Source organism: Lactuca virosa, chromosome 2 (assembly GCF_052849685.1).
Source record: "Lactuca virosa cultivar CGN04683 chromosome 2, Lactuca_virosa_CGN04683_v6, whole genome shotgun sequence".
Lineage (NCBI taxonomy): Eukaryota > Viridiplantae > Streptophyta > Magnoliopsida > Asterales > Asteraceae > Lactuca > Lactuca virosa.
In genome coordinates, this window is record NC_136427.1 from 246,775,272 (window position 1) to 246,847,360 (window position 72,089).

At 36.5% G+C, this 72,089-nt stretch overlaps 4 protein-coding genes across 9 annotated transcripts; 2 read left to right on the top strand and 2 right to left on the bottom strand.

Annotated features, from left to right (window-relative positions):
• Window positions 1-15,400: 15,400 nt before the first annotated feature.
• LOC145160701 (Eukaryotic aspartyl protease family protein) lies at window positions 15,401-18,533 on the bottom strand. The gene is made up of 10 exons (XM_079079986.1): window positions 18,066-18,533; window positions 17,746-17,875; window positions 17,394-17,638; window positions 17,071-17,298; window positions 16,741-16,906; window positions 16,538-16,611; window positions 16,346-16,442; window positions 16,007-16,073; window positions 15,847-15,918; window positions 15,401-15,763 (listed from the first exon to the last, which is right to left on the bottom strand). Exons 1-10 carry the CDS (start codon window positions 18,326-18,328, stop codon window positions 15,588-15,590), a joined length of 1,518 nt encoding a protein of 505 aa, XP_078936112.1. The 5' UTR covers window positions 18,329-18,533; the 3' UTR covers window positions 15,401-15,587.
• Window positions 18,534-40,995: 22,462 nt separating this feature from the next.
• LOC145160702 (uncharacterized) lies at window positions 40,996-47,865 on the top strand. 2 transcript variants are annotated; one of them, XM_079079987.1, is made up of 23 exons: window positions 40,998-41,441; window positions 42,911-43,078; window positions 43,176-43,250; window positions 43,349-43,427; window positions 43,520-43,584; window positions 43,704-43,793; window positions 43,879-43,968; window positions 44,044-44,130; window positions 44,249-44,332; window positions 44,418-44,537; window positions 44,612-44,643; window positions 44,723-44,855; window positions 44,939-45,319; window positions 45,401-45,858; window positions 45,940-46,003; window positions 46,088-46,163; window positions 46,262-46,425; window positions 46,543-46,668; window positions 46,743-46,813; window positions 46,902-46,964; window positions 47,055-47,247; window positions 47,314-47,442; window positions 47,572-47,865. In XM_079079987.1, the coding sequence occupies exons 1-23, from the start codon at window positions 41,184-41,186 to the stop codon at window positions 47,683-47,685; spliced, it is 3,120 nt and encodes a 1,039-aa protein (XP_078936113.1). In that variant the 5' UTR covers window positions 40,998-41,183; the 3' UTR covers window positions 47,686-47,865. The 2 variants fall into 2 exon arrangements, with proteins under 2 accessions (XP_078936114.1, XP_078936113.1); XM_079079988.1 differs by lacking the exons at window positions 47,314-47,442; window positions 47,572-47,865 and having other exon boundaries at window positions 40,996-41,441; window positions 46,743-46,809; window positions 47,055-47,194.
• A 13,123-nt stretch (window positions 47,866-60,988) lies between these two features.
• On the bottom strand, window positions 60,989-63,643 carry LOC145160703 (calcium-dependent protein kinase 26-like). 5 transcript variants are annotated; one of them, XR_013738202.1, is made up of 6 exons: window positions 63,122-63,641; window positions 62,866-62,952; window positions 62,548-62,654; window positions 62,407-62,458; window positions 61,963-62,078; window positions 60,989-61,845 (listed from the first exon to the last, which is right to left on the bottom strand). XR_013738202.1 is itself a non-coding variant. In XM_079079993.1 (6 exons), exons 4-6 carry the CDS (start codon window positions 62,454-62,456, stop codon window positions 61,774-61,776), a joined length of 243 nt encoding a protein of 80 aa, XP_078936119.1. In that variant the 5' UTR covers window positions 62,457-62,458; window positions 62,548-62,654; window positions 62,866-62,952; window positions 63,122-63,643; the 3' UTR covers window positions 60,989-61,773. The 5 variants fall into 5 exon arrangements, 4 of the variants coding, with proteins under 4 accessions (XP_078936119.1, XP_078936117.1, XP_078936118.1 ...); XM_079079993.1 differs by having other exon boundaries at window positions 61,963-62,083; window positions 63,122-63,643; XM_079079991.1 differs by lacking the exons at window positions 62,548-62,654; window positions 62,866-62,952; window positions 63,122-63,641 and having other exon boundaries at window positions 60,989-61,609; window positions 61,753-61,845; window positions 61,963-62,083; window positions 62,407-62,541.
• Window positions 63,644-67,475: 3,832 nt separating this feature from the next.
• On the top strand, window positions 67,476-71,750 carry LOC145156909 (ubiquitin C-terminal hydrolase 13-like). The gene is made up of 19 exons (XM_079076123.1): window positions 67,476-67,771; window positions 67,966-68,171; window positions 68,265-68,390; window positions 68,456-68,578; window positions 68,685-68,768; window positions 68,870-68,958; window positions 69,056-69,164; window positions 69,256-69,348; window positions 69,443-69,547; window positions 69,633-69,688; window positions 69,754-69,934; window positions 70,105-70,212; window positions 70,342-70,413; window positions 70,651-70,716; window positions 70,798-70,860; window positions 70,946-71,032; window positions 71,119-71,241; window positions 71,411-71,485; window positions 71,577-71,750. The coding sequence occupies exons 1-19, from the start codon at window positions 67,597-67,599 to the stop codon at window positions 71,631-71,633; spliced, it is 1,998 nt and encodes a 665-aa protein (XP_078932249.1). The 5' UTR covers window positions 67,476-67,596; the 3' UTR covers window positions 71,634-71,750.
• Window positions 71,751-72,089: the final 339 nt, after the last annotated feature.

Below are 72,089 nucleotides of genomic sequence, written 5' to 3' on the forward strand. Positions count from 1 at the left end.
CATAAAGTTGGCACCTTTATGCCATGAAAACCCCTCAAAACCTTAGATCTGAAGTGTAAATCCATTTGGGACGTCCAAGTCCCAATAATCATAGCATTTGAACCAAAATAAGCAAAATAACCCCAAAAAGGAGATCTAATTAACTACAAATCGAGGTTCAAGCTTTATACCAACAAAATGTCGTGGATGAAGCAAGGGTTCTGGATCTATAAACTTCTTCTTGTGTCCTCAATCTTCTCCTTCTTCCAATGGCTTCAAAACACACACTAAAACACTTGAAATAACTCACAAATACTCACAATAGCATTAGGGTTTTGAGATCTATGGTTTGGGGACTTGGAGGCTGTAAATGAGGCCAACATGGAAGGTTTAAGGTGCTTAGATAAGGTGCAAACCCCATAAAATTAGGGTTTCACCTCTACTAGCCTACTCGTCGAGTTGAGGCCTCTTAACTCGTCGAGTAGGTTACTTAAATTATGCGGCCCATATGATCTCTACTCGACGAGTTTGGGGCTTCCAACTTGTCGAGTTACTCTTATAAATTGAATAGTTAATTGATTAAATACATACCAGGAACCAGGCGTTACACTCTGTGAGGCAGTCCTGTCATGCTGAAGACACTGTATGCATATTGTTTGTTTATGACATTGTTCTGTTTGTATGGTGTTGGTATTTTGGGGGAACGCACTAAGCTTTGGGCTTACAGATTTGGATTATGTTTCAGGTACTTCGGATGATCGCGGGAAGGCGAAGGCTTGATCGTGCACCTCTTCACATTTTGTGTTATGATTTCTGGGATTTCTCTGATGTTAAACTATTTTGAAAACAATTTGTAAACAATGAATGGTTTTGGTGACAACCCGAAATTTCTATCTTGTAAAAGTCAAACTTATCCAATAAGGGTCAAACTTATTTCTAACATTATCTTATGGTTGGATTAGATAAATGAAATGAGTGTGTTCAATGCCTAGTATTCTAAAGTGTAGAATGATAAGTGAGAAAGCCATTTAGACCGAGGCTTCGGGCCGTGAACGACCCTTCGGACCGTGAACAGCCTTCGGGCCGTGATCAGGCTTCGGGCCGTGAACCTCGGTCTGGACCGTGAACCTTCCCTCCCTATATATATATATATATATATATATATATATATATATATATATATATGAGTTTAGACTGATTTTCACTTCACTTCTTCACTTCTAGCCGTGAACCACCCCATTATCTCTCAAGTATCATACTCAAGAACACCCTTTTCTTCCCTTAAACACTCCTTTTCTTTTGCATCTCTTTGGTATACCACGAAAGGCCTTCAAACACTCACCAATCAACAAGATCTCCAAGTGTTCTTCACATCTTTTGGGCCGTGAACCCTTCATAAGGGCTGTGGACCCTTCAAACCTTCAAGGGTCGTGAACCCTCCCTAGGCCGTGAACACATCAAGCCTAGCCTTGAACTCCCTTTCAGCCTCCTAACTTGCTTCTAACACTCATTTGGTGAGTTATTCTTTCATCATAGGCTATTTGCTAAACACCTTTGTGGTTAGATTCACTAATTTCATACCTATATGTATCATTATATGTTATTTAGGACTCGTTTGTGCTTCGGGACTTCACTCGTGAAACTTATCCTTCTATATTGAATCTTCAATTGAATCACCCACATAAGGTGAGTTCATACCCCTATAATCTATCTTTTTAATGATTTTAAATGTTTTTAAGGGGGGGGGGATACAAGTTGAACACAATTAATTTTGTGTTAATATTTACCTGTGATAACAACCACACAAAAAAGTTTTCTTATGTTTATAAATATTGTGTTAACAATAAAAGATTACCAAATACTTCCAAAACGATTTAAAGTTATGTAGACTCTTTTTAAACACTGTTAAACTCTTCGAAAATTGTTAAACTCTTTTAAAATGTTTTATAAACTCTTTAAACTTATATTTGTCAAAATCATGTTCATATACGTATAAGTATATAAATAAGACTTAAAGGGCTTAGGACTAATGAGTTGCCTTATTTCCTTTTCCTTGTTTGGATGTGGGCTTAAGGTAAGGTTATTTGTTCGAAGGTCGTTTCCTTCTTAATTATATATATTATACATATAGGAATATAAAAGGTTACTACAGTCAGTATCATTACCTGTGTATCACGTTGAGCAAATGGGTACACCCATGAGAGATCATGCTAATCAGATAGGACGTGTAAATTATAATAGGTATAATTTATGAACAAACCGGAAATCTGTTTTACTAAATACGTACACAAGGTTAGACTACTTTGTTAAGAAGAGAATATAATTCAATCGTTACTTAAAACTGGATAAACCAAAATGTGATGGTACGATTTCAGGACATAGCAAAACTTGCTATGTCACACTCTTGTAACCAGAGTCTCCTAGAAGGAGAGTGGGCATTGTGTGTATAGATCTATATGGGACTGACAATCCCACATCCCGACTGTTAGCTACAGTCCGGCAGATAAGCCAAGGGATGACAAATGTCACATTCAGTTTCGACGTCAAAAGGTCGTCGTGTTTATTCTAGTCTATCACTATGGTTACAACTTTATCACATTTTAAACCCTAATTAACCAGTTTAATAATAGGGTAGTTATTACACCACTAGTGTATTTTTAAGAAATACTACTGCACCAATCACTTTCCACAAACAAAACGGAAAACATTCTCCTTATAATTTTATGGTGAGTTAAAATTATGTCAAACTATGTTATAAGTACAATAACACTTAAACAAAACGGTTTTATGGGATTAAAACTACTTTTTTGTTGTAAAGCAGAAAATATATGAGTTTCTATGGTAAACATCGTTATCTTAAGGTAAACAGATTCCGATAGAACTTTCTGAAAACAATAACATTTATTATCGAAAAAAATGTTTCACAATAGAGTTAGTGAAACTAGAAACTTATTTATAAAAGGTTTAATACTTCTTATTAAACTAGTATAACATAAAGGACCTTAAATGGTTAATTCTATAATTCATTAGTTTATACATAAGAGTTATATATAATTAATATCCGATAGGCAGTGGAATGTATGATTTCCGCTTTATTTCCTGTTCCTTGTTTGGTTGTGGGCTTAGGGCAGATTCACACAATTAACTGTTCGTTCGATATTAGATTATATCTAGCTAGTATAAACTAAGTGATTATAGAAAGAACTATTGTGGTTACCAATTTACTAAAGAAAATATATGATTTTCTTAAAATAATATTTTCTTCAAATGTCAAAGAACTATTACAGTTAACTCCGTAAGCACCTACTGAATACATCATGGTTATATACGATGGGAATCTAACAAACAATGGGATGTGTGACTTTCGCCTTACTTTTTGTTCCTTGTTTGGTTATGGGCTTAGGGCAGATCCACACAATCGATTGTCTGTTTGATCTGGATTGTATATAACTTGTATTCATTATATACTCATAGAAGGAATAGTAAGAGTCATTTTTACTTATCATTCATCACATCAGAAAATGTAGGATTTTCTGGAGGAACAAGCAAACTTTTCCAAAGAACTTAGAGTATACTTTTTATAACAAAAATACTTATGAACTCACCAGCTTAAATGCTGATCCTCTCTTTCAAAATAACTTGTATTCTCAGGGATCCAGTAGACAGGTATACTCCCGGAGCTTTTGAGGAGACAACCTAGTACCGTGCTGCGTCTTTTGTCTTTTACTATATCAACTTTTGATGCTTGAATATGTAATGTTTAAACACTTATGTAAAAACTTATACATTATTAACGCAATGGTTGTTGTACTTTGATTACTATAAGGCATGTGTTGTGATACTTGACATGACGTCCTCCGCCCCCGAACGTTTCCGCCGTTCTGGTTTGGGGGTGTGACAGATTGGTATCAGAGCATTATATCAGTCATAAAAGATATACAACTATAAACACATTGGGATAAAAACACTCTAACCAAGAGTTATACTTTAAAATATAACAATATTTTATAAAAGTATAAGTACATGCAGAATATATATATATATATATATATATATATATATATATATATATATATATATATATATATATATATATATATATATACTAGAACGAGTATCACAGGAAGAACAAAACAAAAGTATTTGGATGTTGGACACTACAATTAAACCTGGACAGTTATGTAATCATATCTGGGATCAATATATCCTGATCAACTATATTTATTTGAGATATGACCAACATGTGTTTGGGAGTAATTGTAGTGTTGCAACAAGTCTAAAACTTACCTAGGTACCATAAGAATTCTAGAATCGAACATAAAGTTTAAAATACTATAGGAGTATTTTATGATGCTATAGCAACAAAACTGAAAACTTATCAACTTCATATATCTAAAAGTTTAAGAATCAAACATATCATTAAAATACTATAGGAGTAGTTTAGGTGCCATAAATAACTTTTGTGAGATTTTAAAAAGACCTTTTCTAGTAAGTCTATAATTACTAAGTGTATACATTAAGGTTATATATAGTTGAGATTTTATAGACTTAGAATAAGTGATTTTCACTCTACTTCCTGTTCCTTGTTTGGTTGTGGTTTTAGAGTAGAATCACTTATTCGAAGGTCTATTTGATTTGGATTATATATAATCTGTACACACTTCGTGATTATAGAAAGACCAGAAAGGATCATCTTCGTAAAAATTTAATTTTTATTAATCACATAGATTCTTTAGACATTCCCATTCTCGTATAAACCACTTAGATAGATGTAGCCACTCCAACAATCAATAGAAGAGTCAACGAGGATCCAGCAAAATTTCATTAGGAGGATTCCGATAAAGAATCAGATAAGGAGTAAAGAAACTATAGAAACCACCGAGTACCTTTACCTTATTAAGGGCACCGATGAGAAGTTCGCATGAACTTCCGGGATCCAAACCCTCCATTATGAAGTAATGAGGGATCAGTGCCAAAACCTGGAGTATGACGGTACGAAAATTCAGTATACCTACGAAGGATAAGGACACCATATAGATACTAGGAGAGAACAAATCATTACCGCCCAGAGTAGAACGGAGAACAGAGGAAAACCACGCGTGATACATGCGAAGTGTTTGAGTGCCTTTTCATCACAGTAATAACTAATAAATTAATGCAACCTAGTGAGTTAGTGATTATACTACTCACGTTAGGTATTAAGTTTATCGTCTTTTTCCGTCACAACTAATAACAGTAAATCGGATCACGAAATCTCAATTGAGAGTGATTATTTCTTAAATTCATAAGTCTATTTTATGTAGACTCTATTATGAATTTTTTCAAATCTTTTCGAAAGTTAGAACATGATATCCACCAATCAAAGATAACTTAGTTAAGATGAAACTCGTCTTATAACCATTCTAGAAACTTACTTCTGCTCTTTACCAGGATTGCAACATAGGGATGTAGGTCGAAACATTGAGAACCCTATAACAAAACGAGAAATTTATATGTATATATAAATAATTAGAATACATCTAGAGACAACCATCGTTGCTCACGAGCTCGTTTTCTCATCGTGTAACAGAATCACGCCTCCGAAGAAACGTAACCAACCCACCGGCAAAACACCAATCCTTCAGATAGATTTGGCTACATTTCAAGTTGCAGTCACAGCAGCCGTAGCAGCTGTCATGGCTCACCTTAAGGATAACAACGCAAATGTTAGTGAAAATGTTATCGACAATCCCTGTCGTGGTGATAACCAATTTCAGCAACGAGTGCCTACTTGTAAAGACACTCCGGACCTCAAACCTAATATCCTGAAACGAAAGTTCGAGAACGAAAAAGGGAGTTGTTCAACTCAAGGACCTACCGAAGGGCAACAATCTGGGGCAGTCAATACCCCCATCAACCCTGCTATCGCAACACCAACCACACCGTACCTAGGAAAACTTCCACACTGCAGCAAGTGCAACTACCGTCATTATGGCCCATTGCATTAGATGCAACATGAAGGGGCACACTGCCCGCTTCTGTAGGATTCCGGCTGAGTACCTTACTTCAACCACCAATGTTGGAACCAGTCCAATATGTCATCTTTGTGGTGAAATAGGACATTTCAAGAGGGACTGTCCAACATAGAAGAATGACGGGGGAGCGGGAGGAGTTTGACCCCAGAGAATGGAGAAGCATCAAAGAACCCTGCTATAATTTTGGTACGCTTCCAAACCCTAATAATTAATTATAATTATGATTACTCTCTCGTTCGAACCAAATCACAACACTCATATAAAAACTGAGAACCCTAACATGTAAGCTATGATGGCTTAGTGTATATATTAGAGTCATTTATAATTAAGATTTGTAGATTTAGAGTGAGTAATCCCACCTCATTTCCTGTTCCTTGTTTGGTTGTGGATTTAGGGCAGGGTCACTCAGTCAATTATCTTACCAAACTTAATTATACATGACTTGTGTACACCAAGCGGTTATAGAGAGACCTAGTAAGGATCATTTCATGAAAGTTCATTATTTCAAATTATCAGAACCTTCGTATTGTTAGTACTCGCTAATTTCAAATCAATAAGGGGTTCACAACAATAATAACAGAATAAAACCGAAAGCACTGAAAACATATGTACATAGGATAGTTCATCGTCCTAGTAATCGTTTCTTCCAGATTGACTTAATATCTATTTCGTTGAGAAGTTCCGACATCGTCATCCGACATGGTTTGGACTTAGTCCTCACCATATCCATTTCCTATTTTGCGTAAAATAACTTTCACCTTAGACAACCGTCAAATGAGATTCTTTCAATCCATAATACGAACCCTTGGTTTGAGTGAAATGGAGGAACACTCGTGTGAATCCAGTCTCAAACTAAGGAAAAAAGGTTTTTAAAATGGTTTTCAAACGATTTTGAAAATACTAAAGGAGGATGAGATGTGTACGATCAGCCGGAGCCAGTAAGTAGACCCCAAAATACCATGCTATTATTTGATATTGTAATATGTTAGAACAATATGCTAGTGATAGGCTAGGGATCTTCAGGAATTGCATGATAGAATTGTCTGATCTTTGATGCCTTATCTTGTGTAGAGTACCTCATCGATTGTTGTGTGACTCTTTTAGGTGTGAATTAATTATTGAATAAATGCATTAAGTCACATACTGTATGGGTTAAATGGTCTTAGGTTAGAGGGTTTGGTCCTGCTGCGCAGCTCTCGTCTGATTCCAACCGTTGCGGGATTGAATCTTTTATCCTAGGGTTGTTTAAGTCATATGGTATGTTATAGTGTTCATGCAATGGATATCTGGCACCAATGGACGGTCGTATGGCAGTTGGTGGTAAGATGAGTTGTGTGGGGTCAGCCGACCAGTCGGGAGATATTTAGCCTTTCCTCTGGGGAGTGAGGATTAAGTGTATAGTTATGCTTGCGAGTATTGTTAGGGCGCCGTGATGATCCTTGAGACAAATATGGGCAGGTGTGGAAGGTAGTATGGGCCCGTACCACTAAAAGCACAGGACCCGTACGCGTAACAAGGAAGTCACAACCCCTAGGGATTCATTGGGAGTTGGTTCCCCGTTATTATGCGAATTATCATATACTCAGGTAATTCTATCATGCAATTCATGAAGATCCATACCCTATCACTAGCATGATGTTCTAACATATCACAAAATCAAATAACAGTGTGGTAATTTGGGATCTAGTTACTGGCTCCGGCTGATCGTACACATCGCATCCTCTTTGATTATTTTGAAAACAATTTGGAAATCATTTTTAAAATCTTTTCCTTAGTTTGAGACTGGATTCACATGCGTGTTCCTCCAATTCACTCAAACCAAGGCTCTGATACCAACTTGTAACACTCATAAAAATCATGATAAATTTAAACTTTTTAAAACCAACCAATTTCACAAATTGTTTACAAACATAGTTTTCAAAACATGTTCAACATCAGATTCTCCTAAAATCATAAGTCAAAACATGAGGATGTGTACAGTCACGCCTTCGCCTTCCCGCGATCATCCGAAATACCTGAAACATAACCCAAAACTGTAAACCAACGCTTAGTGAGATCCCCCAAAGTACCAACACATAACATAAGCATAAATATAGATAGCATGCATGCAGAGCCTTCAGCCTGAATGGAACGCCCCACCAGCCTAAAGTCTATTTGGTACGCTCACAGAACCTTCAGCATGACTGGTACGCCTCACTGTGCCTTCAGCCTAGCTGGAATGTTCTCTGGGCCTTCGGCCTGACTGGTATGCCTCACCGTCCTGCAGTCTATCCGGCACGCCCTGGGTCACTTGACCTTCAATCTATAATTGTCCGCCTCAACCCAACCACACATAAACCATGTCGACATATACATAACATATAAGCATATATATAACCAGTCAACAGACAATCAGACAGATTTTACATATCACTAAACATAGCATCATCCTATCTACCAGGATATAGATCTAACAGATCACTACAACATACAAACATGCGATAAACCAGAATAACAATCCAATAGGTCGGCCTTGGTGCCTTCGACCCAAAAGTACAGTGAGGAAAACTCACTTCACAAACTGGATAGAGGCTGATGAGGCCCTGACTCTGAATCTCAACTCTCTAACCGACACTTAATCCCACCAATGACCAATTCCATCAAAATAACCAAAATACCCTCAAGGTCAAAGTCAATTGGTCAAACCCACTAAGTCAACTGATTCAACCCAACCGAGTCAACTCATCCGGACTGACCCAGTGCGAGTACGCGGGGCATACTCCGGAGGTACGCTGAGCGTACTCTAACCCACGCAGTTGACCACCATCGGGGTGGTTGGCCTCGTACATAGGGTGTACTCCGAGTACGTGGGGTGTACTCTCGCATCCTTCAAAACTCAATAAGTGCTTAATGGCTTGAGCACTTATGTCCATATTTCAGATCCAAGGCTCAAATACACTCTAGAGTCATAAAGTTTCCAACTTTATGACTTTACATGCCCATTAAGTGCTTAACTCAAGGTCTTAATCCATTAAGACCTTCTACAAGATGCATAGAGCAAAACTAACCATCGAGACTTCATTTTTATGACTTAGGACCCCTCCTAGGTTCAGAAAAGACAACTCAAATCGTCAAGAACATGCCATGCTCAATATAAGACATTTGGGACCAAAAAGTATCACTAAAACACCCATTTCTAGATCTACATGATTGAAATATCAAGTTGCAAGTTTTATACCTTTGAAGGGTTGCAAATGGAGAGTAAACCCAAGATCCAAAGTGCTTCACTCTCCAAAGATGATATTGGCTTCCATCCTTCTTCTTCTAAGCACACAAACAAACACTTTTAGGCTAGAAATGGCTTCTCAAGAAGAACTAGGGCTTCAAACACGAATGAGAGGGTGGAGGTTGATAAGTTGAAGGGAAATGAGGCCATAAGGATGCTTAAATACTAGCCAAACCCTAAAAATTAGGGTTTCCCCATTTAGGTAGTACGCCCAACGTACAATGATGTACGCCCAACGTAAACCACGTACGCATGGCATACTCCAAATCCTTAAATTACCAAGATGCCACTAAGGCCCTTTTTGCAAACAATTCTTGAACTATGGGACCAAATGCAATATAAATGAATTAAAGGGGTGGAATTTGAAGTACCTTATCATCGCTATGTTACACTGGCATTGGTCTGCAGCTCAACAAATGTCTGATACGAGGTGTTCTCCATGAACTCACGGATATCCTTCCTCAGGATACTCAGATACCGGCTCACCCGTTCCTGCTCCGATGACACGTGCTTAGGGCTAAACAAGGCCCTCTCATGGAACATCCTGTTCATCTTAGTCACCATCTCCTTCTTCTGCTTGATAAAGAGGAACTCCTGGGCCAATCGCTCTCTCTCAACCAATGGTACAAACTCATCTCTGAACATCTCAGTAAATATCTCCCATGTCACTGCAGAACGCTCTACAGGAGAATAGTCAACCGTCATAAACTTCCACCAATGCTTCGCTCCCAAGCGAAGTAGGTTCAGCGCTAAGCGAACCTTCAGATTCTCCGGACAGGAGCAAGTGTAGAAGCAACCCTCAACATCAGAAATATATCTCATCGTAGCAATCGGGTCCTTGGTCCCATCAAACTCTGGTGGCTTCGTGTTGTTGAACTCCTGGTACCACAACGAATCACCCCCTACAGTCTCGTAGTAGCAACGACTGCGGTGGCTGCGACAACAACAACCTCAATGACGACGACATAGGGCTCGTCCAAAGTCTCGATCAACATGGCCTTAATAGACCCGAACATCTCTAATATGGCCTCTCTTATCGTCATGGCCACCTCCGCAGCAACGATCCTACATATCTCATCATCACTGGCACTCGGCCTCTCGGGGTCACTAGAGCTTGAATCTCGGGTAACCACCATACTAAAACACACAAGAAAATGATCAGAACCAGGCTAAAGCGCATACACAAACACTTACACACTTATGCAAGTTACTCAGTACCATAAGAGTCCTTCTTTATTCGCATACGGATCCGGTGCTTTCAGTAGTACGGGCCCAATACTACCTTCCACAACAATCCGTATTTGCCTCAAGTCGTCATCTCAAGACCCTAAGTCACAAGAAATCTATTCCTCAAGGGTATCTATACACTCACCCTGCAGGTTCCTCATAACCATTACCAAGCATCCAGGCACTCATCCTAGACTACTCCCCAAATACAGTCCCTCCTCGCAAAGATCTCTGACATCCTCACCATTTACTTCACGCATGCCAATCGTACACAATATAGGACTCGATAGACAGTCTAATAAATGATTCTCCCTCAAGTCCACAACCAAAAAAGGAATAGGAAGAAAGGCTAAAGCAGGCATTATAAGGCTATAAAATCCTAACTATGTATAATTATGTAGCATACACCGAACAAATAACAAAGAAAGGTTCAATCTTATAAAAGCAACCTCCTAGGCTAGAGGCACCACAAATCAGGCAACTCTATCACACACTTCCTGAGGGATCCTTAGCCTATCAACTAGCATGCAGTTCTATCAACTCATAAGATAACAACTCGACACAACCATAAAATAAGTAGAGATATTTTGGGAAAATCATCGCTCGAGCTCTGGATGATTTTACACACTGCTTCATCTGACCTTTCTTCTTTGAAATTCTTTGTTTCTTTTGAAAGGTTTTTATGAAAATCCTCAGATCCTTAGTTTGAGTTTGGAATCCCACAAGTGTTTATCCAAATCCCTTAAACCAGGGCTCTAATACCAAATTGTAACATCCAAATTTTTAAACCAAAATTTTCATTTTTAATTAACTAAAAACATTCTGTGGATTATCAGCAATCCTGGAGACTACCCAAAATCTCAGCACACACAGTAACACATATCACAATAACAACAAATAAATCCAGTTGGTCAACACATATATTCTACCACACAGGTAAGTATAATGAGGAGACTCGCCTCGCATAGATGATTGATAGAACTCATACACGAACTGCCGGAACTAGACTCCGCCTATTTATTACACCAAATAACCCTAATTAACAATTAAAGTAATTTTCCATACTCAAATAGTCCAAAGCCAAGTCTAATCCACATTTTTGGGTAAAAGACCATTTTTCCCCTCCAAAGACCAAAACCGTCACAAATTGACCAAAAGGCACACTTGGTCAAAAAGTCAAAGAAAGTCAAAGGTCAACACTTTTGACCTTACGTGTGGTGTACTCAGCTCTACGCTGGGCATAGAGCACAAAGCTGGAAAAACAGGCTCGCAGCTGGCTATGCTAGGCATAGAGCACAAAGCTGGAAAAACGGGCTCGCAGCTGGCTACGCTAGGCGTAGCCAGATTTACGCTCAACGTACTCAGCTTAAACCCAAACTTAACTTTTAAGCTCTTAATCATTAAGACACTTTACCACAACCTCAGATCTGACCTCTAAAAGACATCCTAATCCATAAAGTCTCCAACTTTATGCCTTTACATGACTAAAGAGAGCTTAATCCCAAAATCCTAACTTCTAACATCACCAAAAACTCCATAACTCATGCATGGATGAAAGGAAAGGACCAAGCTTGCATTTTTATGACACTGTGCACTCTAAAACGTCTGAAAGGACAGCTCAAATGGTCTGAAGTAGTCCATACTCACAAATGTAACGACCTAAAAATACTTTCGTTAGCAACATTAGTCTCTGTTACCCGAATATATTTTTGGAAGGTTATTTCAATTCTAATTTATAAAAGAAAATAACAATGGGACTATTATGTAATAATCATTTTGGAAAAATATCTAGTTGAAACATTTATAAAAGTTAGAGGAATTTAGTTGTTAATTTGGCAAACTAAAAATACAAGCCTAATAATAGTTGAGGGTTTGAAATAATTCAAATAAAAGTAAAAGGTAGTATATAAACAAAGATAGAATGACGAGGGGTAAATGTTGTAAGTTAGACTTTAAAACCAATTCGTGTTGTCGTAACCTCTTCATTTTGTCGGTGGGAGTTTGAAGCCTATTACTCTTTAGATTGTTCTTCCCTCCTAGCAATATAAGGATCAAAGTCTTTTAACTCTTTAGATTCAGTAAGAGCCAATTGATCCCACAAATCAAACATATCAACATGGAAATCTTGAATACCCATATCATTTTGTTGAAGGGTAAGAATGTCATATTCTAACTGATACTGTTTAGCAAAGTTGGACTGAATATACAGTGTCTCCAAATGATTCCAAACTTTCTTTATTGTGTCATATTTAGCCAATAGCATACCAATAAACTGTGTAACAAAATTGTTAATCCAAGTAATGACCTTGGAGTATCAGTCTCCCAAGTATCAACCAACAAGTCGAAACTCTCAAGTTGAGGCTCTGAAGGTTTGGCTTTAACCCCAGTAACATAGCCCCACATATTTTTCCTACGAATGAAGTTCTTCATAACATAGCTCCAATACGTGTAATTCTTTCCATCTAACCAGAGAACAAGAACATCAACAAACTAGCGGAAACAGCAAATCGAACAAACAGAAGTCAAATAGTAGAAATCAAACCATCAGAAATCGAACCAGCGGAAGCAACAAACGAACCAACAATAACAGACGAACAACAGTAACTCTAGAAATCAAATGGCAGAAATCATACCATCAGTTCGATCCGCGCCACAAATGACTACTACAAAACCTTCTAACAACATATCAAACATTCGCTCTGATACCATGATAATAGAACCACATCCTTATTGAAAGAGAGAAATTACAAGTGTTCTTGGTAGAAAAACTTAGAGCTACAAACAAGAAGAAAAAGAAGATTAAATTCTAGCAAGAACCAAACTTTAATGGGATAAATACTAAAAAGGCCCATAAACATATGAGCTGACATTTAAAACATGGTGTTGGTGATGTGCCTCGGTGAAGCCATGGGACACCTTTTAGAACAATGGTTATAACTATCATTTATTTTGATCAAAAGCTTATATAATTTTTTTATGTTTTCACTATAATTAAAGCTCTCATTTAAATATAAATCATTATCAACCTCTTTTATCCACTTTAATCAAATCAAATAATATATTCACAAAGGATAACCAACTTGACAAAATAGTGGAATATCATCACACATGTGAACAAAAGACACAAACTTGATCATTTTGGTGTCAGTTTAACGACTCTTTTCATTAGGAAATTTGGGCAAGTCCAATTGAACATCTTACTTGACTTACTTGTTTCACATTACAAATCTATTAAAAACAAAGAAAAAAAGAAGAAGAAGACCTAACATAAATTGTCGATTTAAGATAGAGACCGAAGAAAAAACTAATAATAGAAAAATGCTAACCAATATAAATGTTGTAAACTATTTATACTAAAATGATTTTTCTGAAGATTAAATGATCACAAATTAAATATGATTATATAATAGAATATACAATTGACAGATATTATATATATATATTAATTACCAAAATTTGTATGTAAGAGAATTCACTGTTCATTCCACGTAAGTAGCAAAATGATTCCACGTAAGTAGCAAAATGATTTCACCTGAGCACACCTGAGCAGCAAAAGGATTTCATACTTTTAATTCTTTTTTCATTTTCCTCCCTTTACTTTTATTTGTTTTTATATTTTGTACCCCTAAACTAATTTTGATGTAACAATTTTTATCCTTATAATTTTAAAATTTATATATATATTTATATTCTATCTCTTTAATTAATTTTTATTTAACAGTTTCAATCCTTATAATTTTAATTATATATATATTAATTACCAAAATTTGTATGTGAGAGGATTCACTGTTCATTCCAACGTAAATAGCAAAATGATTTCACCTGAGAGCAAAAGGATTTCATACTTTCAATTCTTTTTTCATTTTCCTCCCTTTACTTTTATTTGTTTTTATATTTTGTACCCCTAAACTAATTTTGATGTAACAATTTTTATCCTTATAATTTTAAAATTTATATATATTTATATTCTATCTCTTTAATTAGTTTTTATTTATCAGTTTCAATCCTTATAATTTTAAAGTTAAATTATTAGTATTTTATACATTATAATTTGGTCCCTTACTATATTTTAAAGTTATATTTTGGCCCCTTATATAATTTTTTAATAATTTTTTTTTTATTAATTTCTTAAAGATATACTTTCAAGTCAATTGTTTGTATCCATGTTTTATTTTGATATTTCTGTGCTCCACTTTATATAATTTAATCGTCTTCGTTGTATATATGGAGGCAAACTGCGTTTTTTAACATACAGGAGCTTCCGCAGCAACGCGCGGATGGTCCAAACCCTAGTTTGTTTTTAAATAAAAAAATAAAAAATAATTAGAATACAAGACTTTTGTTGGAATTTAATGAGTTGGTGTCATTGGGTCAACATTTTCCCAAGTCCGACCTTTGTGTCCACTTTCCCCGGGTTGACCGACGCTTTTTTCCTCCAAGCACCCTTTCATGTGCCTCCAACTACATCTAACAAATAAATACTCCAAATATACATATAATTATACAAAGTGAATTAGAGTTTTTTTTATATGAATAAAGTGAGTAATGAATAATAATGTTTGCATCGATAAAATGTTGTATATATATAGGTCGAATGAATTATAATTTACCTTTGCATTTCACAAAAAAAAAATGTGGAAGTTTTTAAGGAAAAAAAAAAGATTAACAAATAGATAAGGGTTAGACGGTGCAGATTATTAATACATTATTAAGGCAATTTTTTTGGTTTAACTCATTAGTCATTAAGTCATATGGTCCAGATTAAATAAAAAAACAACATATATAACCTATTAAAAAAAAACCTAATATACGTGTTGAGTGTCGTGTAAAAATGATTAGTTTCTTATTACATCCAAAGATTCTAAAATATTGGTCTAGATTTCAAGTACGCATAATAACAAAAAGAGAACACAACTTATAATCAATATCAACCTTGTATTTCTTTATATGTACGAGTACATCATATATATAGACTATCGTGTGCATGTATAAATATGTAATGTTACGTATAAGACTTTAGACTCTAAGAGTATGTAATCGATAAAAAGTGGGAAAAAATGGACAAAAAGAATTAAACTCTTTGAAAATTACTCTAATTACTACTATGAAAAACCAAAAAACATCACCACCAAGTGTACTATGGACACAAGAAGAAGGACCGGAATTAGTTGGTATCGGGTGATCCGCAGTGAACCGCCGCCGCCGCCAATCTGACCGGCGTTCACAACTTCACTTCTGCCGCCACTTGAGGTGGAGGAGACGTTTACATTTGTTTCACCTAACAACATAATTTAATCATTTTATTTTATTTTTCTTTAAAATAGAATTGATTCATTTTTTTTATATATATAACAAACTCACAGTCATAATCCGCCCATCCAATCCTTTGACCACCCAAATCGTAAACGATAATCTTGTCCTTAAGAACAAGATCTACATTAAAATAAAAAAATAATAATAATGTCAGTTTAAAGGTTTTTCAGGTCCCATGATATTATAAATATAACTTATAGTTTTATACCTCCTAAAATAGTAATTCCTTGATTCGGAATCGTTTGAAAGCCAATACACCATACTTCAGCCCCATTCTAATTTGTTCCAATAACCAAACAAATATTCAAGTCAATATTAGTCAATTATGCTGAACAAGCTTTCTAGGACTATTTTTTTATGATAAGGGCATTCACGTCTTTTACACGAACGCGACCTTTTTAGGTGGGGAAAAATTGTAATTTTTTTTTTGTCTTGGTGACATCAGTCTCAATCCTAGTCACGTCAAATGCTATACAGTATGTTATGTTATGTCTTGTCCTGTGTATGTTTACCAGACGAGGGATTAACATAAAGTCATATAACATACCACAGCATTCTGCTGAAGAAGGTAGTCCTGAGGCCTTAAATTCATCGAAGCACCACCAGCAAAGTTCAGACTTACTATGGGAAATATGTCAGAGACACTGAAATAAAGATAAAAGATTTGTATTAAATAACACCAAATAGGAAGAGCTATAATTGTCAATGTAACTACAAAGTTATGGGTATGAAAGAAAACCTTGAAGTAATTAAATAACACCGATTTCCCTTTGAGATAAGTGGCTGAACAGATTGTGAAACTGATTGTGTGATCTGCAAGATTACAAAACCATGTTTGACCATTAGTCAAACATCTAGAAATGCCCTTAATGATGACAAATTAACTAACAAAAAAGCAGATTTATAAAGTTTTGATGATGGGATTTTTATATTGTCACTTACAGCATCTACAAAAGGGGTGTAAGCCCCTTCAGCAAGGTATCCCAAAGTTGTTCCAGAATCAATTATTGTTCCTCCTTGATTATCATCTATTGCAAATACAGATGGATCGATGGACAATGTTTGACCATTGACTGAAATACTCTGTAGATTTACATTATAATGTGGCCTGAAAACGTTCATGAAAGGAAAGAAATTAGAATTAGGTGGTGTTTCTTTTGAGTTAATCCAGTAAGATATATATATATATATATATATATATATATATATATATATATATATATATATATATGAAATGTTTCCTTTTTGAGTTAATGAAGAAAGAAAACTTACTGTGATTTGACTAGTGGAGTAAAGACCATATTTGGCTCAATTATTTGACCAATTACTAAAATACCACCACCATTATCAGATCCAACCAGACAATGAGAGAATGAATCAGGAGCAATTCCTTGCGAAGAGAGTTGTGAAATTATGGATAAACCTTGTTGACCAAATCCAAAGATCCCATCAACTGCTCTATCTGACTTAACCAAATCCCCAGTTTCAGTTGTGCTACAGCTGTTGCATAAGCATAACTCAATAAATCAATAAAAAAAATTTATGAAAAAAAAAAAAGAGGAAGAGAAAACTTGGGGATAAGTGATAACACTTACCCAAATACAACAGAAGCTGAAGTATTTGATGATCTTGAATCAGCAACAACTGTTTCTAAATGCATCAAGTCAGATACATAATAACCTGATGTTCCACTTCCATCTCCATATTGGAATGTGTAACTACACTGATCATTTGAACAGCTGGAATCAGAAGATTGACCAGCTTGAGAACATCTTTGATCTGAACATGAGATTGGAGATGATGTTGATGAGCTTGAAGGATCATAGAAGGAAACTGGAATCTGTTCAATAAATAAAAACATACATAGAATCAATACTAGTTCATTAATTCATAAAAAGTCACCCTTTTATTGAATGAATGAATGAATATAAGATATGATAAGCATACTTGGAGTCCACTTGATTTAGGGCAACCATTGCAAGGGCTGCAACCCACCCATAACACATCACTTCCTGTATCAATTTGTACATAATAATCCTTTGGAGGAGATCCCAATCTAACTTGTGTGTAATAAAGCCTACAAAATAACCAAATTTCAATATATAAATACTTGTATATCCCTCACAATAGTCTTTCCCGTTTAGGTAACTACTGGTTATCTTGAAGATCACTGCTTGAATATGAAGGTCAAGTTAACCGAATAATGATAAGTCTGTAATTCGAGAAATTTTAAAATCACAAACAAAAATTGAGGAAGTTCGAGTTACCCAACGCGATAAGGATCATAAGTGCCTTTGACAGGGAAATCAATAACACCTCCTGAAGGAGACTGTTGTTGCAATATCCTACGGTGTCTCAAATTGTCTCTATCTCTAAGATGACTCAACTCAATTCGGTGGTTCACCGGAAAAGCTCTCTCCAACTTGAGAGTCGCCGGAAACCCACATCGAACAACCGACGCCTGCAGTAACAGGAAGACAACGGCGCCGATTAATGTTGAAGTAACCGGATTTTGAATAGAAACTGGCATTCCTGATCTCTGCTCTTTCTTCCCCTGTATCAAGATTAATTCTACGAATTAACTGAAAAGCATACACATGTGTATGCTTATAGGTTGCTTGTATGAAGATTGCCAATCGTGTTTTGTAAATTTCAGGCGGAATTGAAAGGGCATAAATCAAGGAGTGGTTGATTTTGCGCCGGAGATGTTTGAAAACTGGATTACACACGAAGAAATCAACTTAATCAACCTGTCAATAAATACTCTTTTGTCGTGCAGATATTCCTATAATTTTTTTAACCAAGTTACAGAAGTGACCCCTCATCTATGCTTTAACTTACATTTATAGGACAATATGACAATTTTAGTATTTTAGTGGTAATCCAGGCCATTTTTGTTAAGTTAAGAATGTCAAAACAGAAATGTGTGTATCACATGCCGTAATGTTTTTTTCAAAGAAAAGATCAACGACGGATAATTGACTATACACTGTTAAATATTTAAAATACAGTATTGTTGTATTATTTATCAAAGTACAGGGGTCATTTGTGAAAAAGTTCGTGCCTACCTTCATCATATACGTGTACGGTGACCACTGACCAACCGACCTTTTGTTTATCAGCTTTGACATAAACCCAAATCGTGCATCGAAGACTTGTACTATATAAAAATTGTGTACATATACGTGTTTCCCTTTTGAATGTTTTGACAACAAGGCAAATTAATGCATTGAAGACTTGTACTATGTTGCAAATCTCTTGCACTCTACTAGATGATATAAATAGAATCTTCTTCGCAATTTGTTAATGCATTTTGACTTGGTAAATATTTTGTGTAAGATGATTTTATTATGTCTTCGTTATGGTCAACGAGACTATAAAGTAGATTAGGTGAACTAATTCAACGATTAATTATGAATTTAATTAGATGATTGCTTGCAACTATCCAGGTTGTTTCTGAAAATTTGTATAGTATTAAACTATTAATAAAACAAATTTTGTATGCTTTTGTCAATTTATATAAGCATTTTCCAGTTTGTTATACATGAACTGAAAAAAAATGTTTAAATAAATGCAATGGTGGTGTTTTTATTGGTTACAATTAAACATATGCGTTTGACTATTTGACTTAGATAAATGTGATGTTTAAAATCCAATATAAATCGTGTTCATCGTTTTTTTTTTCAAGTTATTTGTCAAAAAGACAGGTAGTTGTGTCAAGCACGTGTGCTTTAAACTTGATATCAAACACAAATCATAAATGCATTGTGCTACAGAAAATATATACAACAAAGCATAGGTATATAATCAAACAAGATTATCATATGAGCATCGTACAATCTACCATAGTTATCAATTGAGCGTAAAATAGTTTTTTTTTTCTACTAAGATATACTTCATAAATAAATAAATTAGCTGTTCCACATAATCCAATTTTATGCAAGTAATTTGTTTTTTTTTTCTTGTAATTTCATCACAATAATTCATGTAATGTATCTTTACTTAGCATGGTGGGTTGTCCCCACAAAATAAATTTGAATATGTATCCATTACCAACAACATGCTTTTACATAATTGACACATATTTTAACTATTAAAAAACTTTATAAAATAGACTTGAATATCTTTCACTTTTTGTATGGGAACACCTTTTCTATTGTGGTATCAAAAACTTTGTATTTGTTGTTTTCCTCGTTTACAAGATTTATATAAGATAGTTTATCCACATAAAACAACTCATTGATACGGAAATGTCCACACCTCTATGAATTTGAGCCTAAATATTTTTAATATTTTGTAATAGGCACGATGCTAAAAGTCATTGTAATCCCTTTACGAGTTTAAGAAAAGTTTCTATTTTGTTTTTTTTCAACAATTTTAAAGTGAAAAATTAGGATCATGGCTATTAAAAATATTATTCAAGTCATCGATTGATTTTATAATCATTGAAATTTCTCAAACATAAAGTAGTTAAAGAAATGAAAACAAAAAACAAAAAACAAAATGAATTTGACAACTGTACTTTTAAACAACTGGAAATTAATTTATAGACTCAGTAATAATTGGATATCTTTTTTTTTTGGAACCAACAATTTTTATTAAAGGCCACCCCCTGACAAGGAGCTAAAGGGTGCCAAAAGTTACAAAACATAAATCAAATATTACAGAAAGTAGAAAGGAGATTTAAGTCATTCCTCCCATACAAAGTTTCCTTTCCCATACCTATGCTTAATCCAAACATGGACCATTGATCTAACTCCTTCAAACACCAATTCCGGGGAGGTGAATTTTGTGTTAAAGATTCTATCATTCCTTGCTCGCCATATACCCCATAGTGCACCAGAAATGATTGAGAGTAACGTTGTCCTGCGTTTTGGGCATTGCCCTGTCATGGCTGTGTAGTTAACATCTCCTTTAGACAAGAGAATTTATTGGGTGTGATACCGCACCAATCCCAAATCCGATTCCAGACTCCAACAACGAAAGGACAATTGGAGTAACATATGATCCGCTAATTCCATTTCGGATACACAAGCACTACATTGTGCAGAATGGATCTGAACCCCCCTTTGAGAAAGAACAACCGCAGATGGAATGCGGTCCATTCTTGCTCGCCATATAAAACAACTTACTTTGGTTGGAATCCATTTGCTCCATTGAAATATTCCGTCCGGAATCATATAGGTTGCTCGATCTATCCTCTCCCTTAAAGCTGCAACACAAAACTGACCATCAATTGTAAAGTCCGATTCCCATCCTGTTCCCGCCTGGTCTCTCTGGATAACATCAGAGCCTGCAATATTCAAATTCCCCAGTGCAATTTTACATTTATCAATATTTTTCCACACACCACTTAAATATCTAGATGACATCCGAGATGGAAACCGCTCATCAATTTTATGGAATCCGTTTATAATTCTCGCACATAGTGCATTCCTCTCTTGGAAGAATTTCCATCTCCATTTTGATAGTAGCGCTAGGTTTAGTGCTTTAATGGATCTGAGACCTAGTCCACCCACCTCTTTTGGAGCGAGTATTTTTTCCCATGCCACCCATCGGATTTTTGGTACGTTATTCGGCCCTCCCCATATGAAATTCCTCCTTATTCTCTCCAAGTTTTCAATCACTCCCACGGGGGCTGCAAAGATTGAAAGGTAATAAGTGGGAAGACTCCCTAAAACTGACTTTGCTAGTGTCACCCTCCCACTGAAACTCAATGTCTTCGATTTCCATCCGGAGAGTTTGTTGTTGATTTTTTCAATCACTGGCTTCCAAGAGTTTTTGCGCTTCATGTTTGCTCCCACAGGCACACCAAGATACGTGAATGGTAATGAACATGACTCACATCCCAACGGTGAGGACCATCTATCAACCTCATGTGGATTCACATTAATGCCATAGACTTTCGATTTGTTGAAGTTAACACTCAGCCCGGAGGATACTTGAAAATACTTAAGTATTCTAGCCAGGTTTTTTATGTTTTGCTTTGACCATTCTCCAATGAACAAGGCGTCATTGACATAGAATAGATGAGATATCTGAATATTGGAGTTGGGAATAGAAACTCCTTGAAAAACTCATTTTGACTCTGCTTCCTTTAGCGCAATATTTAACCCCTCCATAGCAAAAATAAAAAGAAATGGTGACAGGGGATCTCCTTGCCTTACGCCTCTCTCCAGTTGGAATTCTGCCGTTGGACATCCATTCACTAAGACCGATGCCCTAGCTGATTCTAAGCATCCCTGCATCCAGACTCTCCATTTTATTCCAAAATTCATTTGTTGCATCATAGAATCTAGGAATTTCCAGTTCACCGAGTCAAAGGCTTTATTAAAATCAGCTTTGAAGAGTAGTATTTTTTTGTTGGTTTTCTTCCCCCACGAGCAAATCTCGTTTACAATGAGAGGTCCTTCCAGGATGTTTCGTCCTTCCACAAAAGCCGTTTGTACTTCATCAATACATTCCCCTATTACCGAACGGATTCTTGTTGCTAGAAGTTTTGCAATTATTTTATATAAAGATCCAATTAGGCTGATTGGTCTATAATCACCCAAGGAAAACGGGTCTTTAACCTTCGCCGCAAGTTTTATAAAAGAGGAATTGCAACCTTGTGAGAAACTTCCCCATTGGATATCTAAAATAGTTATGTTGCTCATTATGTGGTCTGTTAGTTTGAATAAGGCTTTGCACTATAAATATATTCATAAATCGAGAAATAGTCAAAAAAAAAAAACCTAAAAAAGTATTCAAATTCATGAACTTTCAATTTCTTTTAGAAGATACACGTACTCCAATAATGGGACCAGTTTGAAAAGGACTTTTTTTTAACGGCGAGAGATTTATAAAAAACAACAGACCTGAAAAACAATTATGAAGTGCAAGTTTTATAGAGTAAATTACACAATATTTGATTCCTTTAGCATGCATTTTTCTATAGGTTTGATCATAATTTTAAAAATTGATATCAATCATCCTTACGGTTTCCATATTCATTAGATATGGTCCTTTAGCCAATTACCATCCATCCACCTCCGTTGAATTCTCTTAAAATCATTTTTATACCCATAGTTCTAAATACCGTTAAGCGTGACTTGACGGCAATGTTATGCCTCAAGTTTTTACGAGTTGTGGCAAGCCACGACGTTTGTAATGCAAGACTTAAAGCGGCAATTTTGTAAATAATAAATAAATTTATATATATTTTCTATTAATATTCATTTTTATATACATATATAACTTAAGACGTCAGTTTGTTAAAGTTTGGTGTTAAGTACAAGACTTTGAGTCATGACATGTTTTTTAAAACCTTGCTTATACCTCTCTTTTTACTATTCTATTAACTCCAAGGACTATTTTTGTAAATTTTTGAAAAAACCTAAAAGGACTAACTGCTCATCTATCACCATGTGATCTCTTCTCTACCACTCCAAGAAATCCTTCAGCCTCATGTCGTCGACACCGACATTGGAACTCACCGTTGATCATCGTCTCCGGTGTATCCAACATCTTCTCAAGCCAACACATCCTTTGTTTCATGTGCCCATCTTCACAACCTCAATCATCATTCTCACTACTTTTATCATCTTATTGTTGGCTCTCTCTCTCTCTCTCTCTCTCTCTCTCTTGTTTCTTAGCAAGACCAATGTCGTCAATCTTCTTTAGGGGTGAGCGTTTGGACCTTTGGGTAAGACCGCAAATAGGATCCGGACTGGTTTTTTGGATTAGGTTTGGTTCTCAGTTCTTTGAATCATGCAGAAAATCGGTTCGGGTACAAAACCGGGTAGGTCCGGTCTAACAAGTATTTGTTTTAAAGTAATATATAAAGTAACTTTGGTAGGGCTTCAACGAGTTTTTTCATGTGCACCTAAAGTTATACCGGTGTAATGAGTACAAAAACCAGAAAATTGGACCTATACCTGAACCCCGTAAGCCTCAACAAGTTCTATTCATGGTCCACCATATTTTGCCAATACAAATGCTCACCCCTAATATCTTTCTCCTCGCACCACTGCTAAACAATCGTTGATCTCATTCCCCTCCAAACACCGTTATCATTCTTTTATAGGGTTAAAATCATTTTTAAGATTTGTTTTTAAGATTTTTGTTCAATTTAATTTTATGTTCCAATTTCATTTAATTTTGAGTTATAATGTGGTGAAAAATGATGTCGTGGTACTTGTTGTTGTCTATGGTGGTGGGAATGTACTAATAGCCTATAGGTCATTTATTTGGTTATAATAATATTATTAGTATTAATAATAACTTTAAAAACAATAAAATATAAAATTTGAAAAAGACAAAAACATATGCATTTTAATTATTTCATACGATTTAACGAAGAGGATTTACGGTAACTCGGATAGGGATCATATATGATAAATTTGAAAACCATAAGAATGTTTGTTATCAACTTTTAAAAAATGTGATCAAACTACAAAAAGACATATACCAAAGGACCAAAACCGTAATATACTCTTTATCTTATGACTATGCACTTTGGCGAAAAAAGAAATGCCCAAATTTTGTCACAAACCTTTAACTTTATTTGGTGGATTGTCTTTTAAAGAAAAAAAAAAACTATTTTTTAATTACTAATTACTTCAGTTAGTAATTTTTTTAACAACTATCAAATCATGTATTCATAATTTTAGCAATTAGCTATAAAGGAAAAAAAACAAATAATTATAAAGAGTTCATTAGCCAAACGTTTTAAATAACATCGCATTCAGAGAAAAAACAAATTACTTTTTAATTACTAATTACTTCAGTTAGTAATTTTCTTTTAACAACTATCGAATCATGTATTCACAATTCTAGCAATTAGCTACAAAGGAAAAAAAGAAAAACAAATAATTATAAAGAGTTCATTACCCAGTCTTTTCAAATAACACCACATTTAGACAAACATATTTTAATCAATACTTTTTTTTAACTAATCAATACATTTATTTTAACATCTACCTGTCCTAATAAATAAAACCTAAGGAGACACAATGACTAAAAATAAAAAGTCAAACAATCCAAATTGGAGATTCTATGAGATATCATATCACTATAATTGAATCTTTAACTTTTTTGGATAATCTTAAATAACAGTTTCAGAGATGAAGGAGATATAAGAACTAACAAATATTTATATTGAAAATTCGTTAAAATCTCGACCTTCTAACCAAGCACTCTTCCTTTGTTTTGGTTTAACAATGTCTTTGTAGCATAATCTTAATATCTAAACCATAACTTATTTAACTCACAATTGTGTGTAATATGTAAGTATCAACATACCTTTCCCCCTCATTTTATGCATCGACCTTTGAGGATATTTCTTGCATAGATATGTATGTTATAATCTGTGACATCTCTAATTTTCAAAACTGAAAAAAATAACCATACGAGACATGTGTGTAGTTTGTGTAGATCAAAAATAATAAAAGATGAAAAGGAGTTCTTAAGTGGTTCTTAACCTTTAAGGATTCTCATTTCATCTTTTACCTATATATATATATATATATATATATATATATATATAGAGAGAGAGAGAGAGAGAGAGCTAGGTTCAGGTGTTTAAAGTATTTATTGTGTTATTGTATGTATAAATGTGGGCCAATCAAAATTTAAAATATAAATAAATAATTAAATAAATAAATAAGGGTAATTAGGTAATTTTATAAACAACTTCCCCAAATACTTTCCTATAATTATGCTAGTTGATTTTAACCTAATTTATCCCCTTTTAATTACCACCGATGCCACTTTGAAAAAACCCCCGTAGGATTCGATCGAAAGCTTTCAGCCACCACGATCCAAAGTTTGGATTTTAACCTAAACCCCCCGTAGGAACTGGTCGATCCATCAGGAGGAGGATCGCCGTCTCTGGGGCTCGATGAGGCCGAAGCATCGAAGACGTGAAAAAGCAGCGATGTGGTCTCCTGGGTTCGACGTGCCGAAGGGAAGAACGGGATGGGGTAGGGCAACAGCATCGTCGCGGTAGGAAAGAGGTCGAGGGATCAGAGGGGGTTGTCGCCGCCCTTGTTTGCTCCAGGGAAACACCCACTTCGTTGGGTTTCGCTCTCGGTGTTGAAAGGTGCGTCGACGGGGGCTGCTCCAGCAGCTCCCCTAATCTTCTTCTTTCTATTTTTTTTATTGTTTGAACAGAAATCATTGGGAGGAATTGGTGTTTGATTTTGATTTTTGACAGGAAAATATAGAGGGAAGAGGGGACATCGAATGGGTGATGGAGAGTGGTTTGATTGTGGTGATTTTGTAGGCCAAATGGAGGGGGGTTAGTCGACCCTTAAGAGTAAAAACACACACTTTGGTGTGTTCATGGTATCAAATTAAGAATAAGAAAGAAAATGGCAGTAAACAACTTCTTCATCGATTCCAGAAGGTGTTTTTTTTTTATCATCCATATCTTACAAAAACGATTTTTATCATCGTAATTAGGTAATTTTATTGCATGAATTGATTCATATTTCAATTTATGTTTTTTTTTTCTGATTTAACATTTCATTTATGTGGACAGTGCAGGATCTTGACAATGTTGAATTCTGAAAAGATATCAACTATGTTTATGTAGATGATTCAATGGATGATATTGGTGAGATTCCAATTCTATTGGAATGGAATCACGAATTCTAATTTTGTTGGAATTGAATCACGAATTCCAATTCTGTTTGGAATCACAGAAGTTGATGCTTGAAGAACGGACCATAAAAGTGAAAGTGATTCTAAGCAACATTATTCTTTTAGAATGTTTTAGTCGTTGTTAGATTTTGATGTTTTCTTTCCCGTTTTGAAAGTTTTTTTTGTTTTATTCTTTAACAATAAATGTAATTCTTAACAATTGTTACCCGTATTCTCTAAGAAATAATGTATTTTTTGTTTTTATTCTTCAATTGATTGTTCAAGAATTTGTTATTCTACAAGAAGTTTTTAAATTCATGATCAAGAAATAGGTTCAAGAATATTTTTATTATTTATGGTTCAAGAATATTTTTATTTTTGAATATACTCATAAACATATTCTGTCAGAATGTCCGAATTAAAAGAATTATAATTCGTAAAATCGGATTTTTAAAATTAATAGAATCTATGATCTCTTAAAAAATGCAATTTTCCTTTATTAAATCTATATTATTTGACTAAATTACCCTTGTAATTAATTAAGATGATATTTTTCAATTATATTTAATTCAATAATATATATTAATCACTTTCTTAAAATAAGTAAAATTGATTGACCCATATTTATGCATACAATAACACAATAATTACTTTGAATAGAATAACCTAAGCCTATATATATATATATATATATATATATTAATGGAAAAGACAATCATTATTTATGTGTAACACCCTGCTTCGAATAATTTCGTAATTCGGAGCCGTGACCCGAAGATCAGTTATCATAAGGCTTCGGGCCTTGGGGGAAAGAGAGATTTAGACCCCTTTGGATGTGGATAATGTAGATTAGGTGATCCAAATTTTCGGTTGGTGCTCTGGAGCCCACGGGTATAAGTGTAAAGTGATAGTTCGAGCATTTTATGAATTTTGGATTTAAGTTCGGTAAGTTTTAAGGCAAAGGAGTGTTGATAGGGTTGTAGATCTTCTCAACACCTTTCCGTGGAAATAAATATCGTCGAAATCGGAGTTGAAACGAAGAAGTTATGATCGTTTGAAGTTAGGGCGGTTTTGGGTTATGCCGCATACGCTGGGCGTACTAGGGCATCCCTAGTACGCTGGGCGTACGCGATTAGTGCTCAAACTCTATTTTCGTGGTTTGAGCCCTATTTAAGCTCCTTAACTCCCCCAAACCCATTCCATTCTCAGCCTTCACCTCTCCAACACCCTCTCTTGTATCCCTAACCCTAGATTGAGCCTTGTGAGAAAAAAGAAGATGTTTTTAAGTGCTTTGGAGTGTTCTTGGTGCACCTTGGAGAAGAATGAACTCATTGAAGAAGTGTTGGTTGCATTGGAGCTTGTAGATGCAGACTTTGTTCACCTTGATATTTCTTCTAGAGGTATAAAGTTTGAATTTTGATGATGAAATTGTTAGATCTAGCTAGTTTTGGGTGTTATTAGCTTTTGGTCACTTTAAGTGCATAAAATTTAGATCTTGAAAGTTTGTGGCATTGTTATGGATAAAGTTGAAAACTTTATCCATCTAAACATCATTTTGATTCAGATCTGAAAGTTGGAGACTTGTACTTAATATATTAAGTTGAAAAGATGCACTTTTGGGTCCCTTTGAGACTTAATGACTAGATCTTGTTTGTTGGGACCATTCAAATTGATAAAGTTGGAAACTTTATTCATTATGGAGTTATTATGAACCATAAAAATGTGATATTGGCCATTCTATCCCTTCCATATAAGAGTTGTGATGTCTTATTGGGTTAAGAACTTAGGGTTTTGGACAATAAGCACCTTATAGCCATGCAAAGTCATAAAGTTAGAAACTTTATGACTTAGGACATCATTTTGGGCTTAGATCTGAGTTTTGGACGTAAGAGCTTAATGGAATAAGCTCTTAATGGAGTTTTGAGACTGGGTTGCGTATGATGGGCGTACCTGGTGGTACGTTGCGTGTATGCGATCATCGCCCTACTTTTGGTAAACTTAAGAGTACGATGGGCATACTCTCTTGGTACACAGGGCGTACTCCGCTGGGAAGAAATATTGACTTTTGGACCTTGACCGTTTGACTTTGACTTTGACCATGGTTGACCAAGTTTGATCTAAGGGCATTTTGGGTAATTTGATTTATAGTTTGAGATCTGGGTTCTGTTAATTGTATAGGTGACCGATAGAGATAGCTTTTAGAGAAGTGGTCGGTGCAACTATTTGTGACATTCCCAATTTCATGGTCATCTTAAAATTTTTATTTATGTTTATTTTAAAATCAAAGTATCCTTTTTGAAGAATAATATTGCGTAATTTGTTCCCAGAAAACATGATAATGATATTATCAAAGCATTTCCGAAGAAATGTATTTTATTTAAATTGAAACATTAGGATGTCATCGTCAATACAAAAACATAAGCATAAGCAGACCTTACATTAATTTATACCAATGATCTACTTCTCCTTGAATCCCTCAGCATAATGTATCTTTAATATTGCTACCTGTAATTCAATAAACTGAGTGGGTCAGGTTGGAAAACCTGGTGAGTACATAGGTATTTCAATCCCACAATGTTATATCATATATATATTTTAGAACTCGCAATATACAATTTCACCTCATATAAGCAATTTTACCCCACCCTGTCGATCCTCACAACGAAATGATCCATACTCTCGGATCTAAAATTAACAGCTTTACCTAATCCATACTCCCGAATCAGGTATGTCTAATCCATGCTCTCGGATCAATGACAAATGTGTAACATCCCGAAATTCAGGTACATCTATGTAGCCCTTCTTTTATTCAAAGTGTCAAGTTAAGCCCTTAAGAGGAATTGGTAGCAAATGAGTACGCTGGGCGTACTCAAGAGTACGTTGCGCGTACTCATGCGCTTATTTTGGACGCGGACTCGCCTGAGTACGCTGGGCGTACTCAGGGTTACGCTGGGCGTAATGCGTCCAGGTGCAAACCCTAATTTCTGACTTGTGCCCTATATATTGGATGCTAAGGCTCATTTCTCAGCCTCCATAGCAGTGAGTAAAACCCTAAGAGAGAACTTTTCATCGTTCTTAGTGAGTGTGTGTGATTTTGGAGCTAAAAGTGCCTTGGTGTGCTAGTGAAGAAGAAGGAGAGGAGTTTGTGGAGACTAGAGCTTGAAGTGCAAGTTTGGATCTGAGATCTACAGAGGAAGGAGCTGCATTTGGAGGTATAAAGTTCAAAACTTTCCTCTTAATTTGGTTTGTTGCTTCATGGACCATTTTAGGGTTAAAAGTCCCATAGGTGGAGACTTTATGAGTGTAATGAGCTCCATGGACCTAGATCTGTCCCATTTCAGTGGTATTTGTGTTATAGATCCATAAAGTTCCCATCTTGGTCGTGGATATGAGATCATGCTTGAGTATTGGGCTTTCTAGTGTTAGGAAATGGTATATTTTGGGTGTTAGTGACTTGTTCAGCCATGCAAAGGCTTAAAGTCATCGACTTTATGGATTAAGAGGCTTAGAAATGGTCAGATCTAAAAGTTGGACGTGAGTCTTAACTGTTTAAGACCTCAAGAGCTAAGGGACTGAAACTGGGATTTACGCCGGGCGTAATCCCAGTACGCGCGGCGAACGGGGTGGCGTTCCCCGATTCTGAGAGACTGCCGGGTACGCCCAGCGTACACATCTGGTACGCGCAGCGTAACCCGGAGGGTTGACTTTTGGTTGACTTTTAGGGTTTGGTCTATAGTGGGGCCTTTGAGTTATGAGAGGGGTAAAATGGTCTTTTACCCTTCTGAGAGTACTAAGAGGAGGAATAGTATAGCCTTGAGAGATGTATTGATTTAGAGTATTTATTTCACATGATTAGGCGGAGGCTAGACCCGATTTTACAGAGTTCGAGCTTTACCGAGTTACCCGAGGTGAGTCTTCTCACTATACTTTACCTAGAGTGGTAATTAGAGCTATGAGACAGAGTATTGTGTATGCTTTTGCATGATGTGATTTCTATGTGTTATATGCTATGTATGTTACAGAGTTTTCAGAGTTAGGACCGGAAGGTCCACAGAGTTAGGGTCAGAGGACCCATAGAGTTAGGGCCAGAGGGCCCACAGAGTTATGGGACTGGGGGGTCCCACAGAGACACTTTGACCAGAGTGTCAAACAGAGTTATAGCCTCGAGTGGCTAATATGTGTTATGTGTGGTATTTTGGGGAACTCACTACGCATTTATGCTTACAGTGTTGTGTTATGTGTCTCAGGTACCAGCGAGGATCGCGGGAAGGCGCCGGCTTGATCAGTACACACGCGGGGAGATTTTATTATGATCTTGGGAGATGATGTTATGTGATACAATGGTGTTTTTATAACGATTATGAATGAAAACGTGTTTTATAAAATGTGAAAAATTGTTTTGAAATTTTGGGTGTTACAAGTTGGTATCAGAGCCTTGGTTTGAGGGATTCGGATTCATCTTCGGGCGTATCTGAACTCAAACTGAGGATTTGAGAGAAATTTTGATGACTAAAAACTTTTTTAAAGAGTAAAAAGAGTTTTGAGACAAACAGAGCAGAGCCGTGTGTACGATCAGCCAGCGCCCGAACGGTGATTTCCCAAAATACCCTTGTAATTAGTGGTATGAGATATATTATGTTATGATATATGATGAGTTATGCTATGCATGCTAGAGTAGACTAGGTATTCTTATTAGGACTAGAGTGGCCTGATATGTGATGCCTTAGTCTAGGAGTTTTGCTGCTAGGGATACTTGAGAGTGTTTAGATAGCAGCGAGGAGTTTATGAGAGAGCTGCTAGTGAGTAGCATATGGTTAAAGAGAGTAGAGTACTTGGGACTTGGGATCCAAGGAGGAGGACTTAGAGTGGATGCTGATGCGGTGTGGACGGTAGTATAGGGCCCGTACTACTGAAGACACTGGAGCAGTGCGCACCCTAAGTAAGAATCCATTGGGTACTAAGGAGCAAGTAGGGTGGAGTTATCGAGTGCGAGTATACTCGAGCGAGTCCCTGATATTTATTATGTTGTATTTCAGAGACATCATGGTTGGGACACGCCACACACCAGAGAGCAGCGGTACTAGTGATGAGGAGATCCGTAGGATCATTCATGAGGAGGTGGCTGCGGCCATCACGGCAGAGATACCAGAGATGTTCGGGTCTATCAAGACCACACTGATAGAGACATTTGACGAGAGATACGCTGCTCTTTCTGAGGCTGCGGTTGCTGCGGCCACTGCAGCTATAGCTGCGACTAGGCCGCAGGGTGGTGATGCGTTGCTGTTTCGTGAGTTCAGCAACACAAAACCACCGGAGTTTGATGGGACCCAGGACCCGATTGCAGCGATGAGGTGGATATCAGACATTGAGGGGTGTTTCTTTACTTGCTCATCTCCAGAGCATTTGAGAGTCCGGTTCGCGTTGAACCAGCTTCGCTTGGGAGCGAAGGACTGGTGGAAGTTTGTGACGACGCACTATTCGCCTACTGAGCTTGTTGCAGTGACCTGGGAGAGGTTCACTGCTATGTTCCGAGAAGAGTACGTTCCCCAGGTGGAGAGGGAGCGTTTGGCCCAGGAGTTTTTGACCCTCAAGCAGGGTACAAAGTCTGTTACAGTGATCACCAGGATGTTCCATGAGCGGGCGATGTTCTGCCCAGAGCATGTGTCCTCCGAGCAGGCACGTATGAGCCGATATCTGAGCATTTTGAGGAGGGATATACGAGAGTTCGTGGCGAACTCGACGTACTGGACATTTGCCGAGCTTCAGGCAAATGCCCGGAAGAGGGAGATAGAGCTGGAGACTCAGGCTAGGGAGGAGGCGGAGTCTCAGGGGAGGGATCGGCGACCGGCACAGTCTCAGCCGGCAGCCAAGCGGGCCAAGCCTGCCGATTCGAGATCAGGGAGCCAGAAGGGCCGCACTTGTGGCAAGTGCGGCAAGAGTCATGATGGAGTGTGCAGAGCAGGGTCTTGCTACAAATGTGGCAAGGAGGGGCATATGACCAAGGATTGCCCCAAGGGGTTTGCAGTCTGTTTTCACTGCAACCAGACCGGACACCGGAAGGCCGAGTGTCCACAGTTATGAGGGTCAACTCAGGGAGCTTCTCAGGGATCTGCTCCTGCTGCTGTTCGAGCTACAGAGAGTCGGCCGACGAAGGCTGAGGCACCAAAGGCTCGCGGGAGAGCCTTCCAGTTGACAACGGAGGAGGTCCGCGCAACACCCGATGTGGTAGCTGGTATGTATTCTTTCCTCTGTTTATTTTGAGTTTGTAGTGTTATGCTTATATTGTGATATGCGTAGGTACATTTCTTGTGTGTTCTGTACCTGCCTTGGTGTTATTTGACTCGGGTGCGAGTCGGTCTTTTGTGTCACTAGCGTTTAGTCAGCACATCAGTACCCAGCGTGAGGCGTTGAGTCGACCTCTACGAGTTTCCATAGCTGACGAGCGAGCGGTGTATGCTACTGATATGATTCGAGGATGTGTACTCGAGATCTTCGGTGTCGAGTTTCCGATAGATCTGGTCCCGATTGCTATGGGGGACGTATGTGTCATAGTGGGCATGGATTGGTTGAGCCGTTTCGGAGCTGTGATTGACTGTGAGCGACAGTTGATGACGATACGAGACCCCAGTGGGGGAGTACTTACGGTGTACGGCGAGGGTTCCCGTTCTGGGTCAGCATTTTGTTCGGCCGCTAGAGCGAGGCAGAGTTTACAGCAGGGCTGTAGTGGGTTTGTGGCTTATGTGGTGGATACGAGAGTAGATGCAGAGAGACCGAGGTCGATCGATGAGGTCCCGATAGTGCGCGAGTTCCCAGATGTTTTCCCCGAGGAGTTGCCGGGTGTGCCTCCCGAGAGGCAGGTAGAGTTCCGTATTGATTTGGTTCCGGGGGCAGCGCCTATCGCCAAGGCGCCCTATCGCCTTGCGCCACCAGAGATGCAGGAGTTATCCTCGCAGCTGCAGGAGCTGCTGGGGAAGGGGTTTATACGGCCGAGTAGCTCACCGTGGGGAGCACCGATCATTTTTGTCAAGAAAAAGGATGGTTCACACCGGATGTGCATTGATTACCGGGAGCTGAACAAACTGACGGTCAAGAACCGTTACCCCTTACCGAGGATCGACGATTTATTCGATCAGTTGCATGGAGCGTCTTGGTTTTCCAAGATCGACTTGAGGTCTGGATATCATCAGATGAGAGTACGAGATGAGGATATCCAGAAGACAGCGTTCAGGACTCGTTACGGGCATTACGAGTTCGTGGTGATGCCTTTCGGGCTCACCAATGCACCGGCGGCGTTCATGGATCTCATGAACAGAGTATGCAGACCGATGTTGGACCGTTCGGTGATCGTGTTCATCGATGATATACTGGTGTATTCGAGATCCAGAGAGCAGCATGAGGAGCATTTGAGAGAGTTACTTGGAGTTTTGAGATCGGAGAGGCTTTATGCCAAATTCTCCAAGTGTGATTTCTGGTTACGAGAGGTCCAGTTCCTAGGGCACCTCGTTAACCAGAATGGGATATTGGTCGACCCGGCCAAGATTGAGGCGGTTATGAGTTGGGAGGTGCCGAGATCCCCCACCGAGATCAGGAGTTTCTTAGGGTTGGCTGGCTATTATCGGAGATTTATCAGGGATTTCTCCAAGATCGCCGTGCCACTCACCAGGTTGACCCGGAAGGGTGTTGCTTTTTCATGGGGACCAGAGCAGCAGGCCTCCTTCGAGACACTTTGCCAGAGACTGTGCGAAGCCCCAATGTTAGCCCTTCCGGAGGGGATGGAGGACTTTGTGGTGTATTGTGACGCATCGATATCGGGGCTGGGAGCGGTGCTGATGCAGAGAGGGCATGTGATAGCATACGCATCGAGGCAGCTGAAGCCTCACGAGACGAGGTATCCCACCCACGATCTGGAGTTGGGGGCTGTAGTGTTCGCCCTCAAGATCTGGCGTCACTATCTGTATGGGGTTCGGTGTACCATATACACGGACCACAAGAACTTGAAGTACTTGATGGATCAACCCAACCTGAATATGCGCCAGAGGAGATGGTTGGACGTGGTAAAGGATTACGATTGTGAGATCCTGTACCACCCGGGCAAGGCTAACGTTGTAGCCGATGCCCTGAGTCGTAGGGCGGGGAGCGCCCCGATACGGGACGTTTGTATGAGATTGACAGTGATGACTCCGGTGTTGGACACCATCCGAGGGGCCCAGGCTGAGGCCGTGAGACCGGAGAACCGCAAGAGAGAGCGGGTTATCGGATATGTATCGGAGTTTGTCACCGATAGCAGAGGGCTTATGACCTTCCAGGGTCGGATCTGGGTGCCATTTGTGGGCGGGGAACGTACCATATTGATGGAGGAGGCACACCGATCGAGGTTTTCGATCCATCCCGGGGCCACTAAGATGTATTTGGACCTGAGAAGAGATTATTGGTGGCCCTGTATGAAGAGGGATGTAGCATGGGTTGTTGAGAGGTGCTTGACCTGTCGCAGGGTTAAGGCCGAGCACCAGAGGCCGCATGGTAAGTTGCAGCCGTTGGAGGTTCCCGAGTGGAAGTGGGAACATATTACCATGGATTTTATCACCAAATTGCCAAGGACTGCGAGGGGCGTCGATGCAATTTGGGTGATTGTGGACAGGTTGACGAAGAGCGCTCACTTCCTTGCTATCAGTGAGAGCTCCTCCGCTGAGAGGTTGGCAGAGTTGTACGTGAGGGAGGTGGTATCACGGCATGGAGTGCCGATCTCGATCGTCTCAGATCGAGATGTGCGTTTCACTTCCAGATTCTGGAAGAAGTTTCATGAGGAGTTGGGTACGAGGCTACATTTTAGTACCGCATACCACCCCCAGACAGATGGGCAGAGTGAGCGGACGATTCAGACGCTCGAGGACATGCTTCGGGCATGCGTGTTGGATTTCGGAGGGAGTTGGGACACATACTTGCCCTTGGCTGAGTTTTCCTATAACAACAGCCATCATTCGAGCATCGGTATGCCACCCTTTGAGCTGTTGTATGGGAGGAGGTGTCAGACTCCTATTTGCTGGGGTGAGGTCGGGCAGCGTGTGATGGGTAGTACAGAGATAGTACTTCAGACGACTGAGCAGATTCAGCAGGTCAGACAGAGGTTGTTGACCGCTCAGAGCCGCTAGAAGAGTTATGCGGACAGACGTCGCTCGGGGCTTGAGTTCCAGGTTGGTGATTTAGTACTCCTGAAGGTATCTCCTTGGAAGGGGGTGATCCGATTCAGGAAGAGGGGTAAGTTGGGACCTCGGTATATTGGTCCTTTCAGGGTGACTGCCAGGGTGGGCAGGGTAGCGTATCGTTTGGAGCTACCTACGGAGTTGAGCCAGATTCACGATACCTTCCACGTGTCTCAGCTGAGGAAGTGTATTGCCGACGAGACAGCAGTGGTACCGCTGGAGGATATTCAGGTGGATGAAAGCCTGAATTATGCTGAGAGGCCAATCGCGATTATGGATCGGAAGATCAAGGTTCTGAGGAACAAGGAGGTGCCTCTGGTTCAAGTCCAGTGGCAACATCGGAGAGGGTCTGAGCTGACTTGGGAGCTAGAGTCAGAGATGCGGGAGCAGTGTCCGGAGTTGTTTGCAGCATGAGACTTCGAGGGCGAAGTCTGGTTCTAGTGGGGGAGAATTGTAACATCCCGAAATTCAGGTAAAGCTATGTAGCCCTTCTTTTATTCAAAGTGTCAAGTTAAGCCCTTAAGAGGAATTGGTAGCAAATGAGTACGCTGGGCGTACTCAAGAGTACGCTGCGCGTACTCATGCGCTTAATTTGGACGCGGACTCGCCTGAGTACGCTGGGCGTACTCAGGGTTACGCTGGGCGTAATACGTCCAGGTGCAAACCCTAATTTCTGACTTGTGCCCTATATATTGGATGCTAAGGCTCATTTCTCAGCCTCCATAGCAGTGAGTAAAACCCTAAGAGAGAACTTTTCATCGTTCTTAGTGAGTGTGTGTGATTTTGGAGCTAAAAGTGCCTTGGTGTGCTAGTGAAGAAGAAGGAGAGGAGTTTGTGGAGACTAGAGCTTGAAGTGCAAGTTTGGATCTGAGATCTACAGAGGAAGGAGCTGCATTTGGAGGTATAAAGTTCAAAACTTTCCTCTTAATTTGGTTTGTTGCTTCATGGACCATTTTAGGGTTAAAAGTCCCAAAGGTGGAGACTTTATGAGTGTAATGAGCTCCATGGACCTAGATCTGTCCCATTTCAGTGGTATTTGTGTTATAGATCCATAAAGTTCCCATCTTGGTCGTGGATATGAGATCATGCTTGAGTATTGGGCTTTCTAGTGTTAGGAAATGGTATATTTTGGGTGTTAGTGACTTGTTCAGCCATGCAAAGGCTTAAAGTCATCGACTTTATGGATTAAGAGGCTTAGAAATGGTCAGATCTAAAAGTTGGACGTGAGTCTTAACTGTTTAAGACCTCAAGAGCTAAGGGACTGAAACTGGGATTTACGCCGGGCGTAATCCCAGTACGCGCGGCGAACGGGGTGGCGTTCCCCGATTCTGAGAGACTGCCGGGTACGCCCAGCGTACACATCTGGTACGCGCAGCGTAACCCGGAGGGTTGACTTTTGGTTGACTTTTAGGGTTTGGTCTATAGTGGGGCCTTTGAGTTATGAGAGGGGTAAAATGGTCTTTTACCCTTCTGAGAGTACTAAGAGGAGGAATAGTATAGCCTTGAGAGATGTATTGATTTAGAGTATTTATTTCACATGATTAGGCGGAGGCTAGACCCGATTTTACAGAGTTCGAGCTTTACCGAGTTACCCGAGGTGAGTCTTCTCACTATACTTTACCTAGAGTGGTAATTAGAGCTATGAGATAGAGTATTGTGTATGCTTTTGCATGATGTGATTTCTATGTGTTATATGCTATGTATGTTACAGAGTTTTCAGAGTTAGGACCGGAAGGTCCACAGAGTTAGGGTCAGAGGACCCATAGAGTTAGGGCCAGAGGGCCCACAGAGTTATGGGACTGGGGGGTCCCACAGAGACACTTTGACCAGAGTGTCAAACAGAGTTATAGCCTCGAGTGGCTAATATGTGTTATGTGTGGTATTTTGGGGAACTCACTACGCATTTATGCTTACAGTGTTGTGTTATGTGTCTCAGGTACCAGCGAGGATCGCGGGAAGGCGCCGGCTTGATCAGTACACACGCGGGGAGATTTTATTATGATCTTGGGAGATGATGTTATGTGATACAATGGTGTTTTTATAACGATTATGAATGAAAACGTGTTTTATAAAATGTGAAAAATTGTTTTGAAATTTTGGGTGTTACAAAATGACTATGCCCACTCCATTCTCGGACTAGGGACAAATGACTATGTCTAATCCATGCTCTCGGATCAATGACAAATGTCTATGCCCAATCCATACTCTCGGACTAGGGATGAATGACTATGTCTACCATGCTCTCAGATCAATGACAAATGACTATGCCCAATCCATACTCTCGGACTAGGGACGGATGACTATGTCTAATCCATGCTCTCGGATCAATGACAAATTTTAAAATTCTACCCTCCGTGTATATCTCACCCGTACTCTTAAGAAGATACTAACCAATATTCATCTTAATTATTTAGGTTTATTCTGTATCCTAAATCATCATATATTATCAGATATGCTCTTAACACGTATTTCAGGTAATATCAAATATTTTACACATAAACATATATTTAATACTTTAATTAATACCTGTATTAAAATCATGTTCATGAAAGGGACTATGTACTCGCACATAAACTCTTTAACAAATATTTAACTTTTTAACGGATATTTAATACTTTAATTAATACTTGTATTAAAATCATGTTCATGAAAGGGACTATGCACTCGCACATAAACTCTTTATCAAATATTTAACTCTTTAACATATATTTAATACTTTAATTAATACTTGTATTAAAATCATGTTCATGAAAGGGACTATCCACTCACACATAAACTCTTTATCAAATATTTAACTCTTTAACATATATTTAATACTTTAATTAATACTTGTATTAAAATCATGTCCATGTAAGGGACTATGCACTCACTTGATAAAGTGACGACTCGTAATTCGGGCAACGCTTCACTTCTTAATAATTTTCTTTCGTTCGACGAAACCTAGTATCATTATACTAGATTTTAGTCTAATATTTATTGCGACTAATTATTAGTCTAGATTTATTATTAACTCAAGGTCTACGAGCAATATTGTTTTTCTTGTATTATATAAGTGTTAAACAATACATTTTAACTACTATGTATAGACAGGGGGCAAACATGAAACACCGGAGGACATGACCATTTTGGCATATAAGCTGTTATGAAATCCAAAAACCCTATGCGGCCCTTCAAACCAGATTCCCTGTACCGTGAGCAGTTAAAAGGTATTATAATAACACTTTGCATAATTTATAATACTTAACTCATGTATTGTTTATAGGTTCATAATAACGATAATGAACTTAAACATAAGTTATACTTAAAGCAGGGTAAGCATAACTCACTTACAAGGGGGTTTAGCTAGGAGCCGGGCTCTACAAGGACAAAACTTATGAGCCGAAATATCTTCTTCTCGGATCCTTCTGGCGCTCCGGGACTCGCCTCTAACACTTGGGAAGTGCTAGGGAATGGAAGAGAGGGTTTGGGGGTATCGGGAGAGAAAGAATGGTTTTGGTGTGAAGAAATAAGAGATTTGTGCCTCTATTTATAGGCTGTATGGAGGCCTATCATCTCATGAGACATGGCCCTCACGTTGTGAGCCTTGCGTAGGCACCAAGGCGAAGCCTGGTGCTGACACGTGGCACCAGACACATGTAAAACATCAAATTTTAAAAAATTCATAACTTTCGCATACGAGCTTCGTTTTTGACGTTCTTTATATCCATGCGTAGGTATTGACAAGATCTACAACTTTGATTTTGATCCCATTGGCTAATTCTCAACCAATTTTAAATTTAACAGTTGAAGAAGATTACACTATCAACGACCGTGTAAAATTCATAACTTCCACATACGAACTCCGTTTTCATCTGTCTTTATATTGTTGAGTTCCTATTAATGAGATCTTCAATTCTCATTTAGGTTGTTTCGGCTAGAAATCGATCGATCTAAAATTCGATTTCCGGGCTGTACACTGCTATGCTAAATCTTAGAAAAATCATAACTTCCTCATACGAAGTCAGATTTGGACGTTCTTTTTATTTACGTTATCAGTTTAACGTATACTACAGATTTCATTTAGATTACTAAGGCTAAAAAGTAGTTTATCAAAAATTCACTTTTTACGATACGCGGAGCCGTGCCGGTTTTGTCGTAAAACTTCGACGAGTCATAACTTCTTCGTTATAAGTCAGATTTCAGTGTTCTTTATATGTACGAAATCTGTGTGACATATACTATAACTTTGGTTAAGATTATTTATTCTAAATAATCTTCTATCAAAAAGTTATTTTTAACGCTTATTATCTTTAAATGGACTAGCCCGAATCTGCGGGCGTTATACTATTTTTTCAAAATGTGAGGTGAGTTTTCTCACTATATCCATGGGTCAAAGACACTAATGCCGACCCATTACTTGTTATGTGGAATGCTAGTTGTCTCTGTGATGTTTGCATGAAAGACCATGATCTGACCCTTGACAATTGTATGGTAGACCAGGATCTGGCCCATGACAGTTGTATGAAAGACCATGATTTGGCCCCTGACACTTGTATGTAAGACCGAGATTTGACCCTCGACATTGCAAGGAAAGACCACGGGGATAGCCCATGACACTTGTATGTTTTGATATGTGGTATTTTGGTGAACTCACTAAAATTTGTGCTTACAGTTTCATATTTACGGTTTCAGGTACTTTCGGTTCAAAAAGAAAGGACCCGACGTGACTGTACAACATCCCCCAGAGTTTTCCGCATTGGTAATTAATGATATTACTCTGATGTTTAAACAATATATTCATTTTGATTGGTTTTGGAACAACTCGTTGTATGATTATTGTTTTAAAAATGAAAATTTTACTTTGATTTTCGTGACGTTACATTATGATAATGTTGTTAAGAAAGACAATCCACCGTATAGTTGCTACTCACGCAACCACAAATGTATCATCTAATCATTTGTTCATTACACCAATCTTTTAATTTATTAGTAATTAAAAGGAATATTAGAAGTAATTATTAGGAGGACATAAGAATATAAAGGAAATGGGCCACAAAAAAAAATCATATAGCGAAATACAAAAGAACAAGTTTCATGCCTTCAAAATGTCCCACATGGCAATAATCACACCGACAAAATGTCAAAAATTGAACAAATTATAATTATAATTATAATCTCTTTATAAACGACTCATCTTAAATTATTTTGTAAACCTTCCAAACATTGTACCAATATAAGTTTATTTACCAGCTTAATCTAGTTATGAATAATCAATTATAGTTTCATTTTAAATGGTTGGTTATACAATGTGTAATATATCAAATATAAAAATATTGGTAATTAATTAAAAAAAATACATGAAAAACAGAGTGGCATAGAAGTCAAGGTCAAGCAGTTTGATAGATATGCAAAAGAAAATCGCAAGACAATCGAGACACACAGTGACTCTGTGTCCTCAAACCGATTTTTGATCTCACATTCTTCCACGGCTCTTTAAACCCTTCAACACCGATCTGAATAAATCTTCACAAATGGGTTTTCGATTTCATCAATTGCTTGATTTCAGAGCCCTGATTTGATGAGATGCAGCCAAGTAGTTTTTCAGCAACTCCATTTGCTCTGATTCCACTCGCTTTCAATCACGGAAATTTGAGCCCCGAGGGTTTTGAGCTTTCCAGGTTTTTGTTCCTAGGTTCGCTTCTGTTATCTCCAGGAGGAGGTAGCGGCGGGGACGGTGCTGCTGGTGGTATGGATTTTTCAAAGGTTGGTGAGAAGTTTCTTAGTTCTGTCCGCTCCGCGAGATCTCTCGGCTTCCTTCCTTCGACTTCAGATCGTCCCGAGGTAATTGGAATGTTACATCTCCTGTTTAGACAAATAGCTATAAGTCTGCATCACTTGTTTTGTGCTGTAGACTGAATGGGTGAATTGATTTCATTCTAATGGAAGTAGTTTAATATAACAGATCATGGTCTAGTTAGTTTCCAGTGTAAAGTTTTGGATGTTGAAAGTTTTTGGTATGCATACCCTACAACTAAACTCTATGCTTTTTGTTAATGAACTGTTATTTATACACACAGAAACTCCCATAACATGCCCTATGCTCCACTGTGGTATAATAATACTGTTTTTTAATTTGATAAGTAGCTTAAAGTAACATCTTTATGATAATAAATATGTTCTGTTCTGTACTTTGTTGATGTTTTGGAGCTAATGGGAGTGGGCATGGTAACTTTATAATGGGAACTGTGTATACTTTGTAAGTGAAACTTGTTAAAGTTATTTTAAGACTTTCTTATGTAAGCTGGGGTCTGCATGATTTCCACAATGGCTGCGAACATCTTTGTGGGATTCAATTACCTTTAGATTACAAAGGAGAAATCTTATCAACTGCTCCAAGGCTTGATAAAAGGGAATTTGATTTGTATGTCAATTTGATTGCAAATCATATAAATGAACTGTAGAAATATCTCATGGTTGGACAAAGAGAGTATAGAATTTTGTTAGTGCTGATGGATGAATCATGATTGTCCCAAGTAGGATTGTCACTTTCAACTTAAGGATATAAGACTAAGAGAAAACTAAACATGGTTTCCAGAAGAGAAGCATACATCTGGTGTATCTAAGTTGAAGGGGTAAGTAAGGTAAATACATGTCTTGTTCAAACAATAGAAGTTTTCTAGACTGACATGAAAGCCTAAGTTAATTGAATTTCAACTTAAACCTGACGTGATCTGTAATAAAAGAACTGAGGTATCACCATGAATAACCATAATATTTTGACAACAAGTCACCAACAACAATACCCAAGTCCCATATGAATGGTGTAAGAGGGAGGTAAGATGTAGACAATCGAGCCTCTATCCAAGGGTAGTGCTAAAATTCCTATCCATGCAAATTTTTTTTTCTGAAAGTCCCAAATGTTAAAGGCTACAAAATTGACTTCCTCATTAGTATCTATCTTGAAAGCAAAGTACAACCTACATTTCTTGATTTACTTCAACTGAGTGACTGACTTGACTAAACCAGTGGAGGTGTCACTGTTCGTCTTATTATTTTGTGTGAATTCTTTCTTGTCCCTAAATTGGAACCAAAGACAACTTGTAGGTGTGTTTTTCTTACATGAATCTGTTAACTTTAATGTATTTCCAGTACAAGTGTTTGTCATTTGTCTATCACTTTTATTTTTCCTTGACATGTGGTCACAATGTGGTTGAATAACTTTGCTGGTTTAGTTTACTGAGATAAAATCATAAAATGATAAATCCAGTTGTGTTGTTGAATTTGATTATGCAATATGATTTGTCTTACAGGTTCCAGAACGTGCTGCAGCTGCAGCAACCATAGCTCGTGCACTTGCTTCAATCCCTCCACATCAGAGGCACAATATCTCTTCAAGCTCTAAAGAGCTGACTTCTATATATGGAAGTGAGCCACATGATCAAGTACTAGAAGAGCTTGAGGAGGAATTCTATGAAGAGGTTTTACATCTATGAGATTTCTTAACTAACATTTCAGACTACCCGTATTCAAATGCTTTATATAATTGTTGCTTCCATATCCAAATGCTTTATGTAGGAGTTTGATCCTGTTCAACACACCTTAAAGAATCTCCCATCTGAAGAAAATGATCTTCCATATTTGGAGGGGAAGGTAATTTGATCCACTTTTTATACTTTTCCATGTGTTTAGATATGATAAAGAATGTTTACTTTACTTTACCATTTAAATTTACAATTCATTGGGTGTAGGCTGCTCTAAGATTATTACAACTGGATAGAGTAACAGAAAGATTATCACGCCAAGTGATGGAGAATCATGAAGTAATGGGTAAGATTAATGCTATGCCTATAATATGATCAAAATTCTGTTTTTCAGATTTCATAGATGATGATGAAGCTTTGATGTTTATTTTCATTCAGTGAAAGGAATGGATTTGGTAGGAGAGCTGGAGAAAGACTTGAAGGTTGCAAATGTCATTTGCATGGTAAGCAGGTAGTTAGAAATAGAATTAGTATCGCTATATAAAATCAAACATGATGATTAAATGATTAAGTTAGTTTTTTTTATTAGAACTCATTATACATGTTTATTTTGTATGCACAGAATGGGAGAAGACACCTCACTTCTTCACGAAATGAGGTATCACAGGACCTCATTGTTAACACATATTCTAGAAAGAAACAAAATCTTCTGGTATTCCACAACCCTTCAGAATTTTACTTTTAAGATCACTAACCTTATATTTACATCTAACAAAAAATGTAAAATAAATTTACAGGACATACTTCCAGTTTTAGCAGCACTTCTTCGTGCAAAGGACATGCAAGTAGAACTTGAAACCCATGTCAATGAAGAAAATTTCTCTAAGGTGCACTTTTTTTTTTTAAGAATTTCTTTTTATCATAGCAGCGTAAATAATAAATATACATGTTGTTATGTACAGGCATTCCAGGTATTGTCTGAGTACCTCCAACTTCTGGATAGCTTATCAGAGCTTTCAGCTATACAAGAGATGAGTCGTGGTGTGGAGGTAAAATTACTAAGATACCCTTCATATACATTCATCATTATCCTATATTACTTTGCCAGCTGGACATATACTTGTACATCATTTATACTGATACAGTCATCACAAATGTACATTGCAGATATGGCTTGGAAGAACTCTACAGAAGTTGGATTCACTTTTATTGGGGGTGTGTCAAGACTTTAAAGAAACAAGCTTTTTGACTGTGAGTGTGTTGAAATTTGTTGTAAAATAACTGAAATTTGTTATTTTTACTTTGTGAAATATGAAATTTATTTCCAATCTTGCAGGTGGTTGATGCTTATGCATTGATAGGTGATGTTTCTGGTCTTGCTGAGAAGATACAAAGCTTCTTTATGCAGGAGGTTATATCTGAAACACATGCAGTCCTTAAGAACATCATGCTACAGGTAACCTTAAATCAGATATGTCTATGTTTTTGTTGATTTAATTTTTTTTTTGACTAATTAATTGAATGTAACAGGATCTTGAAGCTGCTGAAATTCAAAGCACTAGGTATATTTTTTTCCTTGTATTTTACTGATTTCATCTATTATCAGTCCTACTTAAATTGTATTTGTTTTTTACATTTCAGGCTCACATACAGTGATCTTTGCACTCGGATACCTGAATCCGAGTTTAGGAAGTGTTTATTGGAGACTCTATCTGTCCTCTTCAAATTGATGTGCTCATATTACACAATTATGAGTTTCCATTCAGAGTATAAGGTATGATTCATATCCTTGTTGTAATGTAATTGTAGTGATGATTTCATTTTTAATTAAAACTGGTTCTTGAATATCTTTTCCAGGTTTCCATGGAGACACAGAAACAAGATGATGATGATGCATCTGTTTCAGAATCAAGGGATGATGGAAGTGAAGCTTCAAGTAGTGGATGTGGGTCCCCATGGTTTCACCTTCGAAACGATGCCACACGACATGTTTCACAAACATTACAAAGAGGTCTTAGGAATCTTTGGCAACTTACAACAAGTCGTGTCTCTGTATTACTCTCTTCTACTGCAGTTTCTTCCACCAGCATGCATCAGTTCTTAAAAATATATGAAGATCTCAACACCTTCATCTTGGCTGGAGAGGCTTTTTGTGGGACTGAAGCAGTTGACTTTAGGCAGAAACTGAAATCCATTTCTGAAAACTACTATCTCGCTTTTCACAAACAAAATATACATGTAAGAGTTGACTTATATTCTCTTCATGCTGATACTAGAACAATATAATAAACTGAAAAAAGATCATGTTTCATCTTTCAGGCTCTGAAAATGGTTTTGGAAAAGGAGAGTTGGTTCATGATGCCACCAGAGACGATTCAGGTAGTGAGTTTTGCAGGCCTTGTTGGTGATGGAGCTGCATTGACAAGTCAAACTGCCACCTCAGCTAATTTAGTAAAAACTAGAACTAAGCAAGGTGGATTCTCACATTGGATTAAAACTGGGAATCCGTTTTGTTCAGAGGCATTTGAAAAAACGAACGGGGTATCAGTATCTGTATCTCACAAGAATGATTCTTCACATAATAATGGTGATGTAAATTACAGTAATGGCCATGGTCATGCTGATACTTCAGAAGATGAAAATGAAGATCTTCTTGCAGATTTTATTGATGAGGATAGTCAACTACCAAGTCGTATTTCTAAGCACAAACATTCAAAAAATCACTCTTTATCTGAAGATATTAGAGCACACACAGGGTCATCAATATGCGTTCTAAGGTGAATTATTTCTCTAAAATCTTAATGAACAAGTGTTGTTTTCAGTGTACTTGACTAAACTCAAATGTATATACAAAATAGGTTGATGGATAAATACGCAAGGCTAATGCAAAAATTGGAGATAATCAATGTTGAGTTTTTCAAGGTATGTAGTTCCAATTAATAAGTAATTATTGGCTTTAAAGTAACTACATTAGAGTCTTACCGAGTCAAATCATTTCACACACAGGGGATATGCCAGTTGTTTGGGATCTTTTTCCATTTTGTGTTTGAAAGCTTTGGTTCTCAGAACACCAATCTTAATTGTAAGTTGTTTTATTCTTTTCTTTCTCTGACCAAATTTGTTACATTTTGTTGCTTGTTACCAATACCATTTGTTGATTTTATTTTGTTTGGGATTCAGATCGTCTTAAGTCAAGCTTATCCAGAATATCTCAAGATTGCAATCAGTGGATAAATTCTCCATCTCCTCCAGACTCCTTAAACAAGTCATCATTTCCTCTTATGGACATCACACCTACTAATCCATTTTCTAGTCATGTCCCCACCACCTCTTTTGGCCTCAAGGTATGTATTGCTATTGCTATTGCTATATATAATAAAATCTAGATCTAGATTATTAATAAATTTTATAAATAACCAAAGTTTAATTTATGTCATGGTTTGGTATTTATGCTGCTGCAGGAAAGATGCACAGGAGCAGACACTATATCTCTTGTTGCTCGATTATTATACAAATCCAAGGCTCATCTTCAATCGATACTTTTGGCAAATAAATCATCAATCGTTGAAGAATTTTATTCAAATTTGGTACGCTTCCATTACCATATTTATAAAAAAAAATCCAAAATGGAGATGATGCAACTGTTTTGATTTTTTAACAGGTGGATTCAGTTCCAGATCTGACAGACCAAATCCATAGAACAACTGCAAAATCACTTCTTCATATTAGTGGGTAAAACATGACAAATGCTACTATGTAAATCAACATATTGTATTGCATATTTCATGTCATTCATGGTTGATCAAGGACTCATTCACAGGTATGTTGATAGAATTGCGAATGCCAAATGGGAAGTGAAAGAGCTTGGAATGGAACATAACGGGTATTTTATCTTTATCTTTTTGTTTAACATCTTTATTTATTATTTTATTAATATACAAATCGGTTAGTTGATTTTTGTGAACTTGAACAGGTATGTTGACCTTTTATTGGGAGAATTTAAGCACTACAAAACAAGATTAGCTCATGGAGGCATCCGAACAGAGGTTCAAGATCTGTTAATAGGATACGGACTTGAAAATATTTCTGATGTTTTAGTCGAAGGACTCTCCAGAGTCAAACGCTGTTCTGATGAGGGTCGTGCCCTCATGTTATTGGATCTTCAGGTTTTTATTTTTATTTTTTTAATTATGAACCTTTCTATATTACTAATGTTTGTGTTACTTTTTCAGGTTTTGATGACTGGGCTTCAGCATTTTGTGACGATTAATGTTAAGCCAAAGTTACAGAGTGTAGAAACTTTTATCAAGGCATATTACCTTCCAGAAACTGAATATGTGCATTGGGCACGTGCTCATCCGGTAATTCTTTTCTTTTTATATATATATATATATATATATATATATATATATATATATATATATATATATATATATATATTTCAACAAAATCAAAATGTGAATCATGATGATGTATGATGTATGATGCAGGAATACACCAAGAGTCAAATGGTGGGGCTCATAAACCTTGTGGCGACAATGCAAGGATGGAAAAGGAAAAGTAGATTGGAAGTGTTGGAAAAGATAGAGGCAGGAGGAGTGTAAATTACTAAATTCAAAACTCTCATCAAATCATCATATAGTATAACAGTTTCCCCTTTCCCCGATAAGGCAGGGGTTGCTGAATTGTGATTTAAAGATGTTTATATGTATATTCTTTTTAATACATTTGGAATTTAACCTTTTCGAGTGGAAATTAATTCAAGGAATAAATCATTTTTCTCATGTAGGCATATTATATTTATATTATTGATAATGATTCAAGTATTAGTAATATTCTGTAGTGTAATAAAATCGTGTTTCAAAGACTTTCTTTTTCCAAGGAATAAGAAGATAAAAGTTATACAATTAGGTGCCTGTTTGCCTGTTTGGTAAGAAGGAAGGAAGGGAAGTGATTGAATGATTACATTTCCATTTCAGTCTAGAAATGTTTTTTTTTTGAAAAGGAATGCTACCTGGGTGTCGATGTCAATCATCAATATGAAGTTCAAAACATTCGATGGATGATCAAGATCAGTCGATTTTTAATATTTGGGTTTGCTAATGTTCAAACAATAAACTGGATTTTAATGAGCATATTGTGATTTGATTCTTCCGTGTATGGTCTTGTATCTGAACATGTGAGGGTTTTAGATCAAATGGACAAGGAAAAGTGATATTGTACTGTAGACACCAACGATAAGCTTAATATTTTGAATTTTGATTGCGATGATCCAGTGAAATGAAAGATTGAAATCGAATGATGTTTGTCATCAAGATGGTGCAATAAGGGCATCAATACTGGTGGTATTGCTAAACTTGGTATATCAGATTTATAACTTAACCGACATCAATATAATATTAATATATTTTTTTAAAATGGCTCCCACTAAAAAAAAGTAAAAAACTACTTTATATATTTTAAAGTATATGTTTGTCTTATACATTTTATAAATGATGAGAATATATAATAAAAAAGAGTGGGTCTTACATTGCAAGTCTTTCTAAACTTGCAGGACTAAGACCTTCCACATCGTCACTTGCAAAACCAGTTTGCAATGCCACATTATAAGAATCAAATGTCATGTGTATATTTGTCTTTCACAGTCTCTAATTTGTATCAATATTTTAGTCAAATGCCATGGCCCACTAATTTCTCTTTGCAAAAATTATAAATGGTGATAAGTTGACATCTTTTGTAAGATCTTACCATTGCACGGTGTGGATGCTCTAAAGATATATAACCCACTTGTAAGACTATTTGAAAGGCCACCATGAATGGTCTAAGTTGGAGCAAATTGATAAGTTTTTAATGAAATGAATATTTAAGTGTGTAGTTATTTATTTATTTAACATGATAAAAATATAATTTTTTTTATTAAAGAATGTTGTAAAAATTGCAAAATATGTACATTTAGTATTGTATGAGCATTTTTGTCATTTTCAATTTATTTTATTTTATTCATTGTCTTTATCTACCTATCAAACAACATGGATTAATAACTAATTTCATTCTACCGAAGTAACCAAACATGATGACAAAATGATAATGATTCTAACTATTACATTGTTCGTTACATTACCACATCCATTCTATTCAATTATCATTCTATTCCGGTCAGCCAAACAAACCCTACAAATATAATTACGGTTGTTGCCTGTTCAAATTAAAACTCCGTTAGAAAAATATGAACTTGTGTTAAATAACTTTTGTTTATCAACTTAAATAAATATTTTTTTGTTAAGCTATTTTATTTTGATTTATCATCTTATTATTAGCACTTATTACTGCGCTAATAAGTATTTTCAATGTTTGGATAATCTGTTTTATTATAATTTAAACCATATAAGTAATTCACGATTTTTTTTCTTAAACCACATTTTGATATAACACAAGTTCATTATTAAATTGTTTTTAGTACACCCACGTTACAATATATTTAGTCTTCAGTGTGGAATGCGATTGAAAAAGTGTGAACCTTGCAATCAAAGTTCAAATTTTAGTTAATGAGTTGAAGTTGTCATAATGATTTCTTTTCATCTACAACATTTAAAGTTGTAAAATGTATTTAAAAAATATGGTTTAAAGATATAACAACAATAAATTTTAAAAATCTAATTAAGATGGAGTAGGGGGAAGGTAGATGTTTGCAACAGTCGTACCTTGAAGAACGACTACCTCATTATAAGACCTCCGACAACCTATAGCAGAGACAAACAAAATAGAAGAATCAGTTAAAAATGAATAGAAGAAAAGTTGAGTATGTTGTATGCAAAAATATACACAACAACATAGCCAATAATCCAACTGGGATGGAGAAAAGGGAGGTTGACAACTTTCGTTGAGATTCCATAGACGACCACGATACATATAAATGAGAGTGTGTAAAACAACATACAAGACAAAGAGTAAGCATATACAAATTTTAGAAGGAACATTAACAATTGCAAAACATATATAATAAGCCATTAAACAAGAGATGCCAACATGAAAAAAGACAGCAAGACATAAGGAATAAGTACACAGTATCCTAATACTAAGCCTCCACACCATCCAATATGATGTCATGTCCTTAGAAAGATCCAACTCCTTCATGTCTAACCTCACACTATTTTCTCACTTCTTTGTTGGACATCCTCTCCTTCTCGTCCCATAAATTATGGTCGGCTCCACCCTTCTAACTGTTGCCGTAGGAAACCTCCTTTGGATATGCCCAAACAACCGTAATCTTGATTCTCTCAGTTTTATTTTTGGCCGACACCACTCCCAACGTGTTTCTAAGTAACGTACTCAAAATCCTATCCAACAATGTTCTACCACATGTGCACCGCAACATTCTTATTTCTGCAACTTCCATCTTCCTCTCATGGTCTTTCTTACTAGGCTAAAATTTTTCCTTTAGCTTTATTGAAACCTTCTTGTCACATAACACTTTCGTAGCCGCCCTTCACTTTAACCAACCATCCTTTATATGATGTGTAACATCAACCTCCACGCCTATCCCTTATGTTTCATAGACCCCAAGTAGTTGAAACTCTTTTTTGGGTGTAGATCTTGTTACTCGATACATATATCTACACCTTCGTTATTCCGCTCTTCGCTGAAATTGCACCAAAGATACTCTGTCTTGACAATGTTTATTCATAACCCTTTCTCTTCCAACATTATCCTCTAAGTTTCCAATATTGAATCCAACTCATTCCTATTTTCAACCACGAAACAATGTCATCAACAAAAAAACATACACCACTGCACCATTCTATAAATGTAACGTGCCATCCCATCTATGATTAGAGCAAAAATATAAGGGCTTAGGGTCGAACCTGATGAAACTCAATTTCGATCGAAAAAGACTCCATGTCTCCAAATATGGCACAATATGTTGTTGCCCTTTATGATTTCCCAAGAAAAATAATGGTTATCTCTAATAAATCGTGAAAAATATGTAACAAATTTATATTCTTCTTGTGCTTGTCTGCACGTGAATCAAAAAATTGATATTTTTCTTGTATAAACAATCAAAATGAAAGGATATGCCAACTATCACGATATAATATATTTTCTAGAAAGAGGTCCCATTTGTGCAGAATGTTGACATGTTCTCATGGTGAAAATTATGAGTTTGTAGGAGTAAAATCATGTTATATGCTACTACTGGTGAGCAATCGGGGATTTATTGTCCAGTTATTCACACATAAGAAGTCCCTGTGCATAAATTTCATTGCCGATTCGTTGGTAATACAACAAAATTCATTATATTATGTATACCTTACATTTGTTGGGACATTTACAAAAGAAGTCCCTGTGGATAAATTTCTTTTACATAAATAGTCCCTATAAGTCAGAAGAGATACTTTATAGAAATACTTTTTATTGAATGGTCCCTAAATAATTATAGAAATGGTCCCGTGGGAGAATATTATAGCATAATTGATCCTTGTGTAATATAATTTTACTAAAAATGTCCTTATACGGTCCATATGGAAGAAAATTGGAATATAAGTGCAGTGAAGGAGCTTGAACTTTTGATTTGAGGGGCCCGAAAGTATAATAAATATGAAAATCGGAGAACAGGGAGGGGGGGGGGGGGGGAGGGGAAGCCAAATTTTAGAAGAGCAAGGAACATCCTAGACTTACCTAGAATGCAACAAAACAATCTAGAATATTTTGGAACATATATATATATATATATATATATATATATATATATATATATATATATATATATATATATATATAGGTTGTAAGCATAATCTAGAATATTCAAGAGTAGTAACTAGTAAGGAAGCCTAGAAGCTTCCTAAGAGAAGCTGTAGCGAGCCTATAAATAGGGGTGGGGCTTATTTTTTCCACACCACCTAAAGTTGCATTGTATACTGTATACTTGAGAGTTAGAAATAATATATATGCTTGTTTCCTTATCGAAACCTTCTTAGCTTTAGTATCTTTCCCACTTACATAACTAGTACATACACAGGAGCAAAGTTAGCCTCAAATATATATAAGTACACTAATAGGCACAATATACTCACTAGTTGAAGAAGTCAACCAATGACACGAGGAAGAAGATGAAGTACAATGCATTTCCTATTGTATTGAAGACCCAACATAAGTCATTTCAAATCTATACAACCACACTGAACTGTTAAAAGATATTATAAATGAAACATGTAGAAGAACTTATTGCTATACTCTCAACATAAAAGTATCACACCTCGATGTATTTCAGTATTGCGAAAATCTTATATACCCGCTAGACATGGGGAAGGTTGCCTCGATCATGGTGATCGGACGAGGGTTTGGCCAAACCCTATGCAGTTATCGCGGTCGAAAATCAAATAGCGGTTTTCACGGTGTTATAGCGGTGATATAACGATATATATATATATATATATATATATATATATATATATATATATATATATATATATATATATATATATATATATATATGAAAATTAGAAAGTATAGATAAAGTTTAATTTGGTAGTCCTACAAACTTAAGTCAAAATCATAAATGGTGGTGGTCCTAGAAACTTGGAATTAGGTAAAAAATGGTATACGCTAAAGTAAGAAAGGGTATCAATCGGATTATTGGGCTAAAAGAACAGATTTCAACTAATTATTGACCCAAAATCAATGAGGTCCGCTATTCGCTATAGCGCACAATTAACTACACAGTTCATAGAAACATATACACACCTTCTTTCCCTTAAAGGGGTTGAAGGAGGATTGGACGTGATGGATTTGTGGGACCGAATTTGCTGCTCTTTGCACACCAGGTTAGCACCCTTTTTCAATTTTGTTCTTAGTTATACTTATTTTTTTCTTTGTTAGAGCATTGCACTTTAAAAATTTGTAAAGTACAATGCTGTAATATTATGTCACATCCCATAAACGACTTGAATTTCCTTCTCTTCATTTTAGGGTAATAAGCATGGTCGATGATTTCAAAGAAAAGGGTATGGAATCCTGAATGCTATACACAATCATAAATAGGTCAAATTGATTCACCAAATGGAGTTACAAAGTCTACCCCACAGAACCACACATAAATTATGTTCGATATAGCCAAACAATCCACACAATAGGACATATTGAACTCGACTAAAGGGATATGAGACGGTACCGATAGATAGATGAAATTATACGCAAATACAATCGTACAACACAAACTTTAGATCAACTATTGTCTAACTTTTTGCACTTGGTGCATTCCCACCAAACTTGGGAAAAAGAAAGTCTATCGGGATTTTACGCAGAAGGTAAAGAACGAAAAGGATAGTGAGAGGATCATTACCGTGGCTATAGAAATGGTGAGTTTTATGAAAACTGAAATACAAAAAGCGAAAGATAGACACAAATCTGTCTTGGTGGAGGAAGGATAGATTTCAAGAGCAAAGGTTTGGTAGATACCATTTTGGCACACATACATGATACTACCATTAATGGTATTATAGTACGGAGAAAGAAGACCACACACAATTCATATGATTATTACATTGAAGACCCAACACATGGCAGTTCTTCTCCATGCCGATGCAACCGTAATGAAATATATGACGATTTGAAAGACATTTACCAAAACATGCTAACTCTTAATATTGTTAAAGAAGGGATATTTATTTTGGATACCAAGTTGTTGATTAAGGAGTACAATTTTAGAGAATATAACATAGGATACGCATCCATCTCTATCTTAGTGAATACGAGGAGGAGGAAGGGGGTAAACTTGACATGCTATTTGCGGAAAGTATACATGTGGTTCTGCCACATAATCAAACAACCGGGGTGTTAAAAGGAATTATTGAGAAAACATGGACAGAAACATACTGTTGCATATGTAAAATCAAAGTGTCACACAACAAAGGATTATACTCGCTCAGTGTGTGTGGGTGTGTGTGTGTGGGGGGGGGGGGGGACACCAAGATCACATCACATTGATCATACCGGAGGACATGCATATTACAATTCCTCTATTTATGATGTTTCAAGGCGGATGCATGGATTGTGGTGTTTGAAAGTCTCAAAACTGATGGAAAGATGTTAATACAATGACATCTAAAGCCTCATGATGAAAATAACTTCGGTCTAAAGCATATTTTTTTTTTGGAGCATTGTAGTTGTATATTTCTAGGTTAATGGGATGAATCCCAACATAATGTTTAGACATACATAAAAATAAGAGTTCAACTATGCATATTTACAAGACAAACAACTTATAATTGAAAGATATTCATACCTCTCATTCACTTAAACTTGGCAACCTCTTGAAGTAAGGATCACGACTTTTGTGATTTGACTTTGAGAAAAACAGTTGGAAATTTTGATAACCCATTTCAATAAGAACATAAAATAAATAATGCAAAATCGTGGAAAATGAAATAAAGTCATATTAGAGGTGTGGATTTAATTTGCATAAAGATAGTATGATTCATTGGAATTACCAATTTGCGATGCTTGATAATCCAATTTTTAAATGTGACTCACATGCGAGGAGAGATAACTCTTTCAACTCGACACTGGAGAAAGCAACTAAATGTACACAAAAATCAATTTTCATTGCCATAGTTAGGTAGATTTCTCAAAGCATTACGTCCTAATAAGAAAAACATTTGAAAGTACAATGCTATAATTAGACAGAATTTACGTAGTATAATGCCTTAATAACAAAATATTTACCTTCATAACCATAAGAAGGCAATCAGCCAAAAGGATAAACTTGTCTTCACCAAACCACTGGTGAATAAGTAACTTGAGGAGAATCATGAGGATAAATTTACCTTCATTATTACTTGTTTCTACAACCAATCCGGTAGAGAGTTTTCATCTTTACTTGCTACACAAATGTTACCATATAAAAATTTTGAGATAAAAAAAAATTAAAAACCTTGACAAAGCTAGAAGAGAAATGTATTCAATTCAATTGAAAATATGACAGAGTTTGAGCGAGAGAAAGAGGAGAAGGTTAAAAGCTGGACTTTTGGGAGACGTTAAACACTAAAGGCCATTCTCTTCAACCTGATCTCCTCAATGAATGGATATGAAGCTATGCCAGTCTCATGATGGTTAGGATTATATGTCAACTACAACAGAAGGTTACTTATTAATTATTATTTTTTTGCTAAATGCTAAATACATAAAACCCATATGGCCATATCTAATCAAGGTATGGAACAACAAGACCCATTCAGTACAATACTTTCACTACAAGAAAAGGGACCTATAGGGACGACATTTGTCGTCTCTATAGGTTAGAAAGTCGTCCCTATAGATGGCTGTGAGGACAAGTCGTCTCTATATGCCTTTGTCGCTATAGCCCCGTCGCAATAGATAGCTTTTGTCGTCGCTGTAGATCACATCACATTGATCATACCGGAGGACATGCATATTACAATTCCTCTATTTATGATGTTTCAAGGCGGATGCATGGATTGTGGTGTTTGAAAGTCTCAAAACTGATGGAAAGATGTTAATACAATGACATCTAAAGCCTCATGATGAAAATAACTTCGGTCTAAAGCATATTTTTTTTTTTGGAGCATTGTAGTTGTATATTTCTAGGTTAATGGGATGAATCCCAACATAATGTTTAGACATACATAAAAATAAGAGTTCAACTATGCATATTTACAAGACAAACAACTTATAATTGAAAGATATTCATACCTCTCATTCACTTAAACTTGGCAACCTCTTGAAGTAAGGATCACGACTTTTGTGATTTGACTTTGAGAAAAACAGTTGGAAATTTTGATAACCCATTTCAATAAGAACATAAAATAAATAATGCAAAATCGTGGAAAATGAAATAAAGTCATATTAGAGGTGTGGATTTAATTTGCATAAAGATAGTATGATTCATTGGAATTACCAATTTGCGATGCTTGATAATCCAATTTTTAAATGTGACTCACATGCGAGGAGAGATAACTCTTTCAACTCGACACTGGAGAAAGCAACCAAATGTACACAAAAATCAATTTTCATTGCCATAGTTAGGTAGATTTCTCAAAGCATTACGTCCTAATAAGAAAAACATTTGAAAGTACAATGCTATAATTAGACAGAATTTACGTAGTATAATGCCTTAATAACAAAATATTTACCTTCATAACCATAAGAAGGCAATCAGCCAAAAGGATAAACTTGTCTTCACCAAACCACTGGTGAATAAGTAACTTGAGGAGAATCATGAGGATAAATTTACCTTCATTATTACTTGTTTCTACAACCAATCCGGTAGAGAGTTTTCATCTTTACTTGCTACACAAATGTTACCATATAAAAATTTTGAGATAAAAAAAAAATTAAAAACCTTGACAAAGCTAGAAGAGAAATGTATTCAATTCAATTGAAAATATGACAGAGTTTGAGCGAGAGAAAGAGGAGAAGGTTAAAAGCTGGACTTTTGGGAGACGTTAAACACTAAAGGCCATTCTCTTCAACCTGATCTCCTCAATGAATGGATATCAATGAATGGATATGAAGCTATGCCAGTCTCATGATGGTTAGGATTATATGTCAACTACAACAGAAGGTTACTTATTAATTATTATTTTTTTGCTAAATGCTAAATACATAAAACCCATATGGCCATATCTAATCAAGGTATGGAACAACAAGACCCATTCAGTACAATACTTTCACTACAAGAAAAGGGACCTATAGGGACGACATTTGTCGTCTCTATAGGTTAGAAAGTCGTCCCTATAGATGGCTGTGAGGACAAGTCGTCTCTATATGCCTTTGTCGCTATAGCCCCGTCGCAATAGATAGCTTTTGTCGTCGCTGTAGATCACATCACATTGATCATACCGGAGGACATGCATATTACAATTCCTCTATTTATGATGTTTCAAGGCGGATGCATGGATTGTGGTGTTTGAAAGTCTCAAAACTGATGGAAAGATGTTAATACAATGACATCTAAAGCCTCATGATGAAAATAACTTCGGTCTAAAGCATATTTTTTTTTTGGAGCATTGTAGTTGTATATTTCTAGGTTAATGGGATGAATCCCAACATAATGTTTAGACATACATAAAAATAAGAGTTCAACTATGCATATTTACAAGACAAACAACTTATAATTGAAAGATATTCATACCTCTCATTCACTTAAACTTGGCAACCTCTTGAAGTAAGGATCACGACTTTTGTGATTTGACTTTGAGAAAAACAGTTGGAAATTTTGATAACCCATTTCAATAAGAACATAAAATAAATAATGCAAAATCGTGGAAAATGAAATAAAGTCATATTAGAGGTGTGGATTTAATTTGCATAAAGATAGTATGATTCATTGGAATTACCAATTTGCGATGCTTGATAATCCAATTTTTAAATGTGACTCACATGCGAGGAGAGATAACTCTTTCAACTCGACACTGGAGAAAGCAACCAAATGTACACAAAAATCAATTTTCATTGCCATAGTTAGGTAGATTTCTCAAAGCATTACGTCCTAATAAGAAAAACATTTGAAAGTACAATGCTATAATTAGACAGAATTTACGTAGTATAATGCCTTAATAACAAAATATTTACCTTCATAACCATAAGAAGGCAATCAGCCAAAAGGATAAACTTGTCTTCACCAAACCACTGGTGAATAAGTAACTTGAGGAGAATCATGAGGATAAATTTACCTTCATTATTACTTGTTTCTACAACCAATCCGGTAGAGAGTTTTCATCTTTACTTGCTACACAAATGTTACCATATAAAAATTTTGAGATAAAAAAAAAATTAAAAACCTTGACAAAGCTAGAAGAGAAATGTATTCAATTCAATTGAAAATATGACAGAGTTTGAGCGAGAGAAAGAGGAGAAGGTTAAAAGCTGGACTTTTGGGAGACGTTAAACACTAAAGGCCATTCTCTTCAACCTGATCTCCTCAATGAATGGATATCAATGAATGGATATGAAGCTATGCCAGTCTCATGATGGTTAGGATTATATGTCAACTACAACAGAAGGTTACTTATTAATTATTATTTTTTTGCTAAATGCTAAATACATAAAACCCATATGGCCATATCTAATCAAGGTATGGAACAACAAGACCCATTCAGTACAATACTTTCACTACAAGAAAAGGGACCTATAGGGACGACATTTGTCGTCTCTATAGGTTAGAAAGTCGTCCCTATAGATGGCTGTGAGGACAAGTCGTCTCTATATGCCTTTGTCGCTATAGCCCCGTCGCAATAGATAGCTTTTGTCGTCGCTGTAGATCACATCACATTGATCATACCGGAGGACATGCATATTACAATTCCTCTATTTATGATGTTTCAAGGCGGATGCATGGATTGTGGTGTTTGAAAGTCTCAAAACTGATGGAAAGATGTTAATACAATGACATCTAAAGCCTCATGATGAAAATAACTTCGGTCTAAAGCATATTTTTTTTTTTTGGAGCATTGTAGTTGTATATTTCTAGGTTAATGGGATGAATCCCAACATAATGTTTAGACATACATAAAAATAAGAGTTCAACTATGCATATTTACAAGACAAACAACTTATAATTGAAAGATATTCATACCTCTCATTCACTTAAACTTGGCAACCTCTTGAAGTAAGGATCACGACTTTTGTGATTTGACTTTGAGAAAAACAGTTGGAAATTTTGATAACCCATTTCAATAAGAACATAAAATAAATAATGCAAAATCGTGGAAAATGAAATAAAGTCATATTAGAGGTGTGGATTTAATTTGCATAAAGATAATATGATTCATTGGAATTACCAATTTGCGATGCTTGATAATCCAATTTTTAAATGTGACTCACATGCGAGGAGAGATAACTCTTTCAACTCGACACTGGAGAAAGCAACCAAATGTACACAAAAATCAATTTTCATTGCCATAGTTAGGTAGATTTCTCAAAGCATTACGTCCTAATAAGAAAAACATTTGAAAGTACAATGCTATAATTAGACAGAATTTACGTAGTATAATGCCTTAATAACAAAATATTTACCTTCATAACCATAAGAAGGCAATCAGCCAAAAGGATAAACTTGTCTTCACCAAACCACTGGTGAATAAGTAACTTGAGGAGAATCATGAGGATAAATTTACCTTCATTATTACTTGTTTCTACAACCAATCCGGTAGAGAGTTTTCATCTTTACTTGCTACACAAATGTTACCATATAAAAATTTTGAGATAAAAAAAAAATTAAAAACCTTGACAAAGCTAGAAGAGAAATGTATTCAATTCAATTGAAAATATGACAGAGTTTGAGCGAGAGAAAGAGGAGAAGGTTAAAAGCTGGACTTTTGGGAGACGTTAAACACTAAAGGCCATTCTCTTCAACCTGATCTCCTCAATGAATGGATATCAATGAATGGATATGAAGCTATGCCAGTCTCATGATGGTTAGGATTATATGTCAACTACAACAGAAGGTTACTTATTAATTATTATTTTTTTGCTAAATGCTAAATACATAAAACCCATATGGCCATATCTAATCAAGGTATGGAACAACAAGACCCATTCAGTACAATACTTTCACTACAAGAAAAGGGACCTATAGGGACGACATTTGTCGTCTCTATAGGTTAGAAAGTCGTCCCTATAGATGGCTGTGAGGACAAGTCGTCTCTATATGCCTTTGTCGCTATAGCCCCGTCGCAATAGATAGCTTTTGTCGTCGCTGTAGATCACATCACATTGATCATACCGGAGGACATGCATATTACAATTCCTCTATTTATGATGTTTCAAGGCGGATGCATGGATTGTGGTGTTTGAAAGTCTCAAAACTGATGGAAAGATGTTAATACAATGACATCTAAAGCCTCATGATGAAAATAACTTCGGTCTAAAGCATATTTTTTTTTTTTGGAGCATTGTAGTTGTATATTTCTAGGTTAATGGGATGAATCCCAACATAATGTTTAGACATACATAAAAATAAGAGTTCAACTATGCATATTTACAAGACAAACAACTTATAATTGAAAGATATTCATACCTCTCATTCACTTAAACTTGGCAACCTCTTGAAGTAAGGATCACGACTTTTGTGATTTGACTTTGAGAAAAACAGTTGGAAATTTTGATAACCCATTTCAATAAGAACATAAAATAAATAATGCAAAATCGTGGAAAATGAAATAAAGTCATATTAGAGGTGTGGATTTAATTTGCATAAAGATAGTATGATTCATTGGAATTACCAATTTGCGATGCTTGATAATCCAATTTTTAAATGTGACTCACATGCGAGGAGAGATAACTCTTTCAACTCGACACTGGAGAAAGCAACCAAATGTACACAAAAATCAATTTTCATTGCCATAGTTAGGTAGATTTCTCAAAGCATTACGTCCTAATAAGAAAAACATTTGAAAGTACAATGCTATAATTAGACAGAATTTACGTAGTATAATGCCTTAATAACAAAATATTTACCTTCATAACCATAAGAAGGCAATCAGCCAAAAGGATAAACTTGTCTTCACCAAACCACTGGTGAATAAGTAACTTGAGGAGAATCATGAGGATAAATTTACCTTCATTATTACTTGTTTCTACAACCAATCCGGTAGAGAGTTTTCATCTTTACTTGCTACACAAATGTTACCATATAAAAATTTTGAGATAAAAAAAAAATTAAAAACCTTGACAAAGCTAGAAGAGAAATGTATTCAATTCAATTGAAAATATGACAGAGTTTGAGCGAGAGAAAGAGGAGAAGGTTAAAAGCTGGACTTTTGGGAGACGTTAAACACTAAAGGCCATTCTCTTCAACCTGATCTCCTCAATGAATGGATATCAATGAATGGATATGAAGCTATGCCAGTCTCATGATGGTTAGGATTATATGTCAACTACAACAGAAGGTTACTTATTAATTATTATTTTTTTGCTAAATGCTAAATACATAAAACCCATATGGCCATATCTAATCAAGGTATGGAACAACAAGACCCATTCAGTACAATACTTTCACTACAAGAAAAGGGACCTATAGGGACGACATTTGTCGTCTCTATAGGTTAGAAAGTCGTCCCTATAGATGGCTGTGAGGACAAGTCGTCTCTATATGCCTTTGTCGCTATAGCCCCGTCGCAATAGATAGCTTTTGTCGTCGCTGTAGATATCGTCGCCATAGGTAGCTTTAAAGATGACATATCGTCGTTGTTGGTTCATGGTTGTCGTCCCCATTGTTGGACCTATAGAGACGACATGTCGTCACCATAGCTAGACCTATAGCAACGACGTGTCGTCCCCATAGATGTTGTACAAAATTCACATTCAGCTCCTGTTTTATGTTTATTTTTCCAGTTTTCTCAAACATATAAAAGCAGAAACACAAAATTTAACTACAAAACATTAAACTATCATACAATATCAAAACATTTGAATATTTATACAAGTGTTTACCAAAACATACTACACAATCTGAAATTGTTTAAAAGTTTCATCCAATTTGTTTACTTGCTTGCATCACCACCTTCACACCTGAAAATATACAAATTCCCCATAATCTATTGTGCCACTGTTGTCCACATCAGCCTATGATAAAAGTAGAATATGCTTATAATAAACAAATAAATGGCTATTTCTATAACTTTCTTTATTAAGTGATTAAATACTAATCTTACTGCATCCATAAGGTCTCAAATCTATGTATCCATTGACTTGAACATTTCCCTCAAACCTGCAATCTCTTCTTCTGACAAGCTTTCAGCTATTACCTGTCACCATACATACAATACAACACAAAACATTTGCCAAAATAGGTTAATGCATGAAATAGAAACAGTGACCTTATCCCAAAAAAGAAAAGCAAGTAAACAGTTTCAGTTATGTACCCTTAAAGCCATCTTCTTTAACTTATTCATTGCTGAGAACTGCTTCAAACGAGAAAGAACAGCAGGATCAAGTGCTCTATCTGGAGCAACCCCATTTTCACATATCCATGGATGACCTGTTCTAATTACATCAACACATAAATACTTCCAATCTCACAAAAACATAACAGAAAACTGTCTTGTGTGTACTGGATTGGCCTTGGGACTAAGACTAATGTCAATGGGATATAAAAGACAAAAATGCCCTTGTCACCCTCATTATTAGAAATAGACCTAGTAAACATCATACATAGGACTTGATGGGCTGTTAAGCAGTTTGAAGGTTGAGAGCATAACATCTTTTGTATAACAAAAACTCTAGTAAACTAAGATGGTTTTTAAAGTTTGAGATACTAAAACATTTGGATTGTGAAATAATGATAAGATAAAAGTAAGTAAACTTACCCTGTAATTTGCTTCTTTTGCTTGAAAAGAATTCGTAAGTATGACATCATAGCTACAAAGATCATGCAAAAGAGTAAAAGATACTAAATTCAAAGATAATGGATTAAAGAAAACTTTTTGTGTTAAAAAGGAAAAACATACTTGAGCCAGTCAATTATAGTCTTTTTTATCCCCACTAGCTTCCAAAATATTCACAAGAGCTCCAATATTCTGACAGTATACACAGGCCCCTCTTTAAGTGAGTAAACCTGTAAAAAAAATAATTCTTATTTCTAATTGAGTTCATGTTCTTAAGTAAGTGACATACAACTTTCTAGTGCTTCATAAGCGATAAGGACAAGCTAGTCATATCATTTTCAGACATCAAATTTCTTGAATTTATTCTAAATATTTTCATTACTATGCAACTAAAATCATAGTAATTAAAGAAGCCCAGAGTCTCATGAACAACAAAATTACCTCAATTTCATATCCACTTGTTCTAAAAGCAGTTGCAACAGTAAGAATTAACATTCGCTGTGGATCAATGAACAAATCTACAAAAACCTACAAAATGGAACTAATAGAAGTTAAAGTTGAAACAACAGAGGAATACTGAAAACAAATAGTTATGGAATTTGAGTTTGTCGTCATCATCATTCTTAACCTATATACCAATTCCAATTTCAAACACATAATTGCTAACATTTACCTCAATAAACAGAGAATTACTAACCTGATAGCGGGAGTGGAGCTTGTATTCGATAGAATTCATAACCGGATGTGAAAAGGAAGTCGGTAGTCAGATCGGCGTTGAAACTAATCGTCATTGTTGAGCCCGACGATTGTGCTCGGAAACTAGTATCATAATCTATGGAGAGAGGAAGAACATTCACAGGGAGTGGGAGGCGAGGAAATCGCTGGAGGAGAAGATAATGGCTGAAATTACGGATGTGAGAATCTCCGATCTCTCTCTCTATCTCTCTTGAGAGCGAGACCGATGATTGAGTGTGCGTGAATGAAGCGAAGAAAATTGTTCTCCTGATTTAAGGCATAGAAAGCTATGGGTCCCTATAGCCTTCCCCAAAACCGCGCCTTTCCTACTTTCTTTCCCGCTTAGCATATTGAGAACACGGTAATTGTGGTGAGCAGAAGGAAAGTCAAACTCTATGGAGACTGACATGGCGTCCCTATAGGGCGTGTATAGCAACGACATATGTTGTCCCCGTAGATCCCGTGCTTATTCTTGTAGTGTTTGGACTTTAGATGAGTCGCATTCTTAATGGAGAATTTGTTGGTTGGTGGAGAAAATTGGTGGAGGAAAAGGTGGTCAAAGAAGATGGCCATAGAATTGGTGAACGTCAATTTCCAACAATTGTTTAACATTTGTGTGCTCTTACTTTTCACTTATTTTATTGGCGTAAAGCAATATATATAATAATATATATTTGGAAGTTTATGCACATATACAGCTATATATATGTGTTGTGTAGCAGAGAATGTGTGCATCAAATATAACTTGTAGAGTTATAAATTGTAATCTTATTGAGTTAATAAGAAAATCTAGTTGCAGCCCGTGGACGTAGGATTTACACCGAATCCGAACCACGTAAAATCCTTGTGTTCCTTCTTGCTTTATTTTCTCGTTTCGTTTGTGAGTGTGTGATAGTGTGTTTCCGCTGCGTGTACCCGGTCCGATTCCTAACAACTGGTATCAGAGCCTGGTTAGTGAGGTTTGGAGGGTACGATCGTTTTTTTTATCACGCACGAGTGTACCTGATTTGTATCTTGTTTGTCGTAATGGCTGAAGACAAGATTATAATCGAAAGGTTCAATGGTTCTGATTTTAGCTGGTGGAAAATGCAATTAGAAGCATTGCTATGTCAGAAAGACTTGGACATGGTACTCGGAGACAAACCGGAGAAAATTGAAAAAGCTGCTGAAGATGCGTGAAACTTAAAGGACAAGAAAGCCAAGGCGGTTATTACATTGTCGTTGACGAAGAGCGTTGCTTTCAACATCATGAATGAAACCACGGCGCGTGGTATGATGGAGGCTCTGTCAAATATGTATGAGAAATCATCGGCGGCTAACAAGGTGTTCTTGATGAAGGAGTTGTTCACTACAAGGATGAATGAGGAAGGCTCAGTTACGGTTCACATTAACAATCTAAATTCAATTCTGTCCAGATTATCATCTGTGGGAATTAAATTTGATAATGAGACTCAAGCTTCGCTGCTACTAGCTTTTCTACCTGATAGCTGGTCCGGAACAGTTACTGCTGTTACGAGTTCCGTGGGGACCAGTGGTATGACTTTTGAAGGGGTTAGAGATTTGGTTCTAGGCGAGGATATCAGACGCAAGAATCAAGGTGGATCTTCCTCTTATGATTTATTAAATGTCGGAAGAGGTAGAGGGAATAGCAGGAGCAGTGGGAGTCGGGGAAAAAGTTCTTCTAGAACTTTGAAGAATGTGAAATGCTGGAACTGTCAAGAAGTGGGACATGTTAAGAGTCAATGTCCAAAGAAAGAATTGAACATTGCTGGTGCTGAGAGTGTGTCTGAGGATGATGCATTGATACTCAGTATGGAAAGTTCTGTAGACTCTTGGGTCATGGATTCAGGGGCTTCGTTTCACGCCATGGACAACGGGGAAACGATGGTGAATCTAAAAGAAGGAGATTTTGGAAAGGTACGTTTGACAAATGACGAGATGCTTCAAGTAACGGGCATAGGAGATATTGATCTGGTTACTTCATTGGGAACTACATGGAACCTGAAGAATGTCAGGGTGATTCCGGAGCTGAAAAAGAAATTGATTTCTGTTGGTCAGCTGGATAAACAAGGACTGGAAGTAAGGTTTGGTGGTGGTAAATGGAGGGTGGTCAATGGTAATTCGGTGATTGCTCATGGTATGAAGTGTGGGTCATTGTATATGGTTGAGGTACCTGCTGAGGGAAGTATGACCGTCGCGGTTAAGAATGACAAAATCTGGTTCGCTAAATCTGGTGCTAAGAGAGTTCATTTTGCAAACATGAACTCTGGAGCCAAAGAGATGTTAGCTGAACGAGTTCGAAAGTCTAAACCATTCAGGGGATTTGGTGACAATGGGAGCACGGGACGTGTTTCGGGTAAAGTTACAAAGAGCCGTTGGGTTTTGAAGACTAAGACTGAAAAATTCTCTCCTGTTGGATGTTTGCTATGTTTGGAGAGTGTTAGTGGTCCTCGGTGTATCTCTGGATCTGGTGGAGTGTCCAAACCGGTTGAGACAGAGGATGAGTCGGTGGTGGGATTAGCCACGGCTGAGTTGGAGCTAGTGGAAACTTCAACTGGCCCTTCTAGATGATGATGAGGGGCGGCTGCAATTAGAAAAATTGGACTAAGTTTAGCTTGTTCTTGGGAACTGGAGGCTTGGAAGACTTGGTTGTTTTAAGATTACTGGAGAATTGTTGGGTTATTTTCTCCAAGTGGGAGATTGTTGGTTGGTGGAGAAAATTGGTGGAGGAAAAGGTGGTCAAAGAAGATGGCCATAGAATTGGTGAACGTCAATTTCCAACAATTGTTTAACATTTGTGTGCTCTTACTTTTCTCTTATTTTATTGGCGTAAAGCAATATATATAATAATATATATTTGGAAGTTTATGCACATATACAGCTATATATATGTGTGTTGTGTAGCAGAGAATGTGTGCATCAAATATAACTTGTAGAGTTATAAATTGTAATCTTATTGAGTTAATAAGAAAATCTAGTTGCAGCCCGTGGACGTAGGATTTACACCGAATCCGAACCACGTAAAATCCTTGTGTTCCTTCTTGCTTTATTTTCTAGTTTCGTTTGTGAGTGTGTGATAGTGTGTTTCCGCTGCGTGTACCCGGTCCGATTCCTAACAGAATTAAGGGGATGAAACGAATTACTGATGTATAATTGAAGGTTGGGGTCGAGTCCAAAACTTTAAGGAGACATAATGGTATTGTTAAAAGAGGCACTCTGAATCCATCATGAGAGTGGCAATCAACCATTCAAGATTTAACCTTTCTAATACAATTTGTGGGTTTGATCCAACTTGAACCTAAATCAAATTCACAGTGCCAAAAAAACACAAAAAGAGAACCACGTGTCTTAGAGAGGGGAGTGATTGAATAATGAATTACCGAAATCGTATATAAGTAAATACTTACATACAACATAAGAACCCTTTGATCCCATCTCTTCCTGTATCTGAATCCATGACATGATTGTACTTTTAAGAAAGGAAAGAAGACACGAAAGAGGCAAATGGGATGCCAGCCAGATATGTCGAATCTGCAACTTGATTATACTCGGTCGCAAGTGTTCTTTCAAATTAGCTTGAGGTGGCGATGAATGGGGAAAACACGAAGTCTTCCATTTTCAAATCTTGACGATGTACTTAATAGCATTTCTAATTGGGGAAAACAACAAGAGATGGTAAATTCCTCAATCATCATAAACGAACAAGATTTAATAAAAAAACAAATAGTAACATAGTGAAAATTTTAGAATTATTTAATATATGAAGCATTATCTAGAGTTAAAACTTAAAAGAATGTGAACAACATCAGGTAAGTTGGAGGTGAAACAAATAAGAAGTTAAGAATGTGCACAATCATGTTGGTGAGGTTGTAACTGTGGCAGGGACGATTCAATAGACTTGTTGATCCCTTTATAATTTATGCGATTATAAGGTTACAAATAAAATCAGTGTCAAGAATAATGGCAGCATGAAGCCGAAAATATGGTTAGCATGAAATCCCATTCATTGAATCAACAGTCAAAGAAATCACCAGCACGATAAATTCACAGGAGTAGTTAACAATATGTATCTAGTATTAATTTGAAAAGAGATAGAGTAGACAAGAAATACACAAGTAACAGAAAGCATGAAAACAAGGCAGGGGTAAAATCGAGAAAAGCACAAACGCAGCAGCTGAGTAAGAAGCAAACAATAACAGCGAAGTTAAACTAATAAGAATGCAGATACAACTGATTGACGTGTGAACGGCTTGAGGATTGTGCAGAATGTTGTGCGTGATGTTTTTTCTGGTGTAGATGATCCGTTTATATAGTAATAGGAAGGGTAATTGTGTAAACTTCACAAAACGGGGATGAGGATGCGATAACTGGGGAACAAGATCAGATCATCTTTTCCTCCCGATTCCTTCGGCTTCCCTTCGGGAACAAGGTGTATGTATGAAATTAGGGTTGTTATTTTATTTTATTAGTATTTCAATTTCAATATGCCGGGGTATTTTTGGATCGGCTAATGGATGGTTGATCGACCATCTGGATAACTACTATATATTTTCAATTAATTTGGCGGCAAGAAGACAAGGAGATGTTTGTGCCGCACACGGAGACACCGGAGGTGCCAATTCATATCATTCCCTTTTAAACTCTATTTCAAGAATGAAAGAAATAAACGAATTCTAGTTGAGGTTGGGAAGTGTTTGTGTGCATGGTATTGATAATGAATGAATTAGTACACATGTTTGATTTATTGAACTTAGAATTTATTTGGTTATATATGTTTCATCTTTATAATTTGGATTCATTCTGCAGTTGAGCAAATGCTTATTATGGACTTGAAGGATGGTGGTGCTGCAGCTTTGAATGACATCAGAACTGGTGGAGGTGAGGAAGATATTCTTGATAGCCGAGGTATGGCAGATTTAGATGTGGGCGTAGGTGCTGGTACATCTAATATGGCGAAAAAACGGAAAATTGTTGAAGAAATGGATGAAAAGGCACATGACACTAGTATCAAGGTAAGGTGGTAGAGATATCAGCTCAATTCCCTTTCATGAAATCCGTACTACTAGTAAATAATAATCATCAATAATATTGACATGCATCTATAGGTTGCGGTTGCTCGTGATGCAGACCTGTTTGAACAAATAGGGAAGGATATATATCTTGATCTTGTCGACCATGACAAAGTTTGGAGCCTTTGTCTAGAGAAGCAAATGCCATTTACCAGAGTGAAGGTATCTCTTATCTATTTATTTTCTTAAATGTGTTGTTATGGACTTATTGGGTTGCCTGCATGCAGGAGGAGGTTGCTAGAGAATTTGGTGTGCCTGTTGAATGTCAACGGTTCTGGACATGGGCAAAGAGACAGAACCACACATACCGTCCCTACAGGCCTTTAACACGCCTGGAAGAAACACAATCGGTATGCATTTCTTGCTCATTTTGATTACTTGTACTTTTGCTATGAAAAGTATGTCTCTAACTATTCTTAAGTTTTTGTATCCAATGGCAACAACGTGAAAATGCAGGTTGGGCAATTGAGGGCAGTATATAATAAGTATGACAATGCTGAAGCCGAATTAAATTTGTTCCTGGAGTCAGTGATTGGCCCGGTAATAGTTAGTGTCTTGCTCCCTTTTATCTCACTGGTGCTTGATGCTTGCCCTTGATCTTTTTGTTCAGTAGTTGTAAAATAGTCATGTCTCGTTTTCAGGATTTGCAACCTATTCCACCACCCAGCATAAGTGAAGAAGATATACTTGTTTTCTTCAAGCTTTATGATCCTGTGAAGTTACAACTCCGGTACTTTCTTATAACTTGTATTTGTTCTTTTTTTATCTTTAAAATGGGTCTGGGTCGGATAGTTGTGTGTTAAGATTATGTATTCTTTTTGTTCCAGATATGTTGGTAGCCTTTATGTGAGGAGCTCTCAAAAACCAACTGAAATTGTATCAAAATTAAATGAGAAAGTTGGATTTAGTCCAGATGAAGAAATTGAACTGTATGAGGTTGGTATAATCTAACAACTGAATGCTCTTGCCTGTTTGGTAGTGTTGAGCTGGTGTTTATACTTAATTTATGCATTTATGATTTGATCAGGAAATTAAATTTGAGCGGCATCATGAACTAGAGTTTGATCCATGTGTGATGTGTGCACGTCTTGACATTAAAACCTCATTTGGATGTAGCCAGGTATTATTAGTCTCCATCATCAAAAAGTTGGTTACCTAATTACCTTATATTTATTATATGTGAACAAATTCTTTGTTTCTTTATACAACAACAGATTAAGGACGGAGACATAATTTGCTTTCAGAAAGTATTTGAGGCTGGTGATAAAGACAAATATCCTAACATTCCTTCATTTCTGGAACATGTCTATTATAGCCAGGTCTGTTAATTATAAGCCGTGAGTTGAATTAAGGTATCCGCTTTAATTTAATTTCATGCATATTCCCTTCCTTTTGCAATTGCAGGTGGTTCATTTTCGATCTAAGGGGAAGCCTGAGGAGGATGCTTTCACTCTTGAATTGTGAGTTTGACTTTCTTCTTAGTTGCTGTGTCTGTTTCTGTTACTGATGAGGTTTGAATGAATAGGTCAAAGTTGCATACATACGATGATGTGGCTGACAGAGTTGCCAAGAGACTTGATATGGATGATCCATCAAAAATCAGGTTTAGTCCTCACAACGTGAATTTGAATCGCCCAGACTGCGATTTCCCCATTGAATATCCGTTTGAAGGAAATTTGGTAGACATGCTAGGCACCTCTAATGAGGTTTGTTTCTATATATATATATATATATATATATATATATATATATATATATATATATCTGTCTATCTCACTTTGTTAAATTTCTCATATGTCACTTTCACCAACAGAGTTTGGTTTGATGAAAAATACATACTGAATCTCTCTCTTTATATATATTATGTGGGTAACAGGGTTATGATATTTTGTATTACGAAGTATTAGATGTCCCTCTGCTAGATTTACAATGTCAGAAAACTTTAAAGGTTGCATTTTACCATGCAACCACAGCCAAGGAAGAGGTCTGTATGTTAAAAGTTAAACTCATATGTATATATATATATATATATATATATATATATATATATATATATATATATATATATATATATATAATTTTGCCTTGGGTTCTGAATTTTGTTGTGTTGCAGCCTGTAATTCACAGTATTTCGTTGCATGAGCAGAGCACTGTGGAAGACGTTCTCAACGAAATAAAAAAAAAGGTATCTCAACCTGCATTTACATTCATTAATCTGAAACCACATTTCAAGCTCCTTGCATTACTATTCTGAAGAAAAAAAAAAGAATCTGTATGTTCTGGTTCAAATACGTGGTATCAGCATTAGGGGATCTGTTGATGAAAATTAATCATATCTAGCCATGTGCTGTGTGTTACCTACCTGTCATATAGATGCTGTGTTTTTATTATCATTGTAAATGTAAATTGCATGTTTAAGCAGGTGAATGTATCTCCTCCAGATGCTGAACTTAGATTGCTTCTGTTATACCGCCATAGGATTTACAAGGTATTGTTTCTGATATCTTTTTTTTTCCAGTTAATTTCTAGAGTGTTCCATTCAATTTGTTGTGTTGATGATTTCTCACAGGTCTTCAGACTGTGGGAGAGAATTGTTTTTATACATGATACCTGGGTATTACGTGCAGAGAAAGTGAGTTTTTATTTTCTACATGAGTGTTGTAATTAAGAAAAATTGTAAATTGATTTATTTACTTGTGTTTTGTTACCTTAATTAGATTCCAGAAGAAGAGAAGGACCTGAAACCCGGGTATCGGCGTATTCATGTATACCATTTCATCAAAGAGGCTCAACAGAAGCGGGGGGTACATATATAATCTCAAGTTTAGTTTTCGTTCAACTGTTAATTTATTTATTTATTTATTTAGTATGGTTCATCTTTGATTTGCAGCTGCAACAGGTGAAAAACTTTGGGGAGCCTTTCTTTATGATAATTCATGAAGATGAAACTTTAGCTGCTATTAAACCCCGCATTCAGTGCAAGTTAGCAGTACCCGATGACGAATTTTCCAATGTATGTAGGACTTTTTCTCTATCAAGTTCGTTTATTATATATATATATATATATATATATATATATATATATATATATATATATATATATATATATATATATATATAGAAGTCATAATCACATCTTAATTACTTTAGCCTATATAACTTTGTTTTTTTGTCTCTATCAGTTGAGGTTTGCATATGTATGTGATGAACGTCGCCAGTATCTTCAAGATTCAGATATTCTCTCTAGACGTTATGAGGTTTGTCATTCATTCATTCATACTTGTTCATTTCTCATACTAAAATTATATATGTTTACATACATATTTTAATCTGCTTCTTAATTTGTAGAGAACAACATATGATGATTGGGAGGCGCCGTTTCTTGGGTTGGAACACCCTGAATAGTCTTTTCCTTTTCTTTGTTGGATGTAAAACGCAAAAGTTAAACATTCACTTTACTTGGATCTAAATCAGAATCTAATTAATAGGGTTCCCTAGCTGGTTTCCCTTTGCTTTTAAAATGCAGATTTTGCCAAAAATAACCAAATGACACCCAAGTTATAAAAAATGACAAAAAAAAAAAAGACTTTTTACCTAAATGACCAATGGACACTGAATACAATTAGTTTAGTTACCTATGTTAGGAAAAGAAAACACTGATATAACCAACCTATGGAAAGCAGTAGCCCACTTTAATGTAATAATAACATCAATGCTTCCATAACTTGGATTGCTAAAAACAGAAACATACATTGGATTAATGCTCATGATTCATGACTGAAGAAATCTATCCCAAGTGACCAGTAAATAAAGATGATGATAGTTCATAATTCCATACCCTTTAGGATATATAGCAAAATC

Coding starts and splice junctions, on each gene's coding strand:
- LOC145160701 (XM_079079986.1), bottom strand. CDS start 18,328: ATGCCAGTTTCTATTCAAAATCCGGTTACTTCAACATTAATCGGCGCC. Junction 17,639..17,745: donor CTAAATCAAGTGGACTCCAA/GTATGCTTATCA, acceptor TTTATTGAACAG/ATTCCAGTTTCCTTCTATGA. Junction 16,074..16,345: donor TTCTTCAGCAGAATGCTGTG/GTATGTTATATG, acceptor GGAACAAATTAG/AATGGGGCTGAAGTATGGTG.
- LOC145160702 (XM_079079987.1), top strand. CDS start 41,184: ATGCAGCCAAGTAGTTTTTCAGCAACTCCATTTGCTCTGATTCCACTC. Junction 43,585..43,703: donor TTGCAAATGTCATTTGCATG/GTAAGCAGGTAG, acceptor TTGTATGCACAG/AATGGGAGAAGACACCTCAC. Junction 43,969..44,043: donor ATGAAGAAAATTTCTCTAAG/GTGCACTTTTTT, acceptor TGTTATGTACAG/GCATTCCAGGTATTGTCTGA.
- LOC145160703 (XM_079079991.1), bottom strand. CDS start 62,471: ATGATCTTTGTAGCTATGATGTCATACTTACGAATTCTTTTCAAGCAA. Junction 62,084..62,406: donor CAAAAGAAGCAAATTACAGG/GTAAGTTTACTT, acceptor TGATGTAATTAG/AACAGGTCATCCATGGATAT. Junction 61,846..61,962: donor TAAAGAAGATGGCTTTAAGG/GTACATAACTGA, acceptor GTATGGTGACAG/GTAATAGCTGAAAGCTTGTC.
- LOC145156909 (XM_079076123.1), top strand. CDS start 67,597: ATGAAATTAGGGTTGTTATTTTATTTTATTAGTATTTCAATTTCAATA. Junction 68,172..68,264: donor CACATGACACTAGTATCAAG/GTAAGGTGGTAG, acceptor ATGCATCTATAG/GTTGCGGTTGCTCGTGATGC. Junction 69,689..69,753: donor GATGCTTTCACTCTTGAATT/GTGAGTTTGACT, acceptor TTGAATGAATAG/GTCAAAGTTGCATACATACG.